The sequence below is a fragment of the Rhamphochromis longiceps genome, linkage group LG8, assembly GCF_057381845.1.
Source record: "Rhamphochromis longiceps isolate RC_006_pf linkage group LG8, R_longiceps_female_GT1.1, whole genome shotgun sequence".
In the NCBI taxonomy this organism is placed as follows: domain Eukaryota; kingdom Metazoa; phylum Chordata; class Actinopteri; order Cichliformes; family Cichlidae; genus Rhamphochromis; species Rhamphochromis longiceps.
The window spans coordinates 13,070,371-13,141,261 of NC_140564.1; the positions used below are offsets into that span (position 1 = coordinate 13,070,371).

The 70,891-nt window shown below is 41.8% G+C and overlaps 4 protein-coding genes across 7 annotated transcripts; 2 read left to right on the forward strand and 2 right to left on the reverse strand.

Moving 5' to 3' along the window:
* Positions 1-3,893: 3,893 nt before the first annotated feature.
* On the reverse strand, positions 3,894-35,790 carry ogfod3 (2-oxoglutarate and iron dependent oxygenase domain containing 3). The gene is made up of 9 exons (XM_085415825.1): positions 35,585-35,790; positions 33,724-33,950; positions 32,154-32,229; positions 31,974-32,016; positions 28,895-28,959; positions 28,027-28,083; positions 27,411-27,564; positions 19,867-19,990; positions 3,894-4,654 (listed from the first exon to the last, which is right to left on the reverse strand). Exons 1-9 carry the CDS (start codon positions 35,650-35,652, stop codon positions 4,518-4,520), a joined length of 951 nt encoding a protein of 316 aa, XP_085271951.1. The 5' UTR covers positions 35,653-35,790; the 3' UTR covers positions 3,894-4,517.
* Positions 35,791-35,891: 101 nt separating this feature from the next.
* On the forward strand, positions 35,892-40,571 carry hexd (hexosaminidase d). The gene is made up of 11 exons (XM_085415817.1): positions 35,892-36,136; positions 36,225-36,340; positions 36,534-36,621; positions 36,700-36,864; positions 36,943-37,126; positions 37,320-37,391; positions 37,768-37,966; positions 38,045-38,206; positions 38,300-38,407; positions 39,063-39,152; positions 40,204-40,571. The coding sequence occupies exons 1-11, from the start codon at positions 36,050-36,052 to the stop codon at positions 40,373-40,375; spliced, it is 1,443 nt and encodes a 480-aa protein (XP_085271943.1). The 5' UTR covers positions 35,892-36,049; the 3' UTR covers positions 40,376-40,571.
* Positions 40,572-41,099: 528 nt separating this feature from the next.
* cybc1 (cytochrome b-245 chaperone 1) lies at positions 41,100-44,266 on the reverse strand. Its single transcript, XM_085415829.1, has 6 exons — positions 44,121-44,266; positions 43,110-43,197; positions 42,945-42,986; positions 42,680-42,850; positions 42,432-42,576; positions 41,100-41,464 (listed from the first exon to the last, which is right to left on the reverse strand). Exons 2-6 carry the CDS (start codon positions 43,195-43,197, stop codon positions 41,308-41,310), a joined length of 603 nt encoding a protein of 200 aa, XP_085271955.1. The 5' UTR covers positions 44,121-44,266; the 3' UTR covers positions 41,100-41,307.
* A 169-nt stretch (positions 44,267-44,435) lies between these two features.
* On the forward strand, positions 44,436-54,045 carry narf (nuclear prelamin A recognition factor). 4 transcript variants are annotated; one of them, XM_085415818.1, is made up of 12 exons: positions 44,436-44,932; positions 45,612-45,686; positions 45,794-45,859; positions 46,155-46,283; positions 46,366-46,498; positions 46,795-46,929; positions 47,833-47,951; positions 49,250-49,382; positions 50,927-50,999; positions 51,154-51,291; positions 51,794-51,951; positions 52,044-54,045. In XM_085415818.1, exons 2-12 carry the CDS (start codon positions 45,630-45,632, stop codon positions 52,292-52,294), a joined length of 1,392 nt encoding a protein of 463 aa, XP_085271944.1. In that variant the 5' UTR covers positions 44,436-44,932; positions 45,612-45,629; the 3' UTR covers positions 52,295-54,045. The 4 variants fall into 4 exon arrangements, with proteins under 4 accessions (XP_085271944.1, XP_085271948.1, XP_085271946.1 ...); XM_085415822.1 differs by having other exon boundaries at positions 49,253-49,382; XM_085415820.1 differs by having other exon boundaries at positions 44,436-44,847.
* Positions 54,046-70,891: the final 16,846 nt, after the last annotated feature.

The window sequence follows — 70,891 nt, forward strand, 5'->3', positions numbered from 1 at the left end:
ACCTACTCCTCAGCGTGCTCGCATCCAGGCTTTGTGCGCTCTGTTTACTAGGCTGAACTGTGGCCCACTTACCTGAATGGACAGACAGGACTTCCTTTCATGCTGTAGTGTTTGTGTGGTAATAACACAGTTAATAGCATAGCACCTGCACCCATTAACAATTACTGCAAAAGTTTTGAGGTTGGAAGGCCTCAGTGGCAAGCATGCTAACAACAGATGCATAAAATGCCTGTGTTTTATGAAGAGTTCACGGTCTTTAATTAAGACAGCTCTTCACTCTAATCTGGCATGTTGTTTCCAGCTCACGCAGCCTTCAGCTGTAAAGCCACTGTCTTCTTAGATTCATAAGAAGCACGGAAAAAAAGACTGTTACAGACCGAGAGTGGTGGAAATATTACGCACGTCTAGGCAGTAAAAGAAAAATGTCATTAGTGACAGATTTCCTGTCATTCTAAAACATATCTGAATATCTAGAAGTGTGACATTTTGCAAATCATGTCCCAGGTGGGACTGGGCACTTTGGTACACTGACCTTTTTGTGTTTGCATGTCAAATTGTCCAAACTCATGCATAAATTCATTACAGCTACATCGTGCCGCATCACAGATATGGAAATCCCCCACCCTTTCTTTCTTTTTCTTCCTTTCTCCACATATTGACTGACAAAACTTTGCAGAAGTTTGAAAATTCTGGATAAGACCAGGTCTGTGTGGGATTTAGCAGCTTAAATCTGCATACATTCGAGCTGAGAAGTTTAGCTTGGATTTGTAGATTTCTTCTAAGCGTTAGCTTGAGAGCCACTTTTGGGTTTCCTGTAAAAATGTAATACGTTAATCCCAAAAGAGAAATTAGAACAATGGACGTTAAAGGTCTTGAAGAAATTTGTGCCATTTGATCCTGTTTAGTTTCAGCAGAGGTGCAAGCACACTTTTTTTTTAGTGTGTAATCATTTTTTTTTATCTTACATCTTAGCAGACAAGCATCAGCAGTAAGGTATCCAAAATTCCTATAAACAAAGCCATAATTCAGTGTCTAACCTCCATGTAAAGCTCAGCAGGTTTTTGAGTTTGTGAATGAAGGAAAAAAGGGAGAAAATCCTTCCTAAAGCACACAGTGCTAGATTCTTTCTTTACTGTAACGTGGTACAGATAATACTGCTGTCTGTGTCTGCAGAATATTACATTACATTAAACATTACAGTAACTTCCAGCGGTTTACAGCTCTGTGTGAACTGTTTATATTGGCGGCTGTTTCCCTGCATTTCATTAAAGTGGAATTTAGACAGATCACTAGAGTCTGAGTCCTGTTTAAGCCTTGCAGAGACTATCTAATGGCGCCAGTTGGCACAAGCCAATGATAACACCTGAAATAATCAGTCACATCTAGACTATTAATTACACAACCCATATCATGATAAAACACTGCTGAGGGCAATATGTTCTACAGAGAGTCTGTTCTTTGTTTAAATTACCTTAAATAGGCCTCAACTGATCCTGCATCAATGCCTACAGCTGTCAAAGCCTTAAAAATAATACTTGGCACAGTCTGCACCCTACATTTATTTGCAGTCCAAATCAATTACACCCACTCCTGCAGAAATTTATCCTGACATGCATGATAATAGTTATTACTAAGTAGAAGTATTTACTGTGTTATTGTCGGGCAAGGCCAGACGGGTCATTTACAATCAACTATTGGCTCAATTCCTTTCCCACACAGTATCAACAACTAAAATAAATCACATTTAGAAGCAGTGTCCTTGATATTTAAAGAGATCCGAAGGCAGTGTTTGTTTTTCCAGTCTGTTCAAACCAACAGGAAAGATATAAGGAAATGAAAAAACTGTGTGTGTCTGCTTTAATATAGGCTAGTACAACCTTAACGTAATCAGCTAGCAAGTGATCACAGTATGTCACTTTAGAGGGAAAAAAGCTGACATCAATTCAATTCAGTTTTATTCATAATCAATCATGAATAATCAATTCATAATTGTCTGATCAAATTTACATTCCAACCACAGCAAAGCCTCCCAACCTGCAGTACAAGGACAACGCAATTTCTTATCTGTTTTTTTGTTTTGTTTTTAAATAAAGCTTTGGCATCTTTCAGCATCATTAGCCAGAAAAGTACGAGTTGGAAGATTCTTTTGCAAAAATTTGTCTTAGAAGTTTGTGAAGTGTGCCGAATTAGTTTGCTAGCTAAAGCTGATTACGCGGAAGCAGCTACAATATATATATTTGACCATTTCATTTATGTTTATATTTATTAACAGTTCCATGTGGAAATGTCACCACAACAGTAATAGATGAAGAGTACAGTGACTGGAACCATTATTTATAAGGGTAGAGGTGATTAATGGCTTCTTTATTAGTAAATTCATACGTGGCCATCTTTATCAGATCAGTTATAAACTCTGAACAAGGCGCTGCCATTTACAGCTGTGTGACCCTGTCACATCAGAGCATAAATATATATAAATATGCAATGTATATATATGTGCTACTGCACAGTGACCCAACACCATGCTCATTTCAAATAAACTCCCACACAGCCCTGCACAGCATAGAAAGACTTACCTCTGTTCTTTATATCACCAGTGAATGTGCTAACAGCTGTGCAGCAAGGTGAGAAAAGTGTGAGAAAAAATGTTTCAGTCACAGCTTTTGAATATGTGTGCTCACTAATGATACATTATAAATGTATACTTACATTTTTGAGAACCAGTGTGCAACTGGCACGTCTTTCTGTAGCACAAAAGTTGCAATTGTTAGCAACAAACTAACAGGGAAGCATCACCTCACTTCAGTTTTTCATGACCTTTACGAGCATTCTTCATTTACCATTCATCTATTCATTTATTCTGCTTTATCGTGCAGGTATTTTTAATTTAAAACTAAAAATCTGTGATAGTCCAATGTGCAACGTACACAACCAACAACACCCAAACAAAATTAGTTTGGGGTTTTTCAGAATTTATCTACACAGCCTGATATTTTCAGTAGGAGCTGGAACAGAAACAAAAAGAGCTAAAAAAGAAAGCGAATATTGGACATGCATCAGACTGTTGCACACAAAGAGAAGTTTACTAGCATATTTATGTTAATGAGTCAACTATATACAAGTGAACCTAGTGCCTAAAAATGAATGCTTTTAGTGTAGGCGATTTATAAAACGTTTACTTTCAAATGCCAAAAAATGCAGAATTGCACAGCTGATTTTAAATATACGCTAAAAGATTGTCCTAGTGTGTTGACATTAACAGAAGTAAACAGCTGTTTGCATTTATTAAGTGTAAAAAAACCTGCTGTTATTTTAAATGACATGAAGAGCCGTTTTTTTGTTTTGCTTTTTTTTTTTTAATGGAAAATGACACCACGTAATAATATTTTGACTTTCTCTTTCTTTCTTTCTTTGATGGCTGGCTGACATTTTGTTTCTGATTCTACCTTTAAAAGAAAAAAAAAAGAAAAAGCCCCAAACACATGAACGCATTAACATTTAAAATCACATCAGAGCATAAAAACTGAAATGGGTGTTGACATATAAAATAAACACAAAATTATGGATCCTAAAATCAAAAAACTCCAGAATCGATAAAGAAAAAATGAGAATGGAAACGGTGGGTGGTTCGGTGCAGCTGTGTGAAAAATAAGAAAGGCGAGGATGATGACTTCCCAACCACATGATAGTCTCAGATCAATCAAGAGATTCCTCAAGTGGCTGGCTCACAAAGGAAGGGCGGATAAGACTCTAGTAGCAATCAGCAGGAGCAGAGACGGGTATAACACTGGTTAATTGAATTTAAAAAGTAGTAATACATAAAGGTTTAATATTCCAGGCTGCTGGTTTTAAAATAGAAAAGTACAGAGAAGCATGACTAACAAAACCAGGCAAACTTTTGATGTCATTTTATTTCAAAACATCCTCAAGACTGCACAGAAGCATAAGGTAGGAAAAAGCAAACGAACAGGACAGAGAGACGGTTCTTCTTAGAAGAAAATACCTCAACGGGTCATAGGACGGGGTATGAGTGGTACTTGGTGATGAAACGTTGATTATTCAGTTGGCAGTTCATAAGTTTCAGATCTCTTCTTCAGGGAATCAGCAGCTCTCTTAAAATAATAAACAGAAAGGCAGAAAACAATCCTGCTTTGGCAGAAAGCCTGCAGGGGAACTGAAAAACCCTTAAAACCAGCGATTAAGATGGTGCAGGAAAAAAAGACATTTCTGTAGAAAACAGGATAAAAACACAAGGGTGCGTAACAAACAGGAAAGCACAGAGGGAGACCACATGTGGCTCTTTTTTCCCCCTGTTGCACCATCAGCAAGTCAATACTTGAAAAATAAACGGAGAAAATTGAAGATATTGACCGAGCAGCTACAGAATACCAATGTAAAAATCCATGTAAAAGCTCTTTTTCCTTCCCCTTGTTCTTAATTCCTGCCTATTCTGCCTCTTTGTTGCAGGGCCTATCGGAACCAGTGGGCAGTGCCGTCATCCATCATCCGTGGTTGCCTCATGGCAGGGCAGGGTCAGAGATGGCGTGTGCAGGGTCGCAGGTGAAGGACACAGTGATGGCGTAGCGTGTCCCCCACATTACCTTCTCCACGCGGTGGAGGTTCTCTGAGCCAGAAGAGAAGAAAGAAACTCTCCCTAAGGGTGGGGACAAAAGGAACAAGAGGAACTCTTTAGGAGAGAGGAAATGTAAAAGCTGTTCAATATTTACCGATTCAGATCCAACACACACACACAGCTGGTGTTACCATGTGTTGAACAAGGCTTTTAAAGTCAGAGAAAACCTCTATTAATCTCATGGTCAGTTGTTACATCAGAGGTATTGGCAAGGCAGAGATACGGCACTTGACGAATAGAAATCTTGAAGCGAAATCTATTGGAGAATGCTGTAAACCCAACTATAGAAGCTGCCAACCATACCTCTTTTACGAGATGCGATCACAAAGTTCTGGGATTACACTTCTACAAATCAAAAACAGCATTAGATTTAAATGTAGACGATCTGTCCTTCAAGGGCATCTTCTCGTATATCTCTGGACTAATTTAAGTGCCTCTGTGCGCACGCTGGATCCTCCGCTGTGTCAAAATGACGATCAACTTGAATTAAATCATAGGTGTCAAACTCTGGCCCGCAGCCTAATTACATTTGGCCCGCGAAGCCATACCAAATTACTATTAGAGCTGGCCTACTGGTATTATACAGCTAATATATATATTGTTTAGTATTAAGCTTTGCTTGTTCCATATTCAGTTTTTCAGCAAAACGTGTTTTGAGTCCATAAGAAAAGATTAATTCTTATATCTGGAGGAATAAATATATTTCAATAAATATTAACGTTAGCCCGCGACATTGTTCCAGTTTTGAATTTTGGCCCACTGTGTATTTGAGTTTGACACCCCTGAATTAAATTGTATGAAAGTGGGGGAAGTTGCAGGAAGATAAATCTGGCGGTGAGGCAGGTGGTGAGAAACGATTATGCTGTCGTGGCCACAAACCTGTAGCATTTTTCATGAGCCGTGGGGGCTCACAGACACACACGGCAGTGCAGGTCATTCCAGCTCAATATTCTCTCACAGATACTTCATAGCTATAAAGGAGAACTCTGCGCTGACAGCTCAAGCCCCGCCCACCCCCAAAACCCCCCAGCAGGTATGCTCCTGTTTATAAAACTTAGGTGATGTGCTGTGCTGGAAACTGGACATTTCAACAAGAGAACGAGAGGGGAAAAGAACATGTAGTCCCTGTATCATAATTCAATACAACAATGATCCTCTTCAAGAAAGTGTTTTCAGTTTGACACAAGCTGAGGTTTGCTCTCTGTGCACACTTGAGTCGCTGAACTTGGATCATGGTGAAATCACAGAACGCACAATGTCGTTTCCAGGGATTTAAATCAGCAGCACTGGCAGCTGTTCAAAGGTGTATGAGAAGATGACTTTAAAGTCAAACTAATATATAACAAAAAATGTTACATTTTTTAATTATGATCACATCTCATCTCAACAGTCAACCTAGGAAACATATAAATGAGTTGACTGGTTTAAACCGTCATAGTAAAGATGATGATGGTACGTCTGCTTGTTTCTAATGGCTGATCATTCACATGATTAGCATATTAACATTCATTACAGAGCAATGCAGGGTAAGAGAAGTGATTGTATCAGAAATCTGGGTAGAGGTGTAGATGAAACTTGGGGCATGTGTACTAGAAATAAATCTGTGGGGAAAAAAGATTTTTAAAACCTCTTTCTGGTGAAAAGTCAGCAAACTTTTTAAATGATTCTTATGAGATTTAACTGGCTGCAAACATTCAGTTTTTATGAATTACTGATCATTTATATAAAGTTATGGCCTCCGTAACCTTCCTTCAGATATGTATCTGGTCTTAACCCAAAATAAATGCCTAAAGGGAGTATCAAGTCGTCAAGACGTCAAGAAAGGTTGAAAACAGAGCGAGGACGCAGCTAGCGAAGCTTGGTATACACACCAGAGGCAGCATATGCAGTTATTCTGGTTAAACACTCATTAGTTTAACAAAGTTGTTCTCAAACTGTGGGGGTGGGACAGAAAAACGTCAGTTTGGGCTTGGGTGACCAGGCTAAAAACCCCGAGTCTGTATTGAATGAATATGATAAAAAATTAAATTGCTGATACTTTCGTGCATACTGAAATTTTCTTTTATATTGTTGATTTATAAAAAATGTTTAAAATATGAGGCGTGTGAACTATTATTGACTTCTAAAGTGGGACATAGTGGAAGTAGTTTGCAAACGACTGGTTTAACCTGTTCACTGAGAACACAGTCGTCCCTGGCAGAGCCCGACCAGAGATTTTTAACACTGATATTTGGTGATTTTAAAATCTGGCATTCTGAAATAAACGCTGATCGTTTTAATAAATTCCAATATTGATATTTCGGCAAAATGTTAATATCAGCCAATAATATCAACTCGCTGGTAAAATGGTAAGGGTCTCGAGACAACTCCAACTCTAACACCATACCAACACCATAGAAGCAGAAGTTTAATTGACTTGATGATAGCTTACTAAACAGCTATGCTGTTCATAGAGAAACTGCTATAACATCCAATTTGAAAGTGTTGGTATGCACTTTTTAAAAATTATTGTTATTATTTTAACCTTTCGACAGATTATACCTTGCTTATTAACCATGTTTCCAGGTTTAGCCTAATATAGCTTATAAGCCTTAAAACAGTTCAAACACTCCCCCTAAAACTCTCACTACAATCACAAAAGCTGGATGTTTATTTCGAGCTAAACTTGCTGTTTTGTAGTTATTATGCAAAGCAAGGTAAACCATGTCCTCCCTCTGTCTGGTTGTAATATTTTCCTTTCATTTGCAAAAAGAAAGTAAATAAGGTGAAGCTATTATTTATTTATTTATTTTTTTAAAAAGTATTTGCAATGATGGTGGAGTCAAAAACCATTGATAAGGGAAGCGAACACAAAGACAAGCAGTTGGAAGCAATTTACTTATTCTAGGGTTTCATTTTTTGGACTGAAATGCATTTCCTTTGACTGAAAAGGTTTTTTTTCATTAAATAAACAAACAGTCTGAGTCTGGTGAGGTTTCCTCAGGATAAATTTTCTTCACTTATCAGAAGCTCTGCGTCACCAGGTCATCTCATGAACTACTACCAGTTACTAGCCAGTGTTGTTTTACCTGTGCTCTGTGTTAGATAAGACATTTCCATTCAGTTTGGAAAGTTTAAGCAGCAAGCCCACAGTTGTAGATTTTTATTCAGAATTCTTTCAGACTCTTGGTTTGCTAATAAACTTACAGTGTCTCAAACCTTTTGAAGAGAATATCTCATTATCTTATGCCATGAATAAACAGCTGGAATCACTGAGCCCCCATTCTGCTGCTATAATTTCCCTTACAGGCGCTTTATACATTTGTGTGTCTTTGTGTGTCTGTGTAAGAGAGTTTGAATCTCCCTGGATAGCATTAGCTGACGACATCAGAGGTGCTCGCTGTATAACAACAGAATTTATGCTGCAAACTCTGAGAATAAGGGAAAAAGGAGAAGGATAATAATAATAGATAATAATAGTAATTCAAAATGCAGTTTTGAAATTTGATAATTAGGGAAAAAAGCATTTTGAGAAAAAAATAATTGCCCCCTACCCCTAATAACTGGTAGCGCCATCCTTGGCAGCATGAACTGAAATTGAGCACTTAAGATAACTGGCAATGAGTTTTTCACCTCACTGTGGAAGAGGTGAAAAACTCAAGCCCACTCTTCTTTGTTTGAATTCAGCCACCCTGGAGGTGGTTGTTTGAGCATGTACGGCTTGTTGAAGGTCATGTCAAAGAATCTCAATCAGATTGGAGACCGGACTGTGACTGGGCCACTTCAAAACCAACAGTTTGTCATTTAGAGCCATTCAGAGATGGCCTTGCTGCTGTGTCTCAGATCATTGTCCCGCTGCACAACCCAATTTTGCTTCAGTTGAAGGGTACAAGCTGATAGCTGGACATTATCTTTCAGGGTTTTCTGGTAGAAATCAGGTTCAGTCAATTACAGCAAGTCATCCAGGTCCTGAAGAAGCAAAGCAGCCACATAACTTCCACCACCATGTTTGACTGTTGGTATGATCCTTTTAGTTAGTTTTACACCAGATGGAACGGGACTCAAACCTTCCAATGATGTTTTGTGGCAAATGTGAGACTGTTTTCCGTTTGGTCAACAGTGGGTTTCTCCTTGGATCTCTCACATGGAGGCCATTTTCGCCCAGCCTCTTTCTTACTGTTGAATCACGAACTTTGACAAGTTAGCCGTGGAGTTCTTCAGATGTCGTTGTGTGGATAATGGCTCTTTGTGGTTCAGTGGAGTCCCAAAGCCTTAGAAATGGTTTTGTAACTCTTTCCACAGTGATAGATATTACTGACTTTGTTTCTTTTTGTTTTCTTTTTCTTTTAGCCTACTTCACTTCATGCTTTTTTCGACACTAAAATTATCATTTAAAAACTAAATTTTGTATTTACTCTAGGGCAGGAGTGGGCAACTCCAGGCCTCAAGGGCCGGTGTCCTGCAGGTTTTAGATATTACTCTTGGTCAACACACATGAATCAAATGATAAGTTCATTACCAGGCCTCTGGAGAACTTCAAGACATGTTGAGGAGGTAATTTAGCCATTTAAATCAGCTGTGTTGGATCAAGGACACATCTAAAACCTGCAGGGACACCGGCCCTTAAGGCCTGGGGTTGCCCACTCCTGCTCTAGCCTATAAAATACTGATGACCAACGAGTAATGCATTTTTTTAAATGTAACATCAAACATCCACTTCCATTACCTAATAACTACCTTACAATATCAGCCACATCATCTTGTCTGCTAGAGTCTAAATAGTACTTTCTTCATTAAAAGCACAACTAGAAAGGTCTTCATAATAAATGCAACATGCTTATTAGCAGAAAAAAGGCAAAACTGCTACTTCTTAAAAACAGAAAAACTATATGTTGTAATTATTGCTTTACCTGCAGTCTTTCCCAATAGTATTTTAGCACTTTGCGGTGTCATGAAAAGGAGTAAAGCATCAGTACATTTCTGTCATTTAAGGATTTGGGTTTCCACAATAGAAATTTTCCCATGAAACAGAAAACTTTAGAGAAACAATTCCACGTCCTGAGCTTATTCTTGAAGCACCTGGGTCAACAATCACTTCTATGGAGGAAATGTATCCTCCCAAGCTAACCTCTGTTTAGCAGTGCTGTTAAGTGCCACCTCAGCAGTGCTGAGGTGGCACTTAACATTGTCTTCACTAAATGTATAGGGGAAGTTTTGCCTCATGCTACTCATGTGTCATGCCATTAACCCATGAATATTTGCCCATAATCACCAACGGGATGAGCAAGAGTACAGGTCTAACAGTAAACAAGACCCCGAGATACTTAAACTCCTCCACTTGGGGCAGGGTCTTGTCCCTGACCCGGAGTGGGAACTCCACCCTTTTCCAGCTGAGGACCATGGCCTCAGATATGGAGGTGCTGATTCTCATTCCCACCGCTTCACACTCGGCTGCGAACCGTTCCAAGGCGAGCTGGAGGCCATCACCTGATGAAGCCAACAGAACCACATCATCTGCAAAAAGCAGAGATGAGTTTCCTGAGATCACCGAAGTGAAAGCCTTCCGCCACTTGGCTACGCCTAGAAATTCTGTCCATAAAAATTATGAACAGAATCGGTGACAAAGGGCAGCCCCGGCGGAGCCCATCACCCACCAGGAACGAGTCCGACTTATTGCCGGCTGTGCGGACCAAGCTCTTGCAACCGTATAAGGACTGAATGGCCCGTAGCAATGGGCCAGACACCCCCATTGCTGAATATAATATGTACTTAATAATGTATAGCATTGATATTTTGTAGTACACTGTATGATTTTTTTTAATTCTTTAATTTTATATAATAGAAAAATCCAATGTATATAATTTTAAAGTCAAGTGAAAAAAATAGTTTTTTTTATTATTTCATGGAATTTTCTTTTTTCACAGAAAGGAAGAAAAGTGGTTTGGGAACTAGTTTGCTTCTCTTGTACGTCAACAACTGAGCATCATGTCAGTGTTTGACTGACAGCAGGCTGCGGTCCGGTAGCAGAGCGAGAGAAACTGGGATTAATTTTTGATGGATGGAGTGAGAAAGTAAGGACCACACGCCTCCAACTAGACCTCAGTGAGAGCTGCAGCTTTGTTTACATGGAGTTTAATGCGCTGCAACCAAGCAGCAAACTAGGCATCTAGCCTTCAAACTAATGTTAGCGCACTTTTCCCTGGTGACGTGTGCTTTTTGAAGCAGGAATGTGTGAAACAAGACATGCTCATCTTTTTAGGACAAGAAAGAAAAAGACTTAAGTAGTAAAGCTAAAGTGAGTTATTTTTAATATGTAGATGAAGCAGTGCGTGGGCTCTGTGTTTGGCAGATAGCCGACATAATGTAGTAGTGGTAAGTTCAAGGTTTGGCATCTACCATTGGTTAGTTAAATTAAAAAAAAAGGCAGACCTTTAAATTCCAAGCTTTTATGTATCAGAACACTTGAAATAATCAGATCCTTATTATATCTTAAACATCTGAATCCCACTGAAGTGCGTTTGGTTGATTTTAAACAGGCAGTATAAGCGCTACAACTTGTGCAAAAAATGTACACATTACTTCTAAAAGACACGGGGCTGGGTATCGTCCCTGATTTCTAGAATTGATTTGATTCGATCCACGATTTAAATTCGATTCGATTCGAATCGGGGAAATTTTGTCAAAAATATTATAATTCTGATCATTTATCAGTACTGACACTTGTGAGAGCTGTGTGAGAGCTTCTTATCGTGGTGGAAGCAAAACAGCAAAAGTAAAAGGGAATTCATGACGATGTGTATGTGAAGTGAAATGTGAAGCTTAGATTTGATCTTCTTTTGCTGCTGGTTCAGTCAATTTTGGTTGGAGAGTGATTAAACCTGCAGCTTCAGAATCTAGTGCAAAAAAAGACATAAACACAAAGCGCTGATCCGCCGCTTCAGAATCAGCCCCGGTGGTGTGTCCGTGTACATGCCGTCGGGTGAAAAAGCCGACAGCTCACTGATTCTGATGTGTCGAGTTCGCGCTTTGCGTTTATTTCTTTTTGCAGAATCCGTTCACCTGCTCTCGTTTGCTGTTTTAGTTGTTTGGTGGTTGGTGAAATAGTTTTGTGAGGTTTAGGGTTTCTGGCAAAATACATTTATATTTAAAAATCGATTCAGGATTTTAATGAATCGATATCGCTTTATTCAAACTAAAACCGATTTTAATCGATAAATCGATTATTGAAACCCACCCTAAAAATACAGTAATAAACTGTTAAAATTTCCACATAAGATTTAATTCTACTAATAGTTTGTAAAATGTTATTTTTTAGGTGATTCTTACTTTGACTGTATTTAGGAAATTCTCCATTATCTGTGGGTATCCAATCATTAGGATCAAAAGTTTGATGCCATATAAGGGCGTGGAAAGTCAAACATTTTCCCTGAATACACGTTTATTTTTTAACATCACGGTGAATCTGCATTTTGGAGTCTCATAAAGTGACTATGTGCACCATGATGAATTTTTTTCTTTTGTTGTGTATTATTCAAATGAACGAATTTGCCTTGAGAACCAAACACGGTTAAACATTCAGAGAAACAACGACCACGTACAAAAATGTCTTCTAGATAAATGTAAACGCCATCAACGGGAAGTGAACAGAAAAAAAAAAAGTATGTCATAACACTTGAGACAGTAGGAGAAAAAACCTGCAGAAACACTGCCGTCTCTCTTGGACCTGCTAATAAGAGGCTTTAAAAAAAAAAAAAAAAAAAGAAGATCCAATTAATACCATCACAGAGGTACTACGATGCGTAATAGTGATCAGCACGAAATACTTCAAGCAACGCCACCAGACTGTTTTTGTCTTTAATAATAAAAAACAGCCACATGCTGCTGATTAGCACTTAATGAGCTCTTGAACTTCACAGACCCAACCGGGATGAGTGCACAATTCTAACAAGATGCTAAACGACGCATGACTCATCCAGTGCCGATAACAAAATCGCCTGCTGGAGCGAAACGCCTCTTTACACTGCCGGCACAGTCACAAGGTGCGCGGCACACTGACACAATGTCCAGTCAATTTATTACTCCCACAGCCTTATAATTAATCAGCTGGGGAAGAATTAAAGAGGGTGTTTGGTGTAACCAGAGATGAAAGGGATAAAAGTAAGATAAAGATAGATCACGCTAAGCTTGAGCAGACAGGACAGAAAAATGTGCTCCCAGATGCAATTACCTGGATTACATTGTGACTGACTTCAATTTAAAACCCTTGAGAAGGCTGAAAGGAGTGTGGTCGCTTTCCATTTGTCACCATGCGTCAGTCTAAAGAGCAGCTTAAGTGGATCCGTTTCACTCTTTTCTTTTAACGATAACTGGATACAGCTTAAGATGGCGAGTGCTGGAAAATGTATATCTGCTAAACATAATCTTATTAGCATTATGACTCTGAGAGTGTTAGCACCGTGAGCTTCAGACAAGAACAGAGCTGCAAAATGTTCTTGTTTTATTCAGTGTGAAATTATTCTGGACATTTTCAGTAGCATTTGGGCGTCTCACCACTGGCTGTCTGTCGGGGTGTGTTAGCTGTGTGATAGACTGACAACCTGTCCAGGCTTCACTTCAGCTCCCATCCAGTGACAGCCAGGATAGGCTTCAACGCACCGCAAACTAAATGGGAAGAAAATGCACGGAACTCTGTCGAGCTCTCAATACATTTATACAGGCTTACACTCGATACTAAAGTCATAAATGATTTCACAAGAATCAAGTACAGATGTCATCCAAAGACGTTTCCCGTCATTTGTAGAACAAGAAGGAGAAAATCCTCTTCAGGCGAGCTCTGACTAGACAAGTGGAGGGTATGCAGCAGGACGCGTGACGCACAATGCACAAACAATTACTGTGAATTCTCTGGTCAGTTAGTTGTGCTATTCTCACATCTCTGCAGTCTTAATCCACACAGACTTTGGATTCCAGAGCTGGGAGGCTAAAAGCTAACTTGCTTTCTCACATCCACCTGTAGAAAACTGTAGGGCAGTGCGGCAGGGATGAAAGCATCTTAACACAAAATCTGTTTGTCATTGAAAAGAAATGAGCATTAGACAGGAGTCTAACAAACAGCTACAGAAATGAGAAGTGTGGGATCCAGCCACTGTCACGTTAATGTTAATCATTCTGTCTGTGATGAAACATGAGGAACCAAATTTTATACAAAATTCAAGGACTCTTTTACTTCTTAATTCTATAAACAATTCTCACTTTAAACAAGTGGCAGCCTCCAGGGATGAAAAATCAACCGAGTGCAGACATGCTAAAAGTCTACAGTTTCTTCAGTTCAGTTCAGTTCAATTCAGTAATAGTTATATATCACCAATTCACAACAACAGTCGCTTTATATTGTAAGATAAAAACCTTACAATAATACAACAATCAAAGACTCGCTATGAACAAGCACTTGGCGACAGTGAAAAGGAAAAACTCCCTTTGAACAGGAAGAAACTTCCGATGAACCCAGGCTCAGGGAAGGGCAGTCATCTGCTGCTGGGAGTGAGGGGAGGAAGACTGGACAAAAGACACACTCTGGTATAGAGCCAGAGATTGATAATAACTAATGATTAAATGCAGAGTGGTGCGTAAACGCACAGTGGATGGAGAAAGTAAAATGTGGGTGAAGAAGAAACGCTTAGTGAAGCTCCCAGCAGCCTACGCCTATTGCAGCATAACAAAGGGAGGATTTAGTGTCGCCCTAACTATAAGCTTTATCGACAAGGAAAGTTTGAAGCCTAATCTTAAACGTACAGAGGGTGTCTGTCTCCCGAATCCAAACTGGCAGCACAGAAGAGGGGCCTGAAAGCTGAAGGCTTTAAATATCCTCGGAACCACAAGTAAGCCAACAGTATGAGAGCGAACTGCTCTACTGGGATGACACGGTACTGTGAGGTCATTAAAATAAGATGAGGTCTGTATATTAAAGACCTTGAATGTTAGGAGAAGGATTTTAAATTAAGTTCCAGTGGCCACTTGAGGCTGCATACAAAAGGAAGTTGATCCCCAAGTGCCCAGCTATGGGCATATATGTTTAAACCCTGGCAAAAAAAATGGTTTTAGTGTCCTTTCCCTTTATGGCAGTTGTGTAGTAGGTACATTTAAGTAGCCAGTCGGCGTCACTCTGTGCTTCCTGTGCCTTTAATTAAACTACCTGCAGAATCCTACAACTTCCTGTAACACTGCAAGCTGATCTTCCATATACGGTCATTTCTGACTAACATTGAAGGCATCGTTTCGATCGTATGATTTCGCCCACACACACTAGCAGCGTCTTTAAAACAACACACCTTCTCAGAGTGAGAGATTAATGCACATATTTTCACTCCATACACTGTGTGTGTCTGTACAAGCACAGCGGGCAAGGTCAGACCGGCCGTTTTAAGGTGTCTGCCCAGCTGAGGTTATCTAATTCCCCCGTGGTTATCCAAGCAGTCAGGTTAACTGCTGCTGGCTCCTCTAACTGGTAGACGTGTCTTTTTCGCTCTGTCCTTTTATTACCCTGTTTGTATCTGCCATTCCCAGCCAAACACCATATCTCTCACGCTATCACACACAGTATTTACTCTTTATCTGTCTCCCAGCCATTTTCTGTGTCTGACCTACCTTCTTGCCCTATCGGTGGCGCTTTTCACATTCCACAAATCTATCCATCATCTCATCTAATCCTCCACTTTTTCCTCTGCAGTCTGAACACCTCCACCTCTGTCCCCCTACTGCTCGTTGTCATTACATCCTTGACTGTTGCGCTCTCTGACAGCAAAGTCCTGATTGTCTTCCTGGTGTTATAATTACACCTTGTTCATTGCAGTCGCCTCGAAGAGACATGATTATCTCGGCAAACTAATCATCCATCCAGATATGAGGATCAGACTCTTATCAAGTCAAAACATGTCAGTGGGATCCATCCCAAACAGTTTCTTGATGAGGTGATGGTGGATTTTAGTAGAGAAAATAAAATGATGGGATGTTGATGCATTATGAATGAGCCTGTATCATGTCTACTACTCGACGCACACACATAGCAGGTTAGGATTTACCAGCTTTACAGATTGCCAAGCATTTAAAAATCTATCCAAGGGACAGACTGTACTTTTCCTAGTTCACTTTTCCATGACCCTCTTCCCCACCTTCCTCTTCCTCCTGCAATGTTCACTGGGTTTAAAAATCCTGCTCATGTCGCCCTCTTTGCTGTCTGGAGGTTATTCTCACCTCGCCGATACAAGACGGCTGAGCTATTCACCAAAACCCGTCACAGGAGACTAGGAGGCAGACACGCTGCAGTCACTCTTTATTATCATACGTCCTTCAGTCGATGTCCAAGACAGTGTCAGCAGCCCAGGATCCTTCACTGCAGCTCACCGAGTATGACACATGAGCGAGAGTGGTAGCAGAGATTAAATGGAGGTGAAAAAAGGCACACAAAAAAAAAGCATTTAAGGTAAGAGAAGTAGTAAAATATCATTTTTCTGAATTGCTTTTGATTAAAAGTGGCAAAAGACTTGATGTAAATGGCACGAGATGATGGACAGTGGGGGAGATAAAGGGAGAGAGCGAAAAGCGGTGAAGAAAGAAGTTCAAGAAGGGACAAGGTGAGCGGAGGCAGTCTGGGATGGTTTGCTGTCAGAAGGAAAACGCCTCAGGCGATGTTTCCCATACAGAATCGTTCAGGAGTAACGCGTACGTGGGGGAATATGAGCCGAGAAGGAAGCTGCCCCAAGTTTTTTGCACAAAAACTAGGTCACACAAATATTACAAACCATGACACTTTGGAGCGTCACCTCTTCTCTTCCCCCACAGTGAGGCCTCCATGATCAGCAGACTATACGACACACAAAGCTTTTGAGTTTATCTTTCAAATTTTCTTCAGTGACGACCTTTTTACACTGAAGGGGAGCTATTACAGGGAGTGCAGAATTATTAGGCAAATGAGTATTTTGTCCACATCATCCTCTTCATGCATGTTGTCTTACTCCAAGCTGTATAGGCTCGAAAGCCTACTACCAATTAAGCATATTAGGTGATGTGCATCTCTGTAATGAGAAGGGGTGTGGTCTAATGACATCAACACCCTATATCAGGTGTGCATAATTATTAGGCAACGTCCTTTCCTTTGGCAAAATGGGTCAAAAGAAGGACTTGACAGGCACAGAAAAGTCAAAAATAGTGAGATATCTTGCAGAGGGATGCAGCAGTCTCAAAATTGCAAAGCTTCTGAAGCGTGATCATCGAACAATCAAGCGTTTCATTCAAAATAGTCAACAGGGTCGCAAGAAGCGTGTGGAAAAACCAAGGCGCAAAATAACTGCCCATGAACTGAGAAAAGTCAAGCGTGCAGCTGCCAAGATGCCACTTGGCACCAGTTTGGCCATATTTCAGAGCTGCAACATCACTGGAGTGCCCAAAAGCACAAGGTGTGCAATACTCAGAGACATGGCCAAGGTAAGAAAGGCTGAAAGACGACCACCACTGAACAAGACACACAAGCTGAAACGTCAAGACTGGGCCAAGAAATATCTCAAGACTGGTTTTTCTAAGGTTTTATGGACTGATGAAATGAGAGTGAGTCTTGATGGGCCAGATGGATGGGCCCGTGGCTGGATTGGTAAAGGGCAGAGAGCTCCAGGCCGACTCAGACGCCAGCAAGGTGGAGGTGGAGTACTGGTTTGGGCTGGTATCATCAAAGATGAGCTTGTGGGGCCTTTTCGGGTTGAGGATGGAGTCAAGCTCAACTCCCAGTCCTACCGCCAGTTTCTGGAAGACACCTTCTTCAAGCAGTGGTACAGGAAGAAGTCTGCATCCTTCAAGAAAAACATGATTTTCATGCAGGACAATGCTCCATCACACGCGTCCAAGTACTCCACAGCGTGGCTGGCAAGAAAGGGTATAAAAGAAGAAAAACTAATGACATGGCCTCCTTGTTCACCTGATCTGAACCCCATTGAGAACCTGTGGTCCATCATCAAATGTGAGATTTACAAGGAGGGAAAACAGTACACCTCTCTGAACAGTGTCTGGGAGGCTGTGGTTGCTGCTGCACGCAATGTTGATGGTGAACAGATCAAAACACTGACAGAATCCATGGATGGCAGGCTTTTGAGTGTCCTTGCAAAGAAAGGTGGCTATATTGGTCGCTGATTTGTTTTTGTTTTGTTTTTGAATGTCAGAAATGTATATTTGTGAATGTGGAGATGTTATATTGGTTTCACTGGTAAAAATAAATAATTGAAATGGGTATATATTTGTTTTTTGTTAAGTTGCCTAATAATTATGCACAGTAATAGTCACCTGCACACACAGATATCCCCCTAAAATAGCTCAAACTAAAAACAAACTAAAAACTACTTCCAAAAACATTCAGCTTTGATATTAATGAGTTTTTTGGGTTCATTGAGAACATGGTTGTTGTTCAATAATAAAATTATTCCTCAAAAATACAACTTGCCTAATAATTCTGCACTCCCTGTATAGTTTTCTTTATTTTCTGTGATATATCTACTGTTACAGTGATGAATGCTCAACCTTCAAAGTTTAAAACATGAAGTCACCATAAGAGCTCCCCAGTGAGAGTGGATATCCCTAATATTTTGACTTGCTGCCTTTTATTACCAAAAACCAGTTTCCAAAAAACAAACGTCAGCAAAGTGTTCTCATATTTTTTCCTCTTCTTAGTTCAGTTTAAGAAAACAAACTGCTGCTGTCATCTGTTCAGTCAACAGTTTTTCTTATTTACACACGTTTTAGTCCTGATGGAGCGCTTAGTTACGCTTAGTTACGCTTCGTTACGAATCATGTGGACAGATTTGTGGATAATAAATGATTGAAGTGGTCCTATTATTCTTCCTAAAGCTTCATATTTTTATCCCTGGACTCCACATAACTTAATCATAATCATTTTATTTATGATAGATGGCCCCTCAGTTGATCCATCCCCTGAAATGAGCCGTTTCAGCTCCTCTCCCTTTAAGCCAAACTCTTTCTGATAAAGAAACCAAAAAAGGATCATTTAACAGCGCTCCATGTCTGCTGGCTGTGCAACAGTGCATATATTACAGAAGACAGGAGATATTTGCTATTTGTTTTAATATATGTGCCCCCTGTAAACTGTGCTACATCTTAAAGCTGTCAGTGTGGCAGGTGGATGTTGTTCAGTCTGCCTGGAAGCATCCACAATTTTAATATGACAAAAATAAGGAAAAGTAAAAAAAGGTGCACATTACCAACGACTCAGTTATTATCTATTTAATAATAATACCTTATTGATATTTGATAATTACTTCTGTCTTACATCTTTACTCTCTACTTAAAAGCAAGTATCTTAAGTGTGTCTGTATATTGGAGAGCCTCTATTAAGTATTGACAGAGTAAAATGTGAGGTAACCAGTATTTCACCCCAGAAAGCGCAGACATTACATTTAGACTTAATGGACGACAGAAATAATTAAATAAATGTGATTTTTTAAAAAGCCATGTTAGATCTATAACTAGAAAAAGAATCCAATCACTCTTTATAAAGCATGGCGGGCCATATGTTAAACAGGAAGAACAATTTATTGCTCACTTTCAATATCATCCAATTCAGTATATAAATAAAACCGGTGTACATGCTGTGTCACATTCCTTTAAAGTGACCAGCTTGGAAACTTTCCAGATTTCCTGCATGCTCCCCCTGAGGACTCCTCCTCCGCTTTAAAATGTCTGAAAAGCAGATGCCCCTCTAGGCTTTTCTGCTTCAGTCTTCAAGGTGTTCATTTGCTTATAGTGTTGCCCATTTTTTTTCCTTAATGTGAAGTGTTGACACAGACAGATCACGTTACTTACTAAAAAAAGACCACATGTAGTTACTTCTAACTTTTTAGGTCCTAAAAGCTCAATAAAAAAACAAATCCCCTGCATGCGCACTGTGCTACAGTCTGTGCTGCTGATTACCCACTTACAGAGGATTACGCCCACTTTGCTGCACACATTAGTGTGCTAAAACCACCTCCAGGCTCCCTAATGCAGCTCAGCAATTATAATTTTAACCTCTGCTGTTATAATGAAATCATTTATCTGTCTCACATCATTTACTTTAACTTTTAGGCTTATGAGAACGAATCAGCTATCAGGTGTTAACGTCGACGGCCTGCGTTTACACCATCCTGTCTTTAAGCAGGTCAAGCATTAAAAAAAGGCTTAAAGCTAAAAAAGAGTTAGGTAGATTCAGCTTCTAATACCTGTCCGTGGTTCCACAGTCCGGTTGCCATTCTGGTCCATGAAGACAAATCTACCTCCAGTGAAGTCAGAGCCGTAGTCAGACAGGTACAGGAGGGAGGTGTAGTCGAAAGAGCCATAGGTCACCTGGCAGACAGGGAGAGAGGAGGAAAGCACGAGTTGAGAGCTGAATAATATAATTTCATGTCTCATCTCCATATTCAACCAACACTCACAACACACACGTGTCACAAGTTCATTCCCAAACTTCTGCACACTTTAAAATTTAATGTGTTCACGTGGAGCAGCAGCACCGCTCCATCATCATGAGCACAGCAGGATGGCAGCCACCTGTTTGTGCCCACTGTGTCAGCAGCTCATGTGGAAAAAGAAGAGCTTTGTCTTTACGTCTCTCAAAGATTACCTGCTGCCAGGTCCTCCCTCCCACTCCCCCCATCGTATCTGTAATCACTCAAATACAAGTCAAAACGATGCCGCTTTGAGCAGCAGCAAGCGTTATTCATGGGAAGTGAACTGTTGCCCGTTTCTGCAGAACAACTAATAGCAGTGCTAACGTGAAAGCGCCTGATCTCAAAACCTTAATATATCATCTGAAGGTAAGCTGAGAGGGAACAAGAAACGGCTGCCTCTCTTATTTCTTGCTGTGAAATAAGTCCTCTCACTTCAAAGAGAGAACAAAAGTAAGCTGCTAAGAGTTTTATGAATCCCTGAAACGACGTCAAACCGGCATCGTTCACAAAGCGCTCGTAAGTGTTTCCAATTGAGTTCTACAATAGGAAACTTTAACAATTCATGAACATTTGTCTCTTAATGTGCGTGTGCCCGAACGCCTGTGTTCTCCAATTAGAGAAGAGTGTGAAATGGAAATATAGTGTAACCATGGGGACTGAGAAGCTGCCTGAAGTTAGAATCATCTTATGTAAGATGTTATTTTTGGCTAACGTTTAAACACATTTTACTAACATACACTGTAAATCTGAAAAGTTAACATATTACTGAGATTTACAATGCCAGGCAACACACCTAGCACACATCTGTTAATAGTAAAAGCCAATTGTTGCTTATACACTGTTACTGTAACAGAAGCTCACAGCAAACGCTGCTGAAGTTTCAAAAGGATTTTGCAGGTCTGAAAACCAAAGTAGTGAGTTTGAAGATGCTTAAAATCCCCTAGTATTTAAAGTCATGTGAAAAATAATTTACACTCCATTGAATGTAGTTAAACGTAGACGCTAGTTAGAATATCTAACTGGCTTTCTAGACTTGAAGGAATCCACAACTTTGAAAAAAAGAAAATGGTTTAGCGTGCATCTTACAATGACTGCACAGAAAGCAAAGAGAACAGCACGGCTTAAACACCAGTTTTAAATAGGACAGGTTCCACCTATCTCGAAACACTGAGTTACGAATTTGACATTCTGACACATTTATTGACAATTATTTCCAGACACCGATTCAAAGAAGTGCAAATGTTTACTTGATGATTAAAATTTAAATTAAATTAAATATTCTGCAATAAATCAAAAACTGAAGAAAAACCATGAATCAACATATGAACATTACCTGATACTGCTGAAGTGAAGCAGAGTAGTGTTTTATTAGAGACACAGCCAGGTCATTTTTGAAAGAAAAAAAACAAGGTGAGAGCTGCTGTTGCGATTATTCAAAAACTTTAAGAAACAAAATGACCATCGATCTTCTTTGATGGGGTGAGGATGATCATGAGAAAGGAGGTAAATTAGCTTAAAACTACACGATGGGAGCTTGTTAACAATCTGAAGGCAGGTGGTCCACAACTGGTAACACACCTGCAGGGTCTCCTGCTCAAGAAGGCACAAGTTTGCTGACTTCTAAATAATTTACAGGAGCTATGGAGAAAGTGCTGCAGTTAGAATTCATGCACTAATGCACCAAAATCGAGCTGTTTGGCAGCAACTTGACCCGCCACGTTTGGAGAAAGAGAAATGTTCCATGATCCAAAGTAGTCTAAGGAGCTTGGAAAGAAAAGCATCTGGACTTCTTTAAGTTGCTTGAAGACGTTTCACCTCTCATCCAAGAACCTTCTTTGGTTCTTAGGTCAAATGGTGGAGAGTCCCAGATTTAAACCCTGTGGAAGTGTCCCCCCAAGAGAGACATAGACCCCCTAATGATCCTCTACCTAATCACACGAGCCAAGGTGTGAAAACGGGTGTAGGTCACAATCAGCCAAGGTTTTGGGTGAGCTCATTGTGAAACCTAGCCCCAGCCTATTATGTGATTTCCAGAGGTCACATGACTCAGGATGTGAGTGGGCGTTAAGGCGTCTGGGAAGGGATCTCAACACTGGATTATAGATGGCAGAGAGTTGGTGTCGTAAACCACCGCCTCTGTTCAAAGATGGTCGCTCACAGTGGACATAGATGGCTTCTTTCACTCCTCTTTCAAACCATCTGTCCTCTCTGTCCAAAATGTGAACATTGGCATCCTCGAAAGAGTGACCTTTGTCCTTTAGATGCAGGTGGACAGCTGAGTCTTGTCCTGTGGAGGTGGCTCTTCTGTGTTGTGCCATGCGCTTGTGAAGCGGCTGTTTGGTCTCTCCAATGTAGAGGTCTGGGCATTACTCGCTATGCTGTACAGCATACACTACATTGTTAAGTTTGTGTTTAGGATTTTTGTCTTTGGGATGAACCAGTTTTTGTCCGAGTTCGTTGCTTGGCCTGAAGTACACCGGGATGTCATGCTTGGAGAAGACTCTCCTGAGTTTTTTTCCGATACAACGGCTACATAGGGGATGACAATGTTGTTACATTCGTCTTTGTGATCCTCCCTAGTTGGGATCCAAAGTACGCCATGTCCACAGTCAAGCACAGAGGTGGAAACGTTCTGCTTTAAGCCTGTTTTTCCTACTAAGGGTACAGAATGACTGCATTACACGTACCAAACAATCTTAACAGATAAACTTCTTAACTAAGAACACTGGTGGGTCATGGATGAGTCAAACACACAACAATGTCCCTTCAACTGATGTGGGGCTGATCAGAACTGCACCATTTTATATGTTTGTCACGACACACATTCATCTGACCCATTGTCAGTGTAAAATAATGAGTGTATGCAAGATGCCATCTTTGTGTGATACAGTGTGACACAGCCTTTGTAAAAAAAATGGACCAGGTGCTATTTGAGGCTGTGAAAAGATCTGAGTGTTTGGTGACAATACGTTTGTTTGGTGGAGTTGCAAACATTGTCTGAAGAGAGTGCAATTATCCTTGGTGGGTGCATCAGAGCGGTTGTATTTCAGGGTAAATCCAGGGTGATTACCATGTTAGTAAGTTGATGTGCAGCTTTACTCCAGCAAAAGTCAAGGAAGGGTCAGGAATGAACAGACTACTTGACACTCGTGTCTTCACCTTCAATTCCATTTCATTACAACTCCAGATATGAGATAAAACACACTCTCTGTGCTGTCACTCCCCAACTGCTGCTATGACACCGTATCAGTGCTATGATCGATGGGAAGAAAAATCGACCACCCAAGACAGCCAAGGGCCATTTACATTTAAATGAGAGTTGGGTTGGACAATTAGCCCCAAAATAGCAGCAGAGACAGATGGAGGGGAAAAAGTGGCTCTTTCTGATTAAGTTTTACCAGCTGTCAAAGGCCAGCAGGAGACGATTAGGTGGCAAATATTAATATGGCCACAGGGCTCACATTAGGTGTTAAGTATACACCAAGGATGAAGCGAAAGCAAACAAGAATAATCTTAGAAAGATAGCACGATCGTCACAAGCAAAGTGAACACGTAACAGAAACATGTCGTTTCTGCCTCGTGTAGCAGGAGAACCACAGAATAATATTCAGACTGACGTGCAGTTTAAACACGATTGCAAAAGCAGCATTCAGGGACATCTCTTACATTTTAAAGTGTTTTTCTTTCACCAGCTCTTCAGTAACACATTAAAAAAATACAAGAAGAAATTCTTCCAATAAGAAAACTCTTTTCAGAATTTACTTACTAACACATTTTTCACTCTTAATAACATAATTTGTAAGCCATTAAAAGTTTGTTGGTCTTTTCCTATCAAAACACATCTAACTCAAATTTCCTCAAGGTCTTCTTTCAAACGCAGAGCAGAGAATGTGTCATGACAATGACCAAAGTGTAAAATGAAAGAGCGAGATTAAAGCAGCGAGCTTTAAAGCTGCACCTCATGAATAGAAATTATGACTGAATGATGTAGGATGTGAAGAGTTTACATAACAGAGACATGGGCTACAGGAAATTAACAACCTGCCTTGCATGGCAATGTCACCTATTTGAAGCCATGATCTATGTAAAACCATGTCTAAATGTGAAACAGCAGCTGTTTTAGAACTGCTGAACTGATGGTATAAGGGATGATCAAAAAATATTAGTAGGTGTTAGGGCTGGGCCATATCATACCGTTCATGGTAATACCGGTATAATGTTGGGCAACGATAAGAAAATGAAATATCGTGATAGAATATGGGTAAAGCGCGCATGCGCAGTGCCTTTGTTTTCATACGCACATGGCGGAAAAAGCATGGCGGCGACGGAGAATGAGAAGGGTGAAAGCGAATCGTTGAATGAAACGGATGAACCAGAATCGGTTTGCAAAAGTGCTGCAACTTCAGTGGTGTGGAACTGGTTTAGCTTTCGTCCGTCAGATACGCAACAAAGCATTTTTTGGTAGCGCATGCTAGCGGGCCGTCGTTAATACCGTGTTTTTTGGGAACATACGGCACACTTAAAATCAATCCTTTGATTTTTCTGAAAATCAACCTGGGTTTGGGGGTAGGGATGGGTATTGATAAGATTTTCACGATTCCGATTCCATTTTCGATTCTTTTTAACGATTCGATTCTTTATCGATTCTCTTATCGATTCTTTTTAAAAAAGGAGAACACTAAGGTCGAATAGCTTAGAACTTTGTTTTATATCTTCTCTTTGAACAAGATAGAAATTTAGGAGTAACATGGCCTTACAAACCCAACAGTGACATCTTAAGAGATCCAGCCTACAGCTCTTCAATGGGGTGTCACAGGGTCCCCAGGAAAGAAAATCGTAAATGTAAAATAATAAAATAAATATTCGTCTGTAGCAATAACAAAATACAACATAAATTATTCTGTAGAAATTACACAAGAATATCCAGTAATGTCCCTGCCTACAATTAAACACATTCACTTACCGAAAATCGGAGCATCTGCTGTGGTAAATGGGAGTTTCTGGTGTGGCACGCACACCAAAAACTTAGTCACTGCTCGGTGACATTCGTCTATCCTGGCCTGAAAGGAGACGCTAATGGTAAACTGCAGCAAGAACTGCCAGCATCTGAGCCAGACTCTGTCTGTCTCTCTCATCATGGTCACCTAAATGCACAGCAATGGCAGGTTTTGTAATAAGACAGATCGCGCTAACATAATATGCACTGTTAGTTGATTATTTATCCGCCGCATTAACGGGAGAGGACGTGCAAACGTTACCGCTGCTGCTGGGTTGAGATTCACGAGTCCGGAGCGGAATTAAAAACACGACATTCATTTAAGGTCATCGCGTATTTGTGAGCAAATGCTTTTGCATATTCGTAGTGTTTCCTCCCTTAAATGAAATATCTACTTTGCAAGTATTGCAAGTTGCCCTGTTGTCATCCGTTCTCGTAAAGTGTAATCAAACTTTTGAGCGTTTGAGCCGCTTAGGCGCCGTGTTTCCTGCCGGGTAAATGACGCTCGCAACGTGGTGACGTCATTCGGGGCGACTGGAATCGATAAGGGAATCGTTTGCAAAAATGGCAAACGATTCCAAGGAATTGAAACAGTGGGAACCGGTTCTCAACAAGAACCGGTTTTCGATACCCATCCCTATTTAGGGGTACGTGCTTTGGAATTTGTACGTGCTTTTTGGAGTTTGTACGTGTTTGTACTCTAGGGGCCACCGTATATATTTATATATAAACATATATAAATAAAACCACTTTTTTTTACATTAGTAATTCCTTTTGTGCATAATTTTATATTGTTGTTAATAATAAAAAATTAATTAAAGCAACAAAACAACCTGAAGAGCCGGTTGGGAGCCGAAAGAGCCGGCTCTTTTTAGTGCGCCGAACCAAAAGAGCTGGTTCTCTAAAAAGAGCTGGAATTCCCATCACTATCACATATATGGCAGATACAGACCGGAGTGGGCTTGGCACTACATGTTTGCAACCTCGCTTAAAGGTAAAAGGAAAAGTCTTCCAGTACTGACAACTTTCTCTTCATTGAAAGTGACCTAGTAGCAAACAAACTGAGCTTAACAGAAATTCAGATCTTTGTTCATTTCAGAAAAGTCTACAATACATTTTAAGTGAGAACAAGATGTGGGTGGAGAGGCCTTGAGATCATTTTCACTGTTGCTTTGATGTTGCAAAAAGGTTCCCACTCAGTTCAACAAGATAATGAGATACACCCTTTTACTAACCTGAATGGAATCACTGGAGACACAAAATCCATGGGGCCACTGTTTTCTAATCTCACTTGATCTTCATCCTCTATGGGGGTCTCTCTGCCAGATAATTGACTTTAGCCTTCAATAAGAAACCATTGGCTTTTTTTTGCGATCAGCTGCTATCTCGATAATTCAGCAATCCGGCACTGAAATTGTCCTGCTAATATTCGCTCGGAGTTTTGCGTCTATAAACAGTCTTGATAATTCAGGCCCTGAGGCTGTAATTGCAGCCATTATCATCTTATTACAAACCAAAGCTGTGCCAAGAAAATATCAACCACACCACTACACCACCACCAGTCTGAACCACTGATAGAAAGCAGGAAGGATCCATGCTTTCATGTCATTTCTACCAAATTCTGACAGTACATGTCAAAGTCACAGGTCAAGTGGTTATTTGAGTTACTGTTACCTTCCTATCAGTCTGCCCATTCCCCTCTGATCTCTGGCATCAGACATTGTCACAAACTGGATTCCCTCACTGGATATTTTATTTTATTTGAAAAATAATTTTTAATCCCTGGAGATGATTGATTGGGAAAAAAATCCACAGTTCATAAATAGTTTCTGAAATACCCAAACAAGTTCACAATCATGCCGCGTTCCAAGTCACTCACGTCACCGTTCGTCCTCATCCCGATGCTCAATTTGAACTTTAGCATGTTGCTGTCACCATGTCTACATGCCTGAATATATTAGGCTACTGCCTTGTGATTGACTTATTAGATATCTGCATTAATAAGCAGCTGAACAGATGCACCTAATGAGGTTTCCAGTGAGTGTTTACCACAATATAAAATTTATTAATTGCCTCTATTGCACAGACTACTGACACGGACAGAGATAACTCACTAACATTAGTAAAAATTCATTTTTATTTCCTTATTCTGTTAATTTAATGATTAATGAATTAGCCTACCTTATGAAACCTGCCTTGTGGAGGGCTTTAAACTTAACAAGGTAACGTCGCTGACAACAACACATAATGTCGGACTGGTTCTTTTAGTTTTTCTTGCTTGTTCTGAAAAACAGACGAGGATCCGGCTTTTGTGCCTTACCTTATCAATGTGCGGGTGCCAGTACTCGTCGTGTTGGGTCTTGGCTGCCGTGCTGTTGATCCTGGAGAAGAAGGTGGGCTTGGTGAGGTACATCAAAGCTGGGTCCAAACCAAACGTCTGAGCGATAACTTCCTGGATTCGCCCACGCACATCTCTACCGGGGATAAACAGACACAATATGACAGGTTGAAAGCTCTGACTTTATTTCTTCAAACAGAATGATTTATGACCGGGGTACGCCGTCAGGCAGCGCTGCTCGAGCTTTTAAAAAATATCCCAAATAAAGCTCTGCAGGGCTCAACAAGCACTGATATTTACACAAACGCTCGAGCACTAAAACTGCTATTAGCAAAAGGTTTGTGACAATGTTCAGTCATTTTAGTTCTATGTTACTTTTTAATAATAGAAAGGTTGTATGTGCACATTGGGAACAACGAAACCTAAATATGTGTACATCTAAATGATGTAATAGTTGTATTTTATCGATGCAAATAAAACAGGACATGTATTAACAACTAACATTGCGTATGTAACCATTTTAAAAATTCAGGTGTTTCTTTTTGGTTTAAACTCTAAAAATATACAGAAAGATTTTTAATAACGGTTCCTTCATCACCTGTAAAGCTGGAAATCCTCTTGTGTGAATACATCCTTGAGCCGTTCCCCAAAATACCTGCAGTCACATCCCCACCGCACAACCACAGGCAGGTCCAGACACAGCCAATCAGAGACACAAACACAGAGAGGAGGACAGGGGGGGAAACAGAGCAGAGGAGATGGGATCTGTTAGAAGAAATTAATATTTCACAGCACAGTGCACTATTATCCAGACAGGTATTCCCACCCAACCGTCCAAACGCAACAGATTCTGAACATCTGACTGTTTCGCATGAGGAAGTCCCCAGCGGAGGGGAGGCTAACCGGGTGGGAAGTGAGCTGGGAGTACCACCGTCACTGTTTCCTGATTAAAGTCAGCCAGATGGTCCCTGAGGATCTCGTGTCAGCCACCTGCGCTATGTGACTAGAGAGCGACGGAAGGAAACTGAGGCAGAAAACTGATTGCACCAGCGCTGATGAATGAGATTCGTGCGGGTCGCTGAACCTGGAGAGTTCAGCTCACAGAGTCCGTCATCATTAAGATTGATTGTCAACTCGATACTACGACTAGATTTCTGCACATGATGCTGTAGGTGGTTCCTGCTGGGGAACAAACTGGAAAAACCTTGTAGACATAAGTACCGAGTGTCTAGGGCTGTAAAATGAAGCCAATGCAGAAGCGCCAAAATCTGCAGTTCCAAAAAGGAGTCAGTCCCCATAAATCAGCATGTTAAAATGTTTTCAGCCTGGTATGTAACACAGTTTGGCCTCTATGGATAGTTTCCCCATTCATAAAAACGAACAGTCTATGTTTTTTTTTTTTTTTTACACAGTTTCTGTGTCGAGCTATAGAAGAACAAATAAAAAAAACTGATGTACTTTCCCACCTGTATATGTTAACAAACTGTTTTCCCATCGACAAGGCTCCAGAGTGCAGGTCCAGTATGGAGGCCTGCAGGGTACAAACAAAAGAACTGGAATGTGTGCAAATAACAACAAAAAACAAGTCAGCTGAACAAATAATTCCAAAGTGTTGATGTGCACTGGTACAAGCATGACACAGTGACCGTTTCAAGGGTCAACACTGATCCCTCAGTGGCCTTTTTTGGGCGTTCTCCCTCTGCCCTTTACTTGTTATTGCTTATCAACTCCTCGGGGACACTGATCTGAAAATAAGTCATTTTCAAAGAAGTCTCTCTGTGGCTTCCCCTCGGTTCATGTGAGTGTCTTAACACTCCATAAACAGCTCCTTTATTGGCTGTGGACCAGGCCTGGGGGGAGCGGAAAGCATTACTGGAGAGTGCCCGGAACATCCAGGCAGTCCCAGTTTCATCTTCCACAGCAAAAGAGCCAAAGCTCTAGTTATTGCTCAAGCCTGCCCTCAAGTGCTGAGAGGGCCCATTACAGCAGTGGTGCTTTCTAGGTTCATACTGGAGTATTATTTCATTCACATCCAACAAAAACACAGATGTAATAACTACAGCACATACACATTCCTGTTGTTGAACAGGCTTACTAGAACTGCTGATAAAACTTCATCAGACACTAATTCCTAATAAATGTGCCACATACCAATTAGTTTTCTAAAAACTACAGTGCCCGGGTGTTTAAGAAAACTGTTTAGACTTTCTCAAAAGAAGCCATTACATACCGAGTCATTTACATATCACACAGCCCATGACAGATTCAATTATTTTTTTATTTAAAGAAAAAACAAAAAAAAACAGCTGGATTTCCTTCTGTTCCCCTGTCAGCTTTTTCTTTTTTTTTTAAAGACGGATGGGTTATTCAAAAGCTCTGCTCACACTCCCAGATGGATGTAGACAAATGCATACATTAATCATCTGAACAGTGTGGGATCATTTTGACGTAGAATACAAAGTTGAAGGGAGATTGCTCATAGTCACCCTCAGTGCTCATTTACCTTGTTGTATTAAAGCTTACCCTCTGCAGATTGCTGCTTTGCAACAAAACCCACAATAAAGCAGTCAAACAAATACTGACTTTTAAGCTTTAAAGAATTGTTTTTGCCTTATAAACTGCATTTCCATCTATATTTGCACATGTGCCCAGTTCTCATTTTCCTGGCAAAAGAAAGAAAAATGTGTCTCTTAAAACAAATGTTTACATTTTTCCTGTTTCCGTTATTGTTCTCTATATTGTCCTCTGCTGTCCACTCTTCTTGTCATTGTTTGTTCTAATATGATGTCATCACTGTTTTTGTCCTTTTTGTCTGTAAATAGTGTATCTGTATGTTTTTACTAACTTGTGTGTAACACCAACCTGCCAGAGGGTCTGCAGATGGAAATTAAGGGTATAGGCTATAATCATTTGCATTTGTTAAAATGTTCATTAATATGCATTGTCCCTCTTTCTAAATAAGATAGATAAGATAAGATAAGATAAGATAAGATCAGTTTCAACATGACAGTATGAGAGGATCCCATCTTACTAACTGGGTAAAGTTTCTTTCACTACTAATAAAAAAATGATTCTGTCATCTTCCTCTAATACTTCTGTATCTATAAAGAGACTGAAATGTCTATAAAATGAAACTTTACCACGATTGGATGAATTTCACAACACTGCACATGAATGCACTCTCATTACAAGTTATAGGACACATGTGTAAATATCAAACTGGCTATAAAAATATACCAGCCATGATACAAAAACTCTAATGCAACGTACAATCAACACTCAAGCTGAGTAAACAAGGTGGGAGTGGATGTTTTGGAGTGACGTCCATATTTCTCATGTTAGTTTTAATTTCAAAGGCTGTTTGTTAATATATTTCATGCTTTATTAGTATTAAAAACACGAACCACCCATTTAATCCTGTATAAATACACTTGTTGAAAGCTTGCTGTCTCAGAGATAGCCGGGTTATCCCTGCTTCACTGTCATGTAGGGCTGCCACGATTAGTCGACTAGTCACGATTACGTCGACTATCAAAATCGTCAACGACTGATTTAATAGTCGATGCGTCGTTTGAAGCTTTGTAAGATCCCAAAAGACGCAGGAATAAGTAGTAGTATTTAAGAGTGTAATAACGGACTGAAACAGAAGATGGCAGCACTGCATGTACAAGGATGCCAGCTGCCGTTAAACCCCGAAGAAGAAGAAGAAGTAGCTCTGTCCCAGAATTCATAGCGCAGCCCAGCTCAGTTTCCAACAATGGCGGCAGCTAGTTAGTTTTAATGTTACTCTTATTATTCTTTCTGGGTCACAAAATAAACGTTTAACATATTTTCAGGCGAGAATGTAGCTGTGTAAACCTCAAATATCTGCTCAGTTTATCAGGACACCGCATATTTTCAAAAGCGCTCCGACGTTTTCGGAGACGTCTGTTACCCACTAGCTCGATAGCTAGCCGGGGGCAAGGCTAACTGGAGCCCGTGAGAACACCGGACTCCCAGCAAATCGTTTTCAAACCCACCGCTGTCTTTCGCTACTCAGGTTAAACATACATAAGTCACTTAGATAACTTAAAAATGTTATTGTTTGGCTTTTTTAGTATTTTATTTGTTCCTGAGTAAATCGGTTTGGCTGAGATCAAAGTTATAGTTTTTACACAGCTGAATAAACGTCAAGCAGACAGCTGATTATCAGAAGTGTGAGATGCTCGAGAATATACTCCGTTGTCCTGTTATATTTTAGATAGCAAGGAGTTTATTAAACTTCACCGAACAATCTGCAAATTTCATTAAAATTTAATAAACTATCATCTTGTCTTTATTTTTAGTTAGCACATACCTTAAACACTTAAAGCTGTAAGCTAATGATAGTTATATAAGAGCAGATGCTGCTGGTGCATCAAGCTGTACGTTTTACGTCCAATGGATGATGATCTGATTAGTCGACTAATCGCAAAAATAATCGTGACTAGTCGACTATCAAAATAATCATTTGTGGCAGCCCTACTGTCATGTTATTCCAACAGCATTATTTGGGGATATACTCACTCCTCCCTCTGACCCAGCCAGAGCCAGCCCCCTCTCAGCCAACCTGTGTGCCAGAGACAAAAGCACAGAGAATAATTCAGCTGCACCACAAAACACAGAAGATGATGAAGGAGAAAAGCACAAAGGTAGCAGGGAAGGGAGGGAAATGAGACCCAGCGCTCTCAGAATGACATTGTTTACCTCCTGAGTGTCTGAGCCTCCTCCCTCGTCACCACGCCGTCTGTGACAGCACGGCCACACTTCTGAGGGGTGCATCCTGAGGAGAGGACGGCCAGGAGAGGTTTTCAAAAACAACAGGAGCATAAAAATAATTGTCAGTAGACAGGGAAAGTGGGTAATAATAAAAGCAGTACTGCCAAAACATGTCCAGTCTTACTTCCAGATTCTTGACTGGTATAATTTCTTGCTTAAAGCTTCTCACTTCATTATCTTTAGGCACTGGAGAGGCACAGTTTGAGCTGTGGGCAGCCCTCATGTTTTAGAGAGAACAAATACAGATGCAAGCCTCGATCAATTATCCATGACTTCTGGGAATGCAGATTATTAACAGTTCTTCAAAAGTGCCACATGATATGCTCAACTTCTGTTCTACAACACACCAGTACAGTACCACTTTAGTACACAACTGGACAGGACAGCAGGCTCTGTATCTAGAATAGATTAAACATTATCAGGCTCCTCCTCCTCATCCCTACGAAGAATAATAATTTTTTTTAAAAACAATACTGAAACTAATAATAAAACCTAAACTAAAACTTAACACAAAACTAGGACTTAACACCATAAAAATACTAGCAACTGCCAGTACTACCCCTCAAAACTTGACCTCTGACCTTGAGGTTGCTGAGATTCGAACTTGGTATCGATTTGAAGCTCTTCCGTCACCTCGTTCTCCAGCTATCCTCTTCACAAACTTAGGTGTCCTCTGCCTGCCCAAGCAGCAGGGTTACAACAATAAATACTGAAGTGAAACTAGAAAATCCACTCTAGAAGCTAAACTGAATTTAAAAGAAAGTCAAAATAAAAACTAGAATAGGTCAGATTTCCACTGACATCATACAAAGAAAAACGTAAAAGAAAACAAAAAAAACTTTCTAAAACTGAGCATTTCGAGTTTTCGCTTACAGGGATTACTTACATGTTGACAAAAGTTTTTAACTTCATCATATAACAGTAGATATATGCCAGAAAATAAAGAAAAAGCATAATAGATTCTTTTTTAATAGAGTGATCAGTGCTATAAGTAATAAAAGAAATCACTTATTGCCACATTACTCACAATCCAAGCAGCAGCAGATTTCCAAAAAGTCTGCCACTCATTCCAAAACAGGGGGATGTTGACTCTTAGCTGTATTCTTTTTACCGTGATAAAGGCCTGAGCACAGATGCAGCGATACAAACCACAAACACACCGATGGACGCAATTAGCATATTTGGGTACAAGTACATAAATTTGGGGCTTCACCTTAAGCACTGTAGCTTTGTAGAGCCTTGTAAAGAGATGTGCAAGAGATACTGTACTATGCTGCCATCTAGTGGAGGAAACTTTAAAATCAAACCATTTGACAAACTTAAAAAAAGCAATTGTGAAAAACTAATAACAGTTCCAGTTTGATTTTAAAGCCAAAAATGTGCTGCTGGATTAAAATGTTATTCATTAACTAGACAGAGCCTCAACCCTGCCATGTTTACTCAGCACAGGAGTGTCAGCTGATTAGCTGACATTATGCAGTAAGAACAGGAGCCTTACCTGGGTAGCGTTTGTAGTTGTCATAGTCTTCAGAGCACTGGACGCTGTAGACTCTGGGCTGAGGTGCGACCAGCTCCCCTTGGCTGACCAGAGTTTCTGTGACGTCACTGTCCAAAGAGGTCATGTACAGCCACGTTGCCGCCCCACATGCAGACAAAGCGACCAGCAGCAAGGCCACAAGCAAACGGGACCCCCGCCATGACGATCCCTGCCTCAGTGCATTACCTCTGACCAAGACAGAGAAAAGCTCCAGATAATTAGCTGAAGTTGAATTCTGAGAGAACTTCCATAACATGTTTAGATGAACTAAAGCTATTTCTCTCTCAGGTAACAGTTAGAGGGATGTACTGAGTAATTATTTGACTTCTAAAAAGATTCCCACATTTGTGTGTATGATAGGAAAATCCAAGATTGTATTGTTTCATACTTGTTTCCATTTCTAATGCACAGAAACTGCATAGCAAATTCAAAACAAATGACATTCTTCATTAAATGTCATGGCTAAAGAAATATTAGCTTGAAATACCAGTGAAATACATAATTATGTGGCTATAAATGAAAAACCGCCTTAAATTGATGAACAAATAGTTGAAGTAGTGAAATCTATCAGTGGAAACTAAATAACACTAATAACATCAAAATTCTGGGATATTGAACAGTTAATTAGTTACAACTGGTTCATTAGAGGAACCACAGGTTTTACAGGTAGAGGCCACTGACATTTTCCCCCATCTTATCTGTCTTATCCCATCTATTTCTGGCTGTTTTTTTCTTTTTTTTACTAGTTTTGCATTCCACACAGCTTCAAGAGCATGAAGGAAATTGCATGGAGACAGGTAGGAACTCTAGACAGAGCCATAGAAGGTCCTTAACCCACAGATGAGAGCAGGTTCCCCCAGAGCCCATGTGACATGCCTAAAGACTCTGGTGAAGCCGTGGAAAACATTACGCTGCCTGTAACGTTTTTCAGAATGACCGGTGGGTCAGTGACAGTCTGAGGAGGAAAATCCATGGAGGGATTTAGGTCTATTGATCTAAATCCAGTAGAACACCTCTGGGACGTTATCTTTGGTCCAAACCTTGCTGCCAGTTCACACCTCAGATTGTGCAGGAGCTCAGCGATGCCCTGGTCCAGATGTGGAACGAGATCTCCCAGGTTACAATTCATCATGTCATTAGGACCATGTCAGGCATGCATACAAGCGCACGGGGGGCCACACAAACTACTGAGTACTATTTTGTGTTCCTGCAATGAAATTTTGTCAAAGTGAACTAGCCTGCTGCGTTTTTTCCCCACTCAGATTTTTTGGGGTTTCTTTGATCTCTGTAGGTTGATCATTTTCATTTCTATCAAACAGCTGGCATCCTTTCACTCCTAACACATTACCCAGTCCATATCAGTGTTATGACATGATTTTTTCCCCCCCAGTGAGTTGTAATGTGTTTTCAAAGTGTTCCTTAATTTATTTTTAAGCAGTATATATGCAGTGTACATATACATATAATACATGCTTAATGACGAAGTTTTTAGTTGGGGCTGGATCATTGTTGAACCGGGCATTAATACTCAGTCAATATATGTCACTGCATAATTATGTGAAATGCAAATATTATGTGCATATTATTGATTCACTTATGAGAAAACTGTGTACAGGAAAGCACAACTTAAAAGTATTTGGTTCACCTGAACACTCTATACCTGTGTTATTTTAACATTAGCTTAGCATTTAGCCAGCTGACGTTTCATCGCGGTCAAACACGCTGACAGCACCTGACTGGCACACACTCCCCTTTCACACCGTACAGCCGTGCACAGGTGAGCACATTAGCACGTTTTTTTGTTTGTTTTTTTTAAGCTCACCTTTTAATTTTCTTCTCTATCTCGGCTGCATTCGCACCCTTCGCGTTTCTTTGCCGTACTGGAGCCATTCCACCTTAAAACATCTACTACGTAGCATTTAGAAACGCATACAGTCACACACGGCCGCAGTCTCTTGCCTTCTTCCACTAAACCATACCGCTCACCCCGCCAACAGCTTGTACAAGCTCCCGAAACTCTCTACTTCCTGCTTGCCCCGTATAATCCAATCCTATTGGCTCCGGGGAAGGGAAAGCCTTTTTTCTATTGGACCACGTTCGGGTCTCTTTGAGTTGCACTTACAGAGCATAGCTGCGAAAACAACATAGCTAGGCTACAGTGTAGGTAGCTCGGCTGTTATCATCATTTTGATAGTAAACAGTAAGAGAACGGGCTTACGCCACAATATTAACATTTCATCTGTGATTAAAGTGTACAAGTGAGTGGGGCTCTGTGTATGCATGCAGAATGAGCTGTCCACCTTGGCCTAAAGGGAAGAAAGTGGTGCACCTGGACTTAAAAGGTGCTCCTCCACGAGTTGAATACCTGCACAGGGTAAGCTTCCACTCGGGTCTTGCTGCAACATGAACAGTATTTACAGCTCTGTCACTTTTTAGTTCCCCATGTGTGCTAACATCCTCAGCTGATCAAGCTCTTCTCTGAACTGGGAGTGGATGGCCTGCTGGTGGAGTATGAGGATGTGTTTCCTTATGATGGGGAGCTGAAGCTGCTCCAGGCAACAGCACAACCTGCTTACAGGTGCAGTTTGGGGATCTAGTGCTTCTTAAATAGTTTTCACTGTGTGTGGATTTTTAATCTCTTTTCACAATAAAAGATCCTCTAATAAAATCATAACCCTCCCTGTGTTTGATAGAGATATTTTAAGTGCAGACTTGCTGTAGAAATGCTTTGGTTTATCAGACTGTCTGATTTTTGCGTGCTGTACTTTCAGCCGAGATGAGGTGCTGTCTATGCAGGAATTCGCCAGATCCAAGGGGATGGAGGTGATCCCACTCGTGCAGACATTTGGTCACATGGAGGTGAGGTGTGTCGCATGTGGCTCAATTTTAAGATGGGAGTTCTGTGTCGCCCCTGCGCTCATCTCATCTCTGTCATAGTTTGTGTTAAAGCACCGATCCATGTGGCACCTAAGAGAGGTGGCACACTGCGTGGGAACCCTGAACCCCCACAGAGAGGAGGGGGTGAAGGTGGTGATGGAGATGCTGAGGCAGGTAGTGGAGTTGCATCCGGGGCTCAGCACGCTCCACATTGGAGCAGATGAGGTGAGGGGTCAGTCTTCAGGGGGGAACCAGTTGTTTATGTATAACTGAATCTCTTACATTCGTCTTCGCGTCCTCAAGGTGTACATGCTGGGTGAGGGCGAGGAGTCCAAGTTGTGGCTGGCTTCACCTGGGCGTACAGTGGAGCAACTGTTCTTAAGTCATGTGACCAAGGTGGCCAGGGCTGTCAAGGAGGCGTGGCCTCATATGACCATCATAATGTGGGATGATATGATGAGAGGCATGAGCCTGGACACACTGAAAGGTGAGGTGATATTCAGGGTAGTTTGAAGTTCTTGTACGTGTACGGGTCTAAATACTGTCTAAAACCACTTTGCAATAAAGTTAGTACAAAAAAACATTTCAGACTCTTGTGCTAAAACTGTACAGTATAAATGATTTGTATTTATTTATGATAAAATATTCTTAATTACTGTTTTTTTTAATCCATATGGAAGCCAGTGGTTTAGTGGGACTCGTCCAGCCTATGTTGTGGGACTACACCCCAAACCTGGATGTGTCCCAAACTGGTAGGTAAAGTACACAGATGTACATTATCAAACAGTGCACTGCAAAACTATTGACTTCAGGCTAATAATTCACCTTCTGTAAGTTTTCTTTTTGCTAGTACAGAATGTTTTCAAATGCAGAAGCTTTAAGAACTTGATATCAATGAGGGGTAAAAATGAACAGAGTAAATACAACCAAAAATATGTGACCTAATGATGATTCAACATGTTATCTTAAATTGACTGAGCTTGTTTTACTAATTTAAGTTGAAATTCTGAATGGCCATTTTTACATTTTAAAGACTTGGGAAAAATTCAACCTATATATCCGCTTTATTCATTAAGTTACATTTGTAAGTAGAATAAACACTGAATATTCTCAAACTATGTTTTTCAGTGTCTCTGCTGGAGAAGTACTGTAGTGCCGGTATGGCAGATCTTTGGGCAGCCAGCTCCTTTAAAGGCTCCACCAGTGTTTACACCTGTGTGACCAGCACGCAGAGACACCTGGATAATCACCTGCAGTGGCTGAAGGTGGCTGCTTCTTTGTCTCCTGCTGTAAATATAAAGGGTATTGCCATCACAGGCTGGCAAAGGTAAGAAGCAGAGGACGTTCTCCACGGAGTAAAAGGAAAATAAGATGTTTATGTGGGCCATCATTTACCCTTCATCAGGTATGACCATCTGTCAGTGCTGTGTGAGCTGATCCCAGTGGCTATTCCATCACTAGCAGTCTGTCTCCAGACTCTCCTTCACGGACAGTTCAGTGCTGAGGCCCAGAGCAAAGTAACCGGGAAGCTGGGGATCTCATCAGTGGAGGTGGAGACCATGGGAATGTGAGATTTAACACCGTTGTAATAAACAACACCATCACTGTATCTATGTATACATCTCCAAGCTAACAGGATTTTATTCCCCACGGTCCTCAGGACATGTGTAGCTGACACAGTGTTCCCAGGAAGGAGGCTGGCTGAGTTAATCGTGGAGCTCAATGCACTCCTCAATTCAGAAGATATAAGATTTTTTGAAAACAGCATGTAAGTTATGGGAAATGATCATAACATTTCATTTAAATGGAATTGAATGCCAATTCAGCCTCATGTCTGTAGGCTAGCATCTATGATTTGTGCACAGTGTACCACTTTATTAAGGATATTTGTGTGCTGCGAACATGAACTAAAATTTAGTCAGTCATGTCGTTATTGAACAACAGTTTCAGTGAGATGTGGGAATGGATTAAGTCTTTAGACAGATTTTAAAACATTCTAAAAATGTTATTAAAAATATTTATATGTGTTGCTATTTTGGCAATTACTACAAGACAGCCAGATATGTTAGGTATAGTGTTTGGTATAGTGCACGGGCTACCTGTTAGCAGTGAGGTAAGCTATGCTGCTAAGTTTATAAAATGAAGTCTAAATATGAAGCCATCGTAAAACAAATTTCATTTTTACATTTTAGGTTTTGGACAATTAGCTTTAAAGGTTATACTACAATTTTTTCATTCTTCGTTTGATCTTTTTTTAATTTAACTTTAGTTAGAGCCCGCTTTTAGCTAACAAGCTAACATTAGTGCTATGTATAACTTAGAAATGTGAAGCTAACAGGTGCCAAATAAATTTTTATCAGAGATTTGTCGAGAGTTATTTTTTTCCAGTGTAGAGATTTAACTGTATGCTTGTGTTTCTGCAGGTTTGTGAGAGGATGGTTTAGCCCATACCAGCGGCAGAGGAAAACTGTTACCCCGCTAATCACCATGCAGATTCACAACCAAGCATCCCTGTGAGCATACCTTCCTTATGTTTTACCAAAATGTGGAAAATTAAAAATACACAGAATATGCAGTCATAGTAAAAAGAAAGTACAGCATGTACAGGATATATTTAAAAATCCTTAAAATTAGGCAACTAGAACCTCAATTAAACTATATGATATATGTGTCATGATATTTAACAAAAGCTAAGCCAAAATGAAGAAGTGGTGTGACCCTGTTTGGCCAACAAGCACTTTGTAATCCTACATGTATGCTGAGGTCAGAGCCAAGAGCGATTTTTCGTAGACTCTGTGCAGCTAATGGGATCGCTCCATGGTGACCAATGAGAAGAATTCAGGTTTAGGGCACTTCACAATAGCTTCACTTTTCAGACCCAGAAGTTTGGAGCATCTTTTATGCTGTCAATAAACCATAGAGGGATCATGTCTGACATGATTTTGTGTGACAGTGGTAGCAACACACCTTTCTAGGTAACTAGTTACCAGAGCAAGTCTACAGAGAATGTCTTTATTTCCTGAAATTCTCAAAGGGATGCTCAGAAGATATGAAGTGACGCAATTCTAATGTCCTTATGATGCTTTTTTACCCATAAAATCTAACAGGACTGGCTTAATGGCACCAGTTTCCTGATAATAAATGCAACAGATGTTGGGAAAAACATGTACAAAAAGGAGCTTGCTGTGGTGCCAGATAGGCTTGAAGTCCTTAATGCAAGAACGAATATGTTTTACAGCAGTTACAGCTCTGTGAGAAAAACCTAGAGATGAAACTACATCTGCTTTACTGATATCTTCTTCAGAAATCACAAAGGAAACAGACAGAAAATTTGTTTTACCTCTACAAGTTACTTGTTTTCGGGCTATAGTTAAAAAGGGCCCCTGTAAGTAAGTGCTGCCATGAAACTCATATTTTGTGGTTCCATTTATATGTGCTAAGCATGTGCAGAATAGAACAGTTATTTAAATCATTTTAGCACTTAGCTCAGCCTGTGAGCTAGCATCGTGATAAGTCTTAACCTTAGTCTGTATGGCTTTAAACTCTCTTCCGGTCACGTTGCAGGTATTTGGCTACATTACAGCAGAAGGTGGAGGCAGTGAGAGAGGAGATGGCCAGTCTCTACCCAGATTCAACAGTCCAGGAGTGGATAGAGGAACACGTCAGCCCTGTAACAGCTCCTCTTCAGAGGATAACAGAGGATGTTGCAGCCTGTTTGAAGGAGATGGTGCCATAGAATCACTTTTCCGTCTTTGACATTGCTGATTAATTCACATAAAGCCTTCCTAATTTCTGCCACACACTGGCACTAAAGTTCAAAGGAGTGATTTTATATAGGGTTCTACGCTTATGTGAGAGTAAACTGCTATATGTAAATGGAGCTACATGTAACAATGACAATAAAAATCAAACCCTAGTTTAAAAAAAACAAAGTGTTTATTCCCTTAAAGCAGCACACATTTGAACTTGGAATGAGACAAAGTTTGACAAAAGCACAAAAGTCTTTTCCTGAGATACAGTCTTTGGTTCACTTTAAAAAAAAACAACAACAGGTAAAGGTTACAAGATAGACAAGCATGACGTCAAAGCATTTGACACATAATTCACTCTTGACTAAGCTCAGAAGATCCTTCATGCTCAATTACAGTTTACACATGCATTCATCTGGATTGTCTACTGGGTTCAAATAAACACGCAAAAAGACAATTATGAGCGGGGTGGTCCAGAAAACTGTGGGAAAAGCACTTTCCTGAGGCTCGCATACACAAACACTCAAATTCAGTAGGAAGGCACGGGAAATCTGTAATCTGAAGTGTGCTCTCAAACAGTAATTAGCTCAAAGATGATGAAATAATACTCGCTTAAAGAAGACTCCACTTAGAATGTAACAAAAGGGAAATAAAAAGGTCTATTCCAAGATTTCCTAAATTGTGAACATTTGCAGGACAACATATAACTGAATTATTACCAGTAAAAATACAAACAAGGAAGACTGTAAGTAGAAACTAAGGGTTATTTTCCCTGCTGTTCCACATGCATGCACATGCTTAGAGTTTGCTATATATTAAGGGCCTTGCACAAACCTCACCCTCTGTAATGGCTCTGCATTGCTTCACTGCCCCTAATTAAATCTCCCTTACATTAGAGTAACACTACACTTCAGACAGATCACAGCTTGTCTGCTTCATCTGAGTCGGTGCTATTGTCTAGAGAATCTTCATCCTCTGCGTCCCCGTACTCAGCCTCATACTCCTGCTGCCGACGTTTCTGCAGTTCCTCCAGTGCCAGGAAGCGCTTGAGCAGAGCAGCCACTGCCTCCACATCACTGAGGAGTAACCGGAGTGCAGAAAACAGATCCAAATAAATCCAAATATTAATACAGTGTATTCATGAATAAATGTTCATCTCAAATCGTAGTAATCAAAGTGCTGTGGTACTTTTTGTGCAGGGTATTATTAGCCATCACATCTCGATAGCTAATTAGCATGCAACAATAATTCCTGTTAGCAATCTTAAAGTGAACACCAGAAAGCAAACAGTGTGTCTTTTCTGTCCTGTCTCCCACACCTCACCACCAACCGGACGTGGCAGATGGCTGAGCCTGGTTCTGCTGCAGGTTTCTTTCTGTTATAAAGGAGTTTTTCCTTCCCACTGTCATCAAGTGCCTGCTCATAGGGGGTCATGTGATTGTTGGGGTTTTCTCAGTGTCATTATAGGGTCTTTACTTTAAAATATAAAGCGCCTTGAGGCGACCATTGTTGTGATTTGGCGCTGTAGAGATATAATTGATTTGAATTGATTTGAACCGATTTAAACGGTGAAGACAGGCGACTCATTTAATGTTTATATAACACTTGGCACACACATCTACTTGGTGGTTTCTTAGCTAAAATAATTAAAATCTAACAGAACTGTTTTGGAGTCAATTCTGTGTTCTTTGGTTTTTGTTTGAACTGTGTAAGAGAGCTATTGATTTATTTATTGATGAGGGCAGGCTGAATAACAAACATCTATCTGTAGAAGTCAGCACAGTTTAACAGCAACATAAATTCTAGTCTCTAGATTGGCCACAAAATAAATCAATGCAGGAAGGATCTCTTATACAGTTGTTGTGTTTTAGCTGCGAGCCCTCTAATAAACTGGTAGCTAAACATGTATTAACTGCAAGTTTTAATTTTATGGGGTTAATATACTGAAAATCTGAACATCAAACCTCTATTTTATCTTTCATCTAGCAACAACTTCATACTAAATCAGATCCTGTGCTGAACTGTCAACTGCCGGTGACCTACCTGCGTCCCCCGAGCGTGGCACTCTGAGTGAGGGGGTAGGAGAAGCCTGCAGCCAGCTTCAGCATCAGCAGATAACCTTTTCCCAAATAACGCACCCTTTCCTCCTGTACGCAGATATCGCACAGCTGGTCCAGATCCAGCACAACTGGGAGATGGAGAGAAAAAACACAATGGTAAGATCCATTACTGTGGCCTCTCAGCTCACTAATGGAGCTGTAGTGACCAGCCCCCTCTGTGGTTTTACTCACCTTTTTCTTGGCCCTTCCTCCACAGAGTCAGGACTAAAGTGTATAAACTGAAGGTCTTAAGCTCAATCAGGTTCTTGGTTTTATCAAACATAGCCTCCTCCCATTCCTCCATGTTCTGCATGGCCACAAACAGACAGCCGGCCACGTAGAAGAGCTTCCACGGGATGCTGTCTGCGGGATCGACGCAACACAAGGAAAGAAAAGAAAGCTGTACTCAAGTGTTGGAAGTTAAGATGACATATCATATAAATTTTAGCTTGCATACCTGAGCTGTAATATGCAGCTGTTAAGCCAACAGATGCTATACCTGCAGTGAAAATAAGAGGCTTATGGTTTTGGAGCAGTTCAAGGGAATATTCCATCACTGAAGTGTGAGAGCGCATGTCATATTTGAGTATGGGAACAACATTTGCACAAAAAACAAACTTACCAACAAGAAGAGACCATGAACGGATCCCCGGGGATCTCTTTAGGTGGAGCAGGGTGGAGCTCTGGTCTTCTACTGTCATGTATCCCATCTAAACAAAGACAAGAACCCAGCAGTTTAGAAACACTAAAACCTTTGATTTCTTACAGTGGGAAAAGTGCAAAAACTTGCAAAACCTGCTTTACTCCATAATTTCACAGACCTTTCCTTTAAAGGAAGGGACTGTTTTAAGTGAACTCAATTTAAAGAGCCACTGTAAAACATTCACGTCTGTGTTCATTTTCAAATTGCCATTATAATAAATCTGATAGGGCCAGAGCTCAGTGAAATGTAAACAACTAGTGAATCACCCTATGTATTTTCTGCACTTTTTTTCAGTTTCAGCTTTTATATTTCGTATCTTTAAGTTAAAATTAATCAAATCAAAACCCCAAAAGGAGCTATACCAGACCTGTGCTCTGCTTCAATACAATGCCCAGACAGCAAAGTAACAGCTGTTCAATAGGGACCAAGTCTTCACTTTTTTACCCCAGAGCCTCCCTTGCAAATCAGACAAGCTTGGATTACCTCAAAATAAACCAAGATGGTTTCTCAAAAATAATCCAGACAAGTTGCTGTAAGCAGTGGATCTTTTGTTTGTTTGTTTGTTTGTTTGTTTGTTTGTTTGTTTTCTAACTGAAGAAATATCAAAGATGAAATGTGTTTCATGGTCACACATTGATGTTTTAACATGTTTCAGTCCTCTGAGTGGCATAGACCTACCTGCTGCTGTACTGCTGTACAGGGGTGATGGCAAAATAAAACTCAAACTGTTCTCGTGGCTTGATCTACATTTTTGTTCCATATATGTTTCTGATCAGACATACGGTTTTTTTTTTTTAACTGGATCTGAAAACACGAGACAAGAAAGATGCCGCTGCTGTTGCTGCTGCTGCTGCTGACCACGATCACTCAGCGTGACAACAATCTCTGCAGAACAGGTAAAGACAGTAATATGAAATCTGTATTGCTTACCTTAAAATCGCCTTTTTTTTCTTATAAAATTTTGCCTTGTAGATTTAGGAAAGAAGAATGCGTACAAGGGAACGCAACCGCTGAAAATATAAGGAAGTTCTATTCATATTATTGCAACAAAACAGTCCCATAGGGGAAACACTTCCTTCCAGGAACAGGGCGAGCTATACTTCATCACGCCTTCAAAATAAAAGCTTAAGAAAGAAAAAAGTAAGTAAGAAAGAAAGAAAGGAAGGTTTTTTTACTTTAAATTTTACATTTAAACATTACATTTGCCTGCATACGCCTACCATAAGCAAGCAAGTAGTATATATGATTGTGTACTTAAATGTTTCAAACATAGTAACAATTTGAAAAGGCGTTCATAACTCGATAACAACCACACAGGTTTTCTTTTCAGAAATACCTAAACTGAGTTTTTATCAAAGCTGTTTCTATCACATTTGAATTTAGTGTGACGTGAGGTAAGAAGACGTCTTTCTACACACGAGCTTCCGGAGCAACTCGTACACAGTTTGCGCATGCGCTCAGAGGTCGCCGGGGTACACAATGGAGTCGGACGACTGGCTTGGACACTAGAGGAGTCTCGTCGCTTTTGTAAGCGGCAGTTAGAGTATTATGAAATAACCGCAGAGGTTCAAGCCTGGCGGCCAACAGTGGCGGTGACGCCGTCCACAGACGAGTTGACCGGAAAACGAAGGGTGCTGAGTAACTGTCGAGTTCACCTGTATGTAGTCTTCTTTAGCACTGGCTGCTCTTCTACATTTTTTCCCCATGTCTTTGTCCGAAAGAGCAGTGAAATAAACCGTCCGGTGAGTTACCTTAAAATTCGACCTTGCAGCGTTAACACTGCGTCTGCCGTGCCGTTAAACCAGCATACACGCTTCGGTCCCACACAGGAATTAATGTAGAAACCCCAAAAAAGGCCTGGACCGAAATAGCGTGTTTTCAAGTGGTATATTTAAGGGCAGCAAAACTAACATACCAGGTAGCTTGTTAACGTGAGGCATGCTTAAGGATTTGGCTATTCTTATTTAAAGATATAAATATATTCACCCCAAACTAGATTTTTTAAAAGGTGTTTTTGTATCATATGAAAGTAAGACTGTTTCTATACAACAAGCTAACTCTCTATAGGTTTTAATAGCACGGTAGCTTCCAGCCCATACTTCTCGCGCTTCCCCTCACGCGCACGCAATCTGACGTAATGGACTTCGTGGCGGTTTCTGTTGACTCTGTTTATATAATTAACCCGAGCAATTTGGGATGTAATGACAGAAGACTAGCTTGTGCTTGCACTCAGTTTCCCACCATTATAAAGCTGTTTTGTTTATGATAAAAACGCCCGCCTGTGATAGGACGCTGGAAGCAGTCAGTGGAAGGTGGAGTTAATTAAACAGCAAAGAGTAGTCGCCTCTGCCTTCATTACAGGAAACTTTAGGCTGTGTGGAGCTGGGATGTTAATCTCTGTGTGTCTCTCTTAATTTAAAGATATAACTGCTGAAGAAAATGTCAGAGGTCAACATAGCCAAGCGCAAGGAGAAGTGCGAGAACTGCACCAAACAGGTATGATGATGGCTCTGTAGCACTACGCTGTCTCATAAATGGGTTGGTTGACTGCCTCTTTCTTGCTCTCAGTTCTGAGCTGAGTTTATCGATCTTTCTACACACAGTGCAATAAGAAGCAAAGCGAAGATGGGGCCAACTCAAACCAGGAAAGCGAAGAAGTCAATGGGCAGGTAGTATCTGCTTACCCAGTGCACTCTAGTCATTAATTGCTCTACATGAATCAGTCCTCATCATGTTCCCATGTTAAGCAGTTTTCATGCATGTGCATTTCATGCATCCTTTCAGACTGTTTGAAGTTCACAGGGAGGATAAAGTCTAAAAAGTTACAGTTCTTTATTTCAGCATGATTCAGATTAAGATGCTTTTAGCAGATAGTAGGCTTAAGGCAGGTAATAACCAGTACAGGAAGATGAAACGTAGCCCACTTCAAAGGTTATCGGGGTGAAAAAAATCTAATTTTTTCAGGGGAATGAAGGCTCCCAGCTTTTGTTGAGCGCATGCCTGTCCTGTGACGGCTGTCTGTCAGACGAGGACACCTTGAAGATTTCTCAGCAGGGTCTGGAGGAAGTGGAGCGAGTTCTGGCGCTGAATAAGGTACACTTCCTCTGAAACCAGGGAGTGTTTCTGCGCTGCCTTGTTGCGCTTGCTAAACAACACCTTCCTCTGTCCCTGTCAGAAGTGTGATGCGTCGAAGCACAAGGTGCTGGTGGCGTCGGTGTGTCCGCAGTCTCTGCCTTTCTTTGCTGTCAAGTTCGGTGTGGACATCGCTGAAGCGGCCCACAAGCTCTGCGGCTTCCTCAAGCACATCGGTGATTTGAGTTTTTTTCTTTTATGAAATACGAAGTAGACTTTACCATAAGTTTCCTACTCTCTCCTTTTTGTTTCTTTCTGTTGTTAGCTTGTTTTGTTATTTTAAAAAAAAGCTACTTTTTTTTTTTTTTTTTTTGGCCGTACTTCCCACTTTTCTGCTAAACAGACTTAAGTTTACCTTTCTGCAAGCAGGTGTGCACGGATTACCCGTACGCCCTGGTATTTATCATACATGTTCAACATTTCCCTGTTTGTTGTGTGCATTCTGCTTCGTCACTCTGGGTTTTCCCTGCAGGAGTGCAATATGTGTTTGACACCACTCTGGCAGCTGGCTTCAGCATCCTAGAGAGTCAAAAGGAGTTTATTCAGCGATATCGCAGGAGGCACCATGATTCCCACGCCCTGCCCATGTTCACCTCCTCCTGTCCAGGTAAACCGTCCTCTCTTCTTTGCCTTCCTCATACTCCCCCCACTCTTTACTGCTGCTTCTTCTTCTCCTCTTTTTTTCAAACCCCCACCCCGTTGTACTGGTTTGGCAGTGTGATTATCATCTGTGCTGGTGTTTGCCTCAGTTTTAAGATTTCTTTGTTCTGCAAGTCCCCGGGCTCTTTCTTGAGTGAATTTTTGTGCGTGTGCTGAACCTGGGGTTTTAGAGGTGCAGATAGCAGAGAGCTGCTGGGGAAAGATAGGAAGCTCTTCCTGCACCACTCCCTTTATCAGAGATAGGACGCTAGAACTTTTTTGGTCTTTAATTGCAGCTATACACGTGCATGCAGACACCCAGGTATTCATCCTGTGGGGTCTAACACTGGCCATGGAGGAGGGCTTTGCTCGCCTCCAGGTGAGGAACGACCAGTAATTAAATAGCAAGCCGGCTTATCATCATGAAAGAAATGTATTGGACTATGTGGATTTTTTTCCTCCTATCTCTTGGTGTGTGTTTCTAAAATAAAAAACTTCAATTCATAATAATAATAATAATAATGGATTGGATTTATATAGCGCTTTTCAAGGCACCCAAAGCGCTTTACAATGCCACTATTCATTCACTCTCACATTCATACACTGGTGGAGGCAGCTACAGTTGTAGCCACAGACTGTCAGACTGCCCTGGGGCAGACTGACAGAAGTGAGGCTGCCATATCGCGCCATCGGCCCCTCTGGCCAACACCAGTAGGTGGTAGGGTAAAGTGTCTTGCCCAAGGACACAACGACCAGGACAGAGAGCCCAGGGATCGAACTGGCGACCTTCCGGTTACAGATGCGATTCCCAACCCCCTGAGCCACGCGTGCACAGTAGGCTAATGGTTATTTTAACATTGTGTGTTTACAGGGTGGATCCGCTATTCAGAGCGTGTTCTGGGCAGCCTGGTCACTCCTCATATCTGCACAGCCAGGTCTCCCCAACAGATCATGGGGTGTCTGGTCAAAGACTACTTCTCTAAACAGCAGGTAAGCATTGATCTACTGTGACAACTCACAGTCAAAGGTCTCAGGGTAATTGGAGGTCTTTCTACTACTTGTTTAAGTGTCTGTCGACAAATAAGGAAGGGTAAATAAATGAAAACTAATCTGTTGTATAGGCGTAAGGGTTAAATATAATGGAGGTAAGAGGTGATCAGCCTGATGGGGACTGATGGCTAACATTGATTGGCTAAAAGGTCTTCATGCTGCTCTAAATCTTTTTTCTATTAGAAAAGTCTCTAATAGGTTAAGACCGGGAACTTTGCTCACCCAACATGTGGTTCTAGGACTTGTTGTAGTTCAGGAAGTGCTTTACCAAAACAAGTTTCACCACTTCTGAGGCCCTGTGTTAAATTACCTCTAATTTAAGCTGTCACAAAATGCAGAAAAAGAATGCATCAAATGAACTAATGTTAATGAACCGCTCCTAAAATCTTAACAGCAGCTCAGCCAAAATATCCTGCAACAGAAATGAAGCCCGACAAATGTGTAACACCTTGCATTAAAGCTCTTTTATTAAACTGTCATTGAGGAAAAAGCAGAAGGTTAAAAAGAACATGCGTAGTTATTCATGATTGCTAGCTGGGATGTTTTGTTGGCATATTCAGTAGTGCCAGTAGCACTTGTAAATACAACCAGATATAACTTCATTTATACATACAAAGATCATCCTTTTAAATGACTTGCGACCCACTAAAATAAGCCATAACAATGCAGGCAGATGACCCTGGCACTTGTCTCCATTGCTACATTTTCTTGTTATTTTGCTGTGTTCAACATGTTCCTGGGCTTTAACCTTTGGGCAGTGGGTGTGTGGCATCCAGCCAATAGTAGTGCCAAGGGTATCAGATTACACCACTCTCAGGTGCAGTGAGAACACATACAGAGTGGATCTATGCCATTACGATTTTTTTTTTTTTATTCTTTTTAATGATAACTGTCATTTTAAATTATACTAAAAAGAATACTTAAAATCCTTCAAAATAACTGTTGTGGGTTGTTTTTTTAAAATGATGTTTAAAAATGTAGCCAAAGTTTAAAATGATGTAAAATTAAAGAGGTAAATTTATCAAACGTGTAAAAATCACTGTGAGCCAAAAGGCTGTTCTAAATGTTCAGTATTTGATCACCTAATGTAGTCACGTCGTCCCAAACCACACGTTCCATCTGAGTCAGTGTTTGTACTGTCTCAAACCTGAACAATCCAAGGCTAATGTCAGACTGAGTTCTGTATTTTATGAGAGAGAATCTCTCTTATTATGTCTTTGTTGTGTTTTCTGTACTAGCAGAAGTTGAGTCCAGAGAAACTCTACCATGTGGTGGTGGCTCCCTGCTTTGATAAAAAGCTAGAAGCTGTCAGAGAAGAGTTCTACAACAGTATGCTGGAGACCAGGGATGTAGACTGCGTACTTACCTCAGGTAAGATTATTAAAAAGACCATATTTGCAACCATATTAGAGTTTGTTAGACCCCTCTCTCTGGTTTCAGCAGAACACATTTACTGTCTAGAGGTGTATCTGAAACCTGAGGATTGTTTGTGCAGTGGAAAGGCTGAATTACTTGATATCCTTAAAAGGTTTCCTCCAAGAGTTGCTTTAAACAGCTATAATGTTCTTCAGAAAGGTCATAATGGATACTCGAATATAATCACTGTAATTATGCCAGCAGGATGCTGATCTGGTTTCTTTTGTTTTCTTGAGATTCAGCCATTTGTCTCTAGATCCATTTAAGATTAAGAGCAGCTGACCCCAGTATGACAGAGCATGTCAGAGTGAGCAACTGTGGGAGAGCTGCAGCTGTGGCTAAAAAAGAAATCTGCACTCGCACTCATTTGATGCACCTGCATGTACCAACCAACCAACCATGTTTCCTCTTCTTCACTTTCTTTGTTTCAACCAGAGTATCACTGCATGTATCATTGTAAAATGTACACTCACTGGCCACTTTATTAGGTATACCATGCTAATACTTGGTTGAACCCCACTTACCTTCAGAAAAGCCTTAGTGGCATAGATGGACAGATTCAACAAAGTGCTGGAGGCATTCCTCTGAGGTTTCAGTTCATACTAGTATGATACACAGCTGCTGCACATCTATGATGTACCACATCATCAGGTGCTCTGCTGGATTAAGATCTGATGACTGTTGGAGGTCATTTGAGTACAGTGAACTCATTGTTATGTTCAAGAAACCAGTTTGACATCAGTGCAACTGTGTGCATTATCCTGCTGGAAACAGCCATCAGATGATGGGTACACTGGTCATAAAGGCATGGATATGATGAGCAACTGTACTGTGGTTTTTAAACAGTGCTCAGCTGCAGTCCAAAGTGTGCCAAGAAAATATCACCAGTAACAGCAATAGTTCATACTGGGCAGCATGTTGTTTATGCCAAACCAGCTGAATGTCACAGCAGAAAATGACATATTTGAGTTACTGTTGCCTTCTTGTCAGCTCATAATATTCCGTTCATTTTCCTCTCACATGAACAAGCCATTGTGTTTTCTTTTTTACAAATACAAATTTTATTTGTCACATACACAGTTCAACATATAGTGAACATGCAGTGAAATGCTTGTGTCCTGAACTGCGAACAGGCTGCAGACATAGCCGTGCCGTGACAGGACCCTTACTGGATACCAGGTGGGAACTGAACTTGCGACCACCACTCCAGAAGTGTGTAGTCTTACCACTACACTATCCAGCTTTTAAAACCTAGAGATGGTTGGGTGGAAAAACTTTAATCTGCAGTTTCTGAAATACTCAGATCAACAAAAATGCGGTTAAATTACTTAAAGAACCTTTCTCCCACATTCAGATGCTCACGTTGAACTTCAGCAGGTCGTCTTGTCCATCTGTACATAAGCCTTTAAACAGGTGTAGCTAATAAAGTGGCCAGTGAGTGTTGTAGTGGATAATGAAAGAGAGCACTGTCAAAGTAAGAGTCATGTTTCATGTTCCAGGGCAGATTTATTACCTGATGGAGCAGAGGAAGGTGTCGGTGGAGGAGCTGGACTCAGTTCCACTGGACCAAGTGTGAGTAGCTGAGAGCATTGTTTTTAATAATGTAAACGATGACGTCAGTGCTATGTAGTTGGAGTGTTAATAAATTGTACTTTGATGTGTAATGTTTACGTGACTGGATACAACCTCTGAGCCTGTGTCAATGCAGCTTTGACTGTGACTGTAGGCTGGGAGACGGTGGAGACGTGGCGCTGGTGAGACATGACGGCAGAGGCTCTGAAGGTTTCCTGGAACACGTGTTCAAACACGCTGCTAAAGAACTCTTTGGTGTGGACGTCCAGGAGATCACATATAAGACCCTCAGGTGAGAGACGGCCCAGTCGGCATAGTTGTGTTCTAATACCTCACGGTTGTGTCATTCTGGAGATGGTGTTAGGGTTTTAATCCATTTGTCCATCTGTTAATGTGAAATTATGACATTACTGTGGTTGTTTGTACGTTTGGCGCATCAACAGATGCACGGAAAGTGTTTTTTTTCCTTCTTCATTGTCAACTTTATGCACATCTGCTGCTTTTAATTTCCTTTCAATTCAATTATTAACAATGAGCAATACAAAATTTGTTGTCACACCAACTTCACTGTGAGCTAACTTTGAACTAAGACTGACCCTGTGGTCCTACACTCCCCACATTGCTGTGTCAGCCTGTACTTAAGAGCTGCTACTTTGTCTGTGTAAAGGTGAAAAACCAGTTTAATCAGCTTAGCAGTGTGATGTGGGTGTTTAAAACACGGCAGTGGATGGATCAGTTAAAGATCACTTTTCTTTGATTATCTGTGTATAATCCCTTTGCTGGTGACTTTACAGGAATCGGGACTTCCAGGAAGTGACACTAGAGCGGGATGGTGAAACACTTCTGCAGTTTGCTGCTGTCTATGGTTTCAGGAACATCCAGACTCTGGTTCACCGTATGAGAAAGGGACGTGTGCCTTATCAGCTGGTGGAGGTGCTGTCCTGCCCCGGAGGTAACGCCCATCACGGCCCATGAGCTCAGACATGCTGCTGCCAGCTCTTTAAGATTTATGACCCTTAACATTCCTCCTATGTTTCCCTTCAGGGTGCTTGAGCGGCCGCGGTCAGGCTGAGAGTGAGGGAGGTGCAGGCCGGCTGGACAAAGCCTTGGTCAACCAGATGGAGGAGATCTACAGCAGCCTTCCAGTCCGGCTCCCAGAATTCAACCCTACCCTGCACACCCTCTATCAGGACTGGCTGGAGGGTCAGGACTCGTCACAGGCCAGAAAGTTGCTGCACACAGAGTACAGAGATAAGAGTCACGGCCACGCACAGCCCCCACACATGCAGTGGTGAGAAGAAAGGGAACGTCTTCCTTTAAAGACATGAATGGACAGCTATTCGATTGTGCTTCTGCCTGGACCATCACATATTCTAAAAAACTGTGGATGACGCAGAATGACGGACCAGTGACTGACGTCTCAAAAGATCATTCTTCCATTTAACCACGGGGGGGGGCTGCCTCTTTTGTGCCGAGCCTGATGATATGTGAGGGGCAGAAAAACAAACACTTAGAAATGATACCGAGTGAATCAGTGAATGCAGTGAGGTGTTCTTAAACTGGCAAAAAACAAGATCACCTGCTGTGCCAGCTGTTCTAATAAGTGACATCTGTAGCAAGTGTGAACCTGTCGAGTCACAGAGCAATAACCCCTTGAGAAAACAGAAGCTTTTATCACAACTGGAACTCATGAACCGAACCTGTGGATGCTGAATGTATATTTGATGAGTTTGAATCTTAGCTGTCCAGTATGAATCATGCAGTTTTCCATGCTAAAGTCATCTCCACTGTTCCTAGCTGAAAGACTGCGTGTTCTCTAACACAGTGATAACTATGCAACAGTGTCTTATTGAATCAGTCACAGTAAGTCTGATGCATTATTCAGATTATCCGTCCCAGAGGAAGGACAGTCCTTCTGTTTAAGGCTGCAAGAGGGTTTCATTTGTATCACTGCTCCAGTTTCACAAACTAGTATTTTTATTAAGTTATGCATATTGTTTTACAAGATCAAACATTCGTGTCCTATGTAAAGCACAAAAAGAAAAATGCTTCTCACAAATAAGTGACTTGTCTCATTCTGATGCTGATGGTTTTTTGTTTTGGTCGGGGGACCTGGTCATAACATAAAGAGACGTCACTCCGGAAACTTTAAAAAAAAAAAATTTTTTTTTTTTGGGTCCTTTGAGAACCAAAAGATGCTGATCTCTCCAAACCAGGCTGATCACCAAATAATCTAGATAGAAAAAGAGTACTACAGGTCACAGGAGAAATGTGTATAGTCTTAGTGGAAACATAGAAGAACTAGAGAACAAGAAGGGACCAAAATTTGAACCTTAGGAGCACCTCAGATGCATCACTGATGATTGATGGCTGAAAATATTTAGATTTTCTGTGCTGTCATTAAGCGAACAAATGGATTAATCTTTGAATTTCTTCAAAAGAAATATTAAAACTGGCAATTTAAAGAAAAAGGTTATGACACTGTTGAAATAACATGCATATTCACACTTATTATTGCTTATTATTTAGATCCAGGTTGTCTCTGAGTCAAAGGGAAATGGCTCATCTGACGTTTTCTCACCAACACCTGCCAAGTTGTTCAGTCTGTAGTCGCATCAAATTAAAGCAAAATATGAGATTTATTGTTTTCTTGGATGGAGAAAAACACATTTGGTGGACATGTTTTTGATTTATACAAGGAAACAAATCTGTTTTCACTCAGTCAAAAAGTCAATATTGCAAGCTTCAAAGAAGGAAAGATATTAACATAGTTAATTATCACAACAAAAAGCCAAACGTGCCTTTGATTTTAAATCCCCCTTGTTTTCAGTCAGCATCAGTAGCATAATTCAGATGAATACTATTTCTTAAAATAATCTAAAAAACACTTGTGGGGTGTTTTTAATCTTCAAAAAGTTTGTAAGAGTTTAACATCAGCACCATGTTTCTCCGGCAGCGCTGGTGTGTGGTTAAAAAAAAAAAAAAAGCGGCATTTATAATCGGTGGTGTTACTCTGAGTTGTCCCCAGATGCTCTTAAAGCAACAAGCTCTCTAACAGGTGTGTGCTGCTGCTTCTTCATATTTTAACAAATGATAGACATGCGTGAGGGTAACTGAGAGCTGCTGATCCAAATTTACAAAAGCAAAACGTTGAGTCTAAAAAGTGAAATTGGTTATTACGTCAAGCTTTTTCCTTTCAGCCAGCCTATTTAAATCCTATTTGAATTACTTTGATCTGACTGTTTAGAACATTATTGACTCCTGTTGGATTTTAATATGGACTTAAGTTATTCCATAACTTTCTCAGGATTTGATCATTTTTCCATTTTCTTTTTCTTTTTTTTCTTTTGGCTTGCTGTGTCAGCCACAGAAAACCATAACTCCCAGTGACTCAAAATTATAAAACCAGTGAGTGTGTTTGTGTATTTATGGGACATCTTAATCTATTAGTTTGTTGTGCATGTATCACAGTCCACATCCTTAAAGGGCAATGCTGAACAAGAAAGGTTGTTATACATCTGAACCGCCCATAGCATTTTTCATTTGCTGCTGTTATGAGCATGTTAACACAGCAGTTATCACACACTGTACAATTTACCAGTTCAACATTACAGATGTGATCACTTTGAGCACATGCCTCATCAACTCATACACCTACTTACATTTACACACACATTAAAATATAAGTGAATGGACACATGACAACAGTTCATGATCTACATGAAGTATTCTCACAAAGTTAACACTGTCTTTAGTACAGTAAGGACTTGGAGATGAAGATAAGCAGAGACACAGAAATAGCATCTGTAATCTGTCTTGTGGGTTTTTCATTTAGTTTCTGTTAAGCAATAAACTCAGAGATCTGCTGATATGTATCTGTACCTCCCTTTTTTAAACTACTCACCATATCAACACTCACCGCTTGACAGATTTGTCACCCTTATAACTGCTTGTATTACCTCAGAAAACGTATGCTTGGTAAGAGTAACAGTACAATACAGCGTGGCATGTAGTGGCATGGTTCTGTATAATCTTGCCGTGACATCACACGATATCACAAGTATTTGTCACCAATTGTGACAACTACAGTTAAGGTGTAGAAACAATACACACAGCAGCTTTAAACTCAGAAAACATAAAGATGAAATAGTTCAATGAAATCCAGAGAAATCCTCAAGCATTCAGGTCTGGTTAGTCAACTCCATGACCTTAATGTGCTTCTTCTTTAGTCGCTCCTTTGTTGCCTTGGTGGTATGTTTTAGGTCATTGTCATGCTGGAGGTCGTCCCCTACCCTTGGCAGAAAAACAGCCCCATAGCATAATGTTTCCACCATGCTTAACTGTGGCGATGGTGTTCTTTGGGTCATACTCCTCGATTTAGGTTTTATCTGAGCAGCACTTTCTCTACAGTCTCGTCCTTGATGTCCTTTGACAGCTCTTTGTTGAAATGCAGGTTTTAATAACAGCTTCTTCTCAAACCTTGATGTGACTATAATTTATGAACAAAACAGTAGGAGGGGACGATGGGGTGGGTTGTGCCATGTTTTACTTAAAACCATGACTGTAATGCTTCCAAATAAAATATGTAAATATATTTCAGGATGTCGTGCGTCCCTGGGAACAATCACACATATAGTATTTAAGAAATATAGCTTTCTGAAAAAAAAAGTGGTCTTGTGGCACAACTTGCCCCTGGTGCAGAGTAAGTTGTGCCTTTGGAGAGAATACCTTGGGTGCCATTGATTATGAAAGTAAAACAGTAGACTTTGATCTCAGAAACTGTAATGCTATATAACAGCTAGACAAATTTAACACAAAATTAATAATCTAAGGTTTATTTAAACTTATTTTAAAACCTCAAAGGCCAATTTTACATAAGCCAATTCTGCCACATGAGCACATCAAAAGTCAGTTTTCTTAAACACAGCCTAACAACACTTGAACTCATTGATGCTACCCACTGCTCTCTTCTGGCAGTATCACCAAGTTTGTGTGGTGTGGATGGCTGTTTTTATGCACATCTACTCTATGGATGACTCCGTCATCATTTTCCTTGAAAGTGAAGATGGGCTTTAAATTTACAGACCTATTACGACTTCACCTTAAAAACTTAAAAACCAGTGTCAGCACCATCAACCAATCCAATGTAGGTGTAGGATTTGGTTTTGATGCGAACTTCACAATGACAATCACAACTACTTTCAGATTTACATCTTCAAAAATCAAAAATGTCCGGTCTCATGACCAATTTCTTCTATGGTTCACTAGAAACAAGGGGCGGCACAACTTACCCGCTGGCACAAATCACTGCACTTTCCCCTGCTGAAATTAAACGCTAGGTTTCAATAAACCAACCAGTATGTTTCTTCATTTTTTTTAAAGATGCTCTCAGAATGATCCTCATATCTTTTCTTCTTTCCTCTAGTTTCCAAACACAGTGAAGCTTCCAGCATGTTCCATCTGTGGGTATGTCTGTGTCTGTTCTATGCACTACAAAGCAGTGTCTCATCAGGTCAAGGTATGTCTATACTGCTTGTAATAATTACTGTTAAACTGGCCACTGCAAAAACATTAGGGAGAGTAACAAATTGAATAATATCATATGTTGATGTTTTGTCTTTCAGCTGTGTCACTGAACTGCAACAAGACTGCAGGAGTTAGACAAAGTGTGACTATATTGTACAATAAACTGGAAAGATGGCTCAAACTGTAGAATTCTAAATTATACCTGGGAGAACACAAATGGAGCCATAACATGTAGCAGCAACTTGATTAAATACATCCGTGAATGGGATCCTCTGAAATATGTATCTCTGACCATCCAAAATGTCCAGAAAGAGGAAAATGTCACGGTTGAAATCAGGTCAGACTGTGGTATGGCTAAATCCCATCCGGTACAGTTACTCCCTGGTAAGTATCTTTCATCAACAGAAAGCATGTGTGTGTGAATGAGTGCGTGTTTTATTCAGACATACAGTTAACACTGTATTCAGTGCGCCTGTTGAAATGACTCTAATTTACTTTGTAGCATCAGCTAGAACTGCGCAGGACAAGAAGTCTGAAGACACGACCGCCAAGAAACTGTTTGTCTCACTTTTTGCATCAGCTATTGTTGTCGCCATTTTGGTTTTTGTGTATATAACTTACAGATGCTGAGAAACACCACGACCCAGACAGAGGGAAGACTAAGATCATTTAACATTGTGAATGTTGTGTTAGCCAGTGTACAGGTGGATGTGGGTGTATATGTGCTGTGCGTCACACTGCTTTCTTCTGAATTATCACACAAACATTTTTTAAATATATTTTTAAAGCTTCTTGGTGTCTTTATAAAGATCGGGCCATGTAAATATGACGATGTAAGTAAATTTTACTGCCGACCTTTTCGCTCCACCTTCTCTGGCTTTTTGTGGAATCTGAATTAAATTTTCTTGCATCTGGATTAAAACCTGAAAGTCTGCTATGACTCTCTCGTATCTTTATATTTCACATCTAGAATTTGTATTACCCACAGTGCAACCTGGCTAGTGTGTAAAGATATATGTCCATGTCACTATGGTTGTATCCCAATTCAGGGTCTGCAGCCTTAAAGTACGCATTTCAAGGCCGATTACGTCACAGCGGCGCGCCGAAGGCTGTCCCAATTCAAAGGCTGCCCTGAAATGCGTCCTTCATTTCCCTGAATTTTAAGGCTGTGGCAGTGTAGACTTCGTGGCGGCTCAGCTGGTTAACAAAGAGGGACAACTACTTACTTACTACGACTTTATTGCACTATATAATTTTCCAATCAGTGTTCAGGAATTCTCAATGGTGCTTGGTGCCATACCCTCAGCGACTTTAATGTTATATAAAAACACTGACAGCTCAATATCTACCTCAGTCACTCTCCCTGATCCAGCTGAGTCACCAATAGGAAAAATCTGCTTTTCACAGGAACTTGGTAACAGCAATAAGAGAATACGCAGTTTATTCCAAGAAGATATCGTCTCTCTCCCATATATAATATCTTATTGGAACCGATATGTTCCAGATATCAAGTGGAAGACAGTCTGGATGGTCCCCCATAAATATTTGATTGTAAATAAGGTGAAAGAAGTCTCATTTAAAATTCTACATAAATGTTATGCAGCCAGTCACTACATGGTAAAATTTAAAAGGGACATTAATACTAATTGTACTTTCTGTGGGGATCATCCAGAAACTGTGACACATCTTTTTTGGTACTGTTCTTTTACACAGAGGTTCTGGAAGGAATTTAGCAGGTTTGTTATTGTCCATATTTTAAGGGAGTTTTCTTTACGATGGGAAAATGTTTTATTCTGTTTCTTTAAGTTCCCCAAGAAGTATGATAAATGTTTTGTTATGATAAATTTGTTAATACTTTTAGCTAAATTTTTTATCCATAAATGTAAGTTTACTAACAAAACACCATATTTCTGTCATTATTTTAAGGATGTGGAAATGTACATACAATCAATATCAGACTCCACCAACAAAAAGGCTCTCAAAACAATATATGTATGTGAATTTTTGTGTGTATTCTTATAATTGTTACCTTTTTCTTTTACCCTTGGCTTTTTGTGTTAATGCTCTGTTGTTTTGTATACTTCATCTGTTCATATGTTGTATACTCATTGTTTGTTAAATAAAGTTAAAAAATAAATAAATAAATAAATTTAAAAAAAAAAGTGTAGACTTCGTGGCCCAACATATCCCAGAATGCATAGCGCGGCGGTGGGTGTGGATAATTTTGCCGAAAAAAACGGCGGATGAGGGGTGGCCGAAGAGTAAACTTTAAGTAAGTACTGAATATAATGTCACCTATTTATGTGCAAATATTTAATAACGAAGACCATTAAAACATTACTGTTGGCCACATGTCGGCAAAGTTATGTGACATTAGTGACGTTTGTACTAACTTGGTTTTAAAGCCTTTACTTTAAAATATACTCCGTTCAATAGCTGAGCTTAATCCTACAGAGAATGATCAAAGCTCATGTAGAAAGAAAGAAACAAATGAACAAAAGATGTTCTCCTTCATTTCTGTCAAACAAAGCTGTATGACACGTTTCCAGCTAGTATCATGGTTGCTAGGCAACCTGGGCAGCGCAACGGAGGCTAGACCGTCCCATTTCACAAGCCTCGCACTTCCGGCCTTAGTGGTCTTTGAGTACGCGGCCCTTGAGGATCGTTGAGGCTGCGTACTTTAAGGCTGCAGACCCTGAATTGGGATACAGCCTATGTCACTGTAAAGCCTTAGCAATCTTTGCCATGGTTATATAAACATCACAGGCATTCATCAAACAGGAGAGGATTATGGGAACTTCTAATTTCCCATCTCCAACTGGGCATCATCACGCTTCCTAAACCTTCACTGGTTTACGGAGAGTATAATTAAAGGGGGATGGACACAGGGGGGACACACGTACAAGTATGCTTAATGACTTGCCCTGTTAAACAAAAGTGCCAAATGTTTATGCACTTTATTTTGTTGTTATGGTAGGCCATTAAGGTTTGGATCGGGAAATGCTGAGCTAGAATCGGAGTTTGATCCGCTGAGCGAGAAACAAGATGGCGAGCCACCCACGGACCCATTGAACTGTACCGAGCAGGAAAAAGGAAAACGCCCCCTGCTGGACGTTGAGCTCTTTCGCTGATAAAACTGGTAGGATTAATCCATACACCTCTGCAAAAGAACAGCGGACTTTTCAAAGCACTGGATAATCATTCGGAGTAATTCCAGGACTAATAGTTAAAGGACACAAAGACAACTTTCTTTTGTTTATTTGTTTGTTTAAGGGATTTATTCAGCCTTTTGCTGAATTGTTTTCAGTTTTACATTTATTTATTAATTTTCGTAATTTATTTTGGTCAACCTTACATTTTAATGCTGTAATGGTGTTAATGGAAGTGTAAATAATTTTGTTGGGTTAAAACAAAATAAGAACTGGTTGAGAATTTAAAGGTGAACCTAGACCAAGATTAAATTAAATCTTGGGCCTAAAGAACTGAACTTGATTTAAAATAACACAGTGTTAATGCAAATAGATCAAAGGATAAACTTGAACTTAGAACTTGAAATAAATAAAACAATAACCTAGGTTGAGAATAACATCCTTCTAAAGCCAAATAAAAGGTTTTGAGATAAATAGGATGAACTAACAGAACATACTGAACTAAGAAGGGGAAAGAAAACATCTTGTTTTCCTTAAATGTGTGATGTTGAATGTTTTATGTAATGTGTCTATAACTGTCTATTCTCTGTCTTCACAAAATAATAAGCCGGCAATTTAAACGTATTTACTGGTCTGTGGTCTTTATTACATGCTACGCTCATTACTGCTCTAGTAGTCGAACCTAACTGGTTCTAGTATACTGTAACGACTCCAGAAGTGTTACACCTGCATTGATGGTTCCCCGCCTGGAGATGGTTTGCTGCCATGCATGGCTGGGAGCAAATTGCCTATGGCCCACTTCCTCGCGATGGAGCCAAACCTGGCCCAGCTGTACGCTCCTTGGGTTCCCTTCTGAGGAGAGCCATGGGCCCTGGCAGGGACGCTAGGGTGTTGGACCACCTGTTGGGCTGCACAGGTCCATGGCTTCCCAGGCCTGTCTGTCTAACTCGACAGCCATTTGTTGCTTCATTTGCGGTACCTGGCCCGCCAGTTGCAGGCATGTTCCATGGAACCAGACGGTGCTGAAGGGGTGCTGGCTGCCTCCGCCAGCATGGAGGAGCATGCCATAGCTAAGCCTCAATCTGGATGTCGCACCACCACCTCTGGCTGTCCTAGTCCCAGCTCCGGCAAGATGACCAGGCGTACCTGATGAGGCTGCCGGTGGACCCTGCAGCCCTGTCGGCCTGAAGGCAGCCTGGCTCCTGCAGTGAGCTGGAGACAATCGATGTATTGCTCAGGAGATGTCACTGGGCCTGCTCAGGCTTTCGGCAACTGAACAACTGAGTGGGGAGACCCAGAACTTCTGTGTGTGGAGCCAAGACTCAGCCATCGTCCAGCCGCACATCTCCCTCCTCCCTCCTGACTTCCTTTTGAGTCAGGTTCAGTGGCCAAGCTGCTGCAGGCTGTGTTCCCCTGGTGTGTGGGACGCGGCTCACTGGTTTACACGCCAATCAAACCTTGCTGTGTCTGATACGTCAAGTGAAAGTTCTCCAACCAGCAACAGAGCCCTGTCTAGCATATTGCCAGTGTGTCGCGTGTTTACGCAGCCAGCAGGGGTCTGCTTAGTGAGCTGAGCTTCCTAGCTGCACCAGTGTCTCATTCGAGTTCACTCTTGTTGCTGCCCTGTCTGCAAACAGCGTGGAGTGGCTGCTAGGCTCTGTGGACAGACCTTCGGTTGGCATCCCTAGCTCGGCCCTCCACTTTCAGCCGCCAAGCTGCTGCTGCAGGCTGTGTTTCCGGGGTGTATTGCCCGCATGTCCTGGGTTTACTTGGCCAGTGGGGCCCCAGTTGGTACCTCATTGAGCTACGCTTCCTGGCATCGGGCTAGCAGGTTAACCGTGAGCGGCTGCTTAGTTGCAGTCCTTGCGTCTTCCGGGACTCATCCAAGGTTTTGGTTGCACTGTCTCACGGTGTGTCTTAAAGACTTAACCCTTACATATGTAATACGTAATGGAGTGGAGAGATAGCCTCGATATGATAGCCCGTACATACGGAATATGTAACACAGTGGCTTCACTCACAGAACTAAGGTTAAATGTAACCATACGGTCTGCCTTTAAAGCTCCTGACTACTCGGGTAATCAGAAAATTTAATTTTTAGCAACTAAAGATTATACTGTGCTGAGGTAGGGAATCAGTTGAGTCATACAGGCTTTAAGTTATGATCCTGCATTAAGATTAAATTTAAAGTAATCTAAAGATTACTTTAGATGAGTACAGAGTTCTGTAATACTAAATGTCCTTTAACCAGTCATTTAGACTTAGAGTCATTTGAGTGGTTTGGCACCCCGCTGGGTCAGAATAAGTTTATATCTGAGGAGGAGTTTGAGAAACAAGCTGATGCTTACACTACAACCAGAAGACTTTCAAAAGTCAAAGTAATGGATAGAAATGGACGTTTTACATTTAATCATCCCCCTCACAAGAGATATTCAGTTGTTTAAACTTGCACTTTTTCATCTACTGGATCTGCAGTGTATACTATGGCATCAAATGAGGAATTGTTGTGGTCCTGTTATTTTATGTTTAATATACGTGGTGCATAGACACGTCTGTAGTTCTTACCAGAGGTCCAATCATGTCTATATAATTAACTGATTTATGTCATTCTATGTAATGATATTTGAACATGAACATCGTTCTGGGTGGTACTTTATGCAGGATCATGATCACAGGTATCAGAAACACAAAGAAAAGCCACGAGCTGAAATATGTTACATACTGAATTGTGATTACTAGAGATCTTCGTAATAGTATCTTCACTCTAGACTGTTTAGTTGTTTCTTTAGTTAACTGTTTAGTTAGCAGTTTTTGTATAATTTTTAATCAGGGTAATGTTGGCCCTTTGATCTAAATAGAGTTAGCATTAAAAAGTCTGATTTAATAACCTTTAAATTTAAAGACTTTAACTAAAGTAAAAATGTCTCTATTGAAATTTTAAAAAGCAAAATCCTGAGTCTAAAACGTTTAAAAGCTTTTTTTTCTTGCTATACACTCAGGGCGAAACACCAGATTATGTCTCAGATTGTGGCATGGCTACCAAGTACTATTTATAAAAGAATACTGCGGCAAACAGCACTGGAGATTTCAAACACCAGAACAGTTTCAACATGAGGCCAGCCACAACAAGCCTGATACTCACAGCTTAAAAATCTTGATGATCTTGAAAAATTAATGAAAGTAAGAACAGGACACCACAGTGACAAACATGACACACTTGGATGTGAACCACTGAATCACACCCTGTGAGATTCTCCAGGGTCCTTTCTTTTGGCCCACTCAAAAGAAAGGACACTTTTACACTGATTGAACCCATAAAATTTCTGGTTGGAGAAAGTGCGTTTATTTGCACTTAAAAAGTATCAAACAGTGCCAACAATCCACAGCGTGTGTGTTCCCAATCCCGGTGCCGTGATTCGGTGCCGTGTTAGTTCTCTTTTGAGCCAGAGAACTAACTGAAGTCCTGGTCTAAAGAACGCACGCCAACTGCCGCTCCACTACTCTCTTAAGTAGGACTTCGTGACTATGCAGATCAGCAACAGGTGAGTGACGATCCTCAGCTAAGTCTGGCTCAAAGGTGGGAGACTCTCCAGGCCTGATGTGGCATAAAAACTCTCACACCACATCTCACACAAACACGCACACACACACGGGGGACAAAGAGCAGATCACACCAATGAACAGCCCTACAAAGCAATCCAGAAAGACCAAAAAATTTATAATATTCGTTACCCGAAAAACAACACATGAGCCCTGGGTCTCCTGACAGGTATCTGCTGTGTTTCAGTGGTACATTGTGTTAACTACTGTCAGTTTCTCATGTGAAATCCTGAACTTGTCAGTCAAGACATAAGCATAGACCAAAATCATTGTGCAGATTCAAAACACAGCAAATTTGCAACATTCATGTCAGATCATCCCATTTTCACTTTGTAACCTGATTAAACCAAGTTTGAGCTTTTCTATAACAACAGTGGCACACCCAGATGTTCAACACCTTCAACTGTTTTTTCACTTTTATGTATGGAATAAATTTCATTTCCTATAATCATATTTCATCAAACCAAATCTTAAAAACATTTTTTCTTTCGTTCACTTTCAGACTGATTGAACCCATAAAGTTGAATTTCCAGACCCCAACTAACCAAATTTAGTGTTTTTTAAGCTGCAGAGTAATTTTCAGCTCTGCTTGTCAGTAAGATGATTCGAATCATATATTAACCATCTGACCTGATACATTTGCATTAAGTACCACCATGTGACCTGTAAATACAGGAGTCATTGTTACTGAAAAGTGGGCCCCTGTATTACTGTGTAGAGATTTTCTAAAACAACATAACTGATTTATGTAAAAAACAACATCTGTGCAAACATTACTGTTAAACCTCATGTAATATTACATGTAAACCAACGGAAATTTGTCTTTTAAACAAGGACTTTTCAAACTGTTGAGCAGTAGTGTGTATTGTATGCATGTATCTGTCTGTATCTGATCAGGATTTTCTCCTCACTTCCAATCCAAGGTTACATTTTTAAACTGTGTCCTTCTTTAAAAAGTGACTTCAAGTGTTTCAAGGCTGATGGGAAACTCTCCCTAACAAGTCCACTTTATTGCGTGCTCATTTATTCTCTCCTATAAGTGGCTCATAGGTACTAGTCCACTTTCTGCATGCTTCCTAATCTGTCACGCTTATCAGTGGCTCATGGTTGCTTAAAGCCTATGTCTGTACTGGACCACAGAGGCAGAGCATCATTCAATCCTGCCAGCTGCCTATCTTGGTAGCATTTCAAGGATGACAGACTCCACTTTCTCTGCAGCAAGACAGCTCATAACGTTTTCACAGTCTCTCCCTGTCCTCATACTCCTATATCATCTGCTATAATCAAGAGCCATACACTATCATTGCATCTACACTGCAGCTCAAAAGTTTGAAGTGCACCAGAAACATCTGATTTTCTAAAAACACTGAAATTCATGTTCATACTTTTGTCAAATTAATCAGAAATGTCAAGAAATATGAATGTTTAAAAGTGACATTGATCACAGTTGATGAGTGAGGTTCAGTGGAATATCTACATAGGTATACAGAGGCCCAGTTTCAGCAATAATATCTGCTGTGTTTCAGTGATACATTGTGTTAACTACTGTCAGTTTCTCATGTGAAATCCCAACTAGTCATACAAGAAACTTATTCACAAAGACATCAACACCCTCTAAAAATTGTGTGCTTCTCAAGAAACCAAACATTTCCCCACAATATTGTACTGATCATCCCATGTTTTTTCCTTCAAAGGTTCCACTTTTCTATCATTATACAAAGTCAGGTGTTCAAAATCTTTAGGTTTTTCTTGTTTCCCACATGGAATAGTTTTCGTTTCTACAACAAGATTTTCATTTTCTCTTTTTTTGTGCCTTTTCAGACCAGTTGAACACATAAATGTGAAGCTTTAGACCCTGACCTTACCTTATTTCTTGAGCAGTAGTGTCAAGGGTAGTGTCGTGGATGAGAGAAGGAGGACCCAAACGCTGGACTCACAGGCAGGTAGGTGAAGGTGGATGTTTATTGCCGAAGGAGTGAGCAAACAGTACAGAGGGAGGAAATGGCTGGCTGACTGAATGAATGAACAAAGGACTGACTGACTGACTGGACATACAGACGACATCAGACATACATCATTAACATCAATGACACGACAGAGAACTGGTGAAACCGAGGAACTTAAATACACAGGTTGAATGATGACAATGATTGGAAACAGGTGAGTACAGGGCTGAACATAATCTGACTAATGACACGGGAGACAAGCTGACACGGGAAAAGACAGGAAGTGAGAACATTAATGTGGCGAACCAAACTGAACATGAACAAACTGAAATCACTGGGTCAACGACCCAGGAACCCTGACAGTACCCCCCCCTTCAAAGGCCGGCACCCAACGGCCAAAAGAGAAAGAAAAAAAAACCAGAACAGGGTGGGCGGAGGGGGCCCAGGACGGAGGGACGGAGTCCACACCAAGACAGTTCAGGTGGGCGCCCCCGTGGCCCGTGGCCGAGACGAGACAGTTCAGGTGGGCGCCCCCGTGGCCCGTGGCCGAGACGAGACAGTTCAGGTGGGCGTCCACGCGGCCCGTGGCCGAGACGAGACAGTTCAGGGGGCCGACCGTGCGGACGGCAACGGCGACAGCACTGGTCCGGGGGCCGACCGCGTGGAAAGCAACGGCGGCGACGTGGGCACAGTTCGGGGGGCCGGCCGTGCGGAAGGCGACGGCGGCCACTCAGGCGAAGGCGGTCGGGGGGCCGGCCGTGCGGAAGGCGACGGCGGCCACTCAGGCGAAGAGGGTCTGTGGGCCGCCCACGACGGCGATGGCGCCCGGCCAGAGGCCTAGCCAGCGGTCTAGAAAATGGCCGTTTAGCTCCTGGGCCAGGCGAGGCTGAAGGCTCTGAGGCCGAAGGCTCTGAGGCCGAAGGCTCTGAGGCCGAAGGCTCTGAGGCCGCAGCGGACGAAGGCTCTGAGGCCGCAGCGGACGAAGGCTCTGAGGCCGCAGCGGACGAAGGCTCTGAGGCTGCAGCGGACGAAGGCTCTGAGGCTGCAGCGGACGAAGGCTCTGAGGCTGCAGCGGACGAAGGCTCTGAGGCTGAGGCCGGGCCGGCCGTGGGTGCAGCTGAGGCAGAGGCCGGGCCGGGCGTGGGTGCAGCTGAGGCAGAGGCCGGGCCGGGCGTGGGTGCAGCTGAGGCAGAGGCCGGGCCGGGCGTGGGTGCAGCTGAGGCAGAGGCCGGGCCGGGCGTGGGTGCAGCTGAGGCAGAGGCCGGGCCGGGCGATGCAGGCGCGGAGGCCTCTGGCCGGAGACAGGCAGGGCCAGTAGGCGCGGAGGCCCCTGGCTGAGGAGCGGCCGGGCCAGCGGGTGCGGAAACCCCTGGCTGAGGAGCGGCCGGGCCAGCGGGTGCGGAAACCCCTGGCTGAGGAGCGGCCGGGCCAGCGGGTGCGGAAACCCCTGGCTGAGGAGCGGCCGGGCCAGCGGGTGCGGAAACCCCTGGCTGAGAAGCAGGAAGGCTCACAGCTGGCTCTGGGTGCTGTGGCTGCAGGTCCGGGAACTGGACGGGATGGTGGACAGGTGACTGGGAAACAGGAGGCGACTGGACTACAGGGCACTGGGCGGCAGACTGGACTACAGAAGAGTGGAGGACAGGTGGAGACTGGGCTACAGGTGACTGGAGGACAGGTGGAGACTGGGCTACAGGTGACTGGAGGACAGGTGGAGACTGAGCTACAGGTGGCTGAACTGACTGGAGGGCAGCAGGAGACTGGACAGCAGGTGAGGGAACTGATTGGACTAAGGAGACTGACGGATAAACAGAGGCCGGTGAGGCTAATGGCTGAGCTAAAGAGTGAGCTAGTGACGGAGATAAAATTACAGCTTGGGCTCGTAAGGCTGGTGCCTGGGCAGGGGACAGTTCAGCTAGTCTAACCAGTGATACTGCGAGGGCGTGAAAAGCTGGATCAGGAGGTGGATGAAAGGGTGAAGTAGTAGGTGGACCGGTTAGCTCTTCCAAGCCTCCAGGGAGGTCAGGCTGGGTTCTGGCTGCCCTCAGCCTGGGCGCTGGGACAGGCACAGAAGGTGGCTGGACACCAGTCACCCCCACCCGAGAAACAGGAGCGGGTGTGGAGGTGGACTGGGTCGCAGCTGCCCTCCTCCTGGGAGCTGGCACTGGAGTGGGTGTAGGCTGACTGATAGGAGTGGAAATAACGACCGGGTGAGTGACACTGACAGGTCTATCGGGTTGTATTCTGGTCTTTCTGCCATCACTATTTACAGTTTTTGACTGAACAGTCTTTGGGGAGCCAGAGCAGAAAAGATCTTCCCAGTCCACATCATCCTCAAGGAGGGAAACTCCCCATGAATCAGAAAAGAGTCTGTTGTGTGTTTTAAGTGGATAATCAGATGAGGGGTGTGGAAAACAGTCACTGGAACTCACCACCGGGAGTTGCTGAACAGAGTCCGTTTTATGGCGGCGTGTGCGCCGCTTTCCCCGGGAAGAGGAAGCGGGCCGGGTAAACGGCTGAGCCTCTGGCGCGGTAGCCTCCGCTGAGCCGAGATGGGAGGTGTAGCCGCTGTGCCGTGGCGAGGCGGAAAGGCTGGAGAGTGAATAGGCTGGCGGGCGAGCGAGGAGCGAAGCGGCGGGAGAGCGAGCGGCCGAAGCTTGGGCTGTGACGCCCACTCTCCGCGGCGAATGCTCCGGTGCAGCTGAGGCAGCAGGTGGGGGAACGTGGCGTCTCCGAGGCCCGCCCAGAGCCAGGCGAGTCCCCTCGAAGACGTGCTCTCTCTCCGCGAAGAGCCGCTGTTTTCCCCGAAGCCCCTCCGTCCAGCGAAGGAGCGCTGCCTCCTGCCGCTCGAAAAGTTCAGGGTCCGCTGGGTCCACAACGCGTGGTCGTGTCATTCTGTCAAGGGTAGTGTCGTGGATGAGAGAAGGAGGACCCAAACGCTGGACTCACAGGCAGGTAGGTGAAGGTGGATGTTTATTGCCGAAGGAGTGAGCAAACAGTACAGAGGGAGGAAATGGCTGGCTGACTGAATGAATGAACAAAGGACTGACTGACTGACTGGACATACAGACGACATCAGACATACATCATTAACATCAATGACACGACAGAGAACTGGTGAAACCGAGGAACTTAAATACACAGGTTGAATGATGACAATGATTGGAAACAGGTGAGTACAGGGCTGAACATAATCTGACTAATGACACGGGAGACAAGCTGACACGGGAAAAGACAGGAAGTGAGAACATTAATGTGGCGAACCAAACTGAACATGAACAAACTGAAATCACTGGGTCAACGACCCAGGAACCCTGACAAGTAGTGTGTATTGTATGCATCAGGATTTTCTCCTCACTTCCAATCCAAGGCTACATTTTTAAACTGTGTCCTTCTTTAAAAATTGACTTCAAGTGTTTCAAGGCTGATGGGAAACAAGTCCACTTTACTGCGTGCTCATTTATTCTCTCCCATAAGTGGCTCATAGGTTCTAGTCCACTTTATGCATGCTTCCAAAAGCCCCCAGAGAATTAACGTTTCTCTTGTCAGAAGTGTTTTTGTGTCGAGTCCTAGTTATAGGTTCCTGTTTAAATCATAGACCTAAGATATCTAACTTCATAGTTCACACTTCTAATTTCTTGTTTCCTTTTGGATTCTTAGTTCATAGTTCATGGTCTTGACTTTTTGCATTATTGTGTTTAGTTGTAAATAAAGCTTTGCAAACCATGCAGTCGTGTGCTTCCATGTGAGTTCTGCTCTGAGTCAACCTGTGTTGTGCGGCCTCGGCCGTGACAGTAGCAATTGGCCAGTATATAGACTCAGCGGACCCCACACAGATAGCAATCGCAGGGTACCAATTTAGGAGCACATGAACAGTCCATTCAATATTTGCTAAGTTGGGTCCATACTCTCTCTAGTCAGCAAGTGACAATGCAAGCCACTGCCCAACCCTTGCCTTTTATAACAAGTCTGCTGACGCCGGTTTTCCGTGACGCCGTCTCCTTGGAGCCAGAGCCTTATTTTGGCAACCCCGGGACCTGTAGCGACTTTTTTGTTTCAATACGCTCACCAGACACCTTTGTTAATGATTCCACTCGGATTTCGTATTTGGTGGGGAAGCTGCATGATCAGGCATTACGGTGGGTGCACTTGTATTTGGTTTTTTTTTGCCTGTCCCATTTGGTTCTTTAGCCATCAGAATTGTTGTCTGAAGACCAACAAGGATACCCAATGGATTTATTTTGCCAAATGGATCATCGTGGCATTGCCGTATTGGTCCATTTGATCGACCTTTGTTTTTATTTTTTATTTTTTTTTATTTTCAGTTGTTACAGACGGGACAGACATGAGTGAGGGATAGGAAAGGGAGAAAGAAAGAGGAAGGAAAAGAAAAACAGAAGGGGAGAGGGACAGTGAGAAAAGGGGGGGAAAAAATCTCCTGGATCACCTGTTGAGAGAAAAAGAAGAGAAAACAAGCAAAAAAAACCAAAGCAACATACTAAACACAACACCATCACATTAATCTAGCTAAGTGTAAACAGCAGTAAATACTAAATATTCAATGTTGTTGTGCAGCACGCAGGACAGACAGCGCACAATGTGCTTTGAAGTAGCAGCCAAGAAAGGTGTAATTTAAGTCTACGAGCAGTGAACACCCGTGTGCACACCTGTGTGGATCAGCACGCTTGTATTCAAATGGTTTCCACATGTAATGGTCTGCAAGAAGATGTAGAGAGCCATAGCCCCATCCCCCAGGGCATGAAGCAGGCATGGAGGAGATCCAGGCCCCAGACATCCAGAGGCCCCAGAGTGCGAGAGCCCAAGGAAGACCACCGGAGGGGCATCCGTGCCACCGTCATGGGAAGGGCTGAGGATCCCCAGACGAGGCGTCACCCAGTAGCCACCGAGCAGAAGCTAGAGGGGGCTGCACCGGCGTGCCCGCCGGCTCTGCCGGCAGCCAGCTGTGCCAGAGTGAACCGAGCCGCAGGCCCAGAGGCCGGAGGCCCGAGGGCCCCCCGCACCCCGGAGGAGGCCTGACTGAGCAACAGGCGCCAGGCCCCGCCAGGTAGCCACCGGGAGTGAGCTGGTACATACCTGAGCGCCCAGCCCCGGACACCAAGAACCACCAATGCACCAATGCCCTGAGGGCATCAGTCACCGGCAGGGAGTGTGGTGAGGGGAGATAGGCCTGGGAGTTCCCAGAGAGGTGGAGTCTAAGACCCGACCTGACATATAGACACAGACAAACAGGCACACACAGACACAAACATGCATTCCCACCCTCATGCACACATATACAAACACTCAGCACTCACCCAACGTAAGGATTGACATAAATGGACATGTACACACAATCACACTCCCCAAACATACTCTATACCCCGGGTCCAGGTACCCTCGCCCCCAGAGGGGGAAACAGAACCCAGACCCAAGAGATGTTACCCTTCCCCCTGGGGTGGAGGCAAGCAGACTGTCCCAGGCTCCGCAGCAGCAGGGAGGCCAATCAGACAGCCAACATCTCCTCCCAGCCCCCCCTGCCCCGATGGCTAGCAGAGAACGGGGGTGCGTGAAGACCCCATACCTCCCTCCTCCCGCTCATGTGTAGTGTTGCTGCGTGTTGTTCTAAAGTGCATTTAAAACAAGGGAGAGCATGGTGCTGCTGCCAGAGAGCAGC

Coding starts and splice junctions, on each gene's coding strand:
- cybc1 (XM_085415829.1), bottom strand. CDS start 43,197: ATGGGATACATGACAGTAGAAGACCAGAGCTCCACCCTGCTCCACCTA. Junction 42,851..42,944: donor AGCTGCATATTACAGCTCAG/GTATGCAAGCTA, acceptor TCGATCCCGCAG/ACAGCATCCCGTGGAAGCTC. Junction 41,465..42,431: donor GCCACGCTCGGGGGACGCAG/GTAGGTCACCGG, acceptor GTTACTCCTCAG/TGATGTGGAGGCAGTGGCTG.
- hexd (XM_085415817.1), top strand. CDS start 36,050: ATGAGCTGTCCACCTTGGCCTAAAGGGAAGAAAGTGGTGCACCTGGAC. Junction 36,622..36,699: donor AGACATTTGGTCACATGGAG/GTGAGGTGTGTC, acceptor TCTCTGTCATAG/TTTGTGTTAAAGCACCGATC. Junction 37,392..37,767: donor CCTGGATGTGTCCCAAACTG/GTAGGTAAAGTA, acceptor TATGTTTTTCAG/TGTCTCTGCTGGAGAAGTAC.
- narf (XM_085415818.1), top strand. CDS start 45,630: ATGTCAGAGGTCAACATAGCCAAGCGCAAGGAGAAGTGCGAGAACTGC. Junction 45,687..45,793: donor GCGAGAACTGCACCAAACAG/GTATGATGATGG, acceptor TTCTACACACAG/TGCAATAAGAAGCAAAGCGA. Junction 51,952..52,043: donor GGTGCTGTCCTGCCCCGGAG/GTAACGCCCATC, acceptor GTTTCCCTTCAG/GGTGCTTGAGCGGCCGCGGT.
- ogfod3 (XM_085415825.1), bottom strand. CDS start 35,652: ATGGCTCCAGTACGGCAAAGAAACGCGAAGGGTGCGAATGCAGCCGAG. Junction 28,960..31,973: donor TGGCTGGGTCAGAGGGAGGA/GTGAGTATATCC, acceptor TGTACCCTGCAG/GCCTCCATACTGGACCTGCA. Junction 27,565..28,026: donor GAGGATTTCCAGCTTTACAG/GTGATGAAGGAA, acceptor TATCCCCGGTAG/AGATGTGCGTGGGCGAATCC.